We start from the raw sequence: 72089 nt of genomic DNA, 5'->3' as shown, positions 1-72089 counted from the left end.
TGCTTTATTAGCTTACAATATTGTTTTTCTTTTTCTGAGTAGAGTATTTGGTCAGATTTATAACATTTTGCAATATTCAAGTTTAATTATGAAACAAAATGGAATCAAACTTTTTAATGAAACTTGCTAAACAAAGACATAAATATCAACACCAAAAGCTCCACTCAATCAATTGAATGAAGTATATGGATTATGCAACCAAAAAAAATGGACTAAACTATGACGGAGGAACCAAAGTCTAAGCTTGAAGTTTGAAGGACAAGTCGTTGAAACTTTGAACTCATCATCATTGCTTCCAAATAAATGTGGACAAGGTAATACATGCTCAAAACAAGTGAAAAAAAAAGCGTATATACAAGTTAAAACCTAAATGAACATTTTTTTGTTCTAGTTTGGGTTTAGGTTTGTGAGTTCAATTTGAAGATTTGGCATTGGAAAATAAGTTAGAATTGAGTATGTTTGGATTGATCCATATGATTTTCAATATATTTCAAATTTTCTTCTAATTATATTTATTTTTTAAAATGTTGTTTAATAAAATTGTTTATATTTCAAAATATTTAAATGTTACTATTTTTTAACAAATTAAAATTATAAATGAATTAACTATTTTAAGTTTATGAAAATTAAAAAACATTCGACAATATTCTATTTTATAATTTAAAACTTAAAAATAATATATTTTATTTTGTAGAAATAAAATATATTTACAAAAATATTATTAAAAATAAATAATATAAAATTAACAATTAAAAAAATTATATTTGTCTATGCCTAAAATTGATCTCATTTGATCAATTTACCCCTATTTCGACCAATTTTTTTATCCTCTATATCAATTAAATAATATCTTATTATGTAATTAATATTCATTTATCTCAACCTCCATTCTAATCTATTTCTTCTATTATCCCTAAGTCCTAGTTCAAAGAAAAAATAATTACCTATAGTTGTTTACCCTTACTCTTATTCCCTTATTCCAAAAATTAAATATTCTATTTATTTAATTCTTCCTCAAATGTTCCATCTTACATCCTCTTTTATTTTTTCCTAACCTCCACCTAATCCCCCGCTAAGAAAGTGTACACACTTAATCCTTATTAAATGAGGTCAACCCCTCCCATCAAATCAAGAACATGGGCCCCTTTCATATGCACATGGGGCTTGTCCTTTCAAGTACTCCAAAGAAATTAAAAACTCTTTTATTTCTCTCACACTCCCATTGTAGTGTGAGGACAAACTTGCCTTCATGACAAGTCTCCCCATACCCCAAGATACCCTTAAGGGTACAATCTCCCTCTCAAGCCCTATTGTGGTGCCTCTTGGCATCATCTTATGACTTGAAAGACCAAATTTTCCTCCACCCTTGATCTCCATTAAACAATCTTGATCTTTCATCAATTTTATCCTCTACTTTATAACCCACACTTAGCCATTTTATCTCTATCTCACCCTTTTATCATTTGAGTGTCGTTATATTGCTGAATTTTTTGTGAGGACACATCTAAATCAATAATCTTGGGCAAACCATTGCAATGCGAGGTTCAACATACTTTGTGTTAGTGGTAAATTGCATTGTTTTTGCCTCTTTGTTTAATATTGATTGTTACTTAGACTTGTATTTTTGCTTGGTTTTATGGTTAAATCATGCACATAAAACACTTTTCCTTGCACACAATATTTATATGTTTATTAAAACAGAGCTGAAATTTATATATATAGAAAGATTTAGTATATTTATTTAATAGATTAATTATAAATTAACTAGATCAATTAATTGAGTTAATTGAATTAATATTATATATTAACTTAAAACTTTGAAAAATTATAATATTATAAAATTTAAAAGTATCTCCCTTGAACATAAGGGTGAGCATAAAGATGCACATAGGAATGCAAATAGGAAGTGCAAACGGGAAGTGCTCAACCTAAATGTTTTTAGGTCTGTGAGAATTTGCCAAGATCTAGAGGCAATGGAAAACATAAATAAGAGAGACAAAATATATGATAGGAATAAACTGTATTCTATCAAGATGCAAAATATGATCAACTGGATCATTACAAGATATTGTCGTTGTGTCCGTACAAACAATGTAGATGAGCCTGCTTATATAGGCAAGGCTACATGGATATGTGGGCACACAAACATGACATGTGGCTCAATAAGAAACAAGGGTAGGTAGGAAATAGGTGTGGGTAGGTAGGAGAAACAATAAAATATTCCACTAAGGTGGAATGTAACAACAAGATAAGATCAACACCATAAAAGGTGAAAATTCTCCTATACACACTATCCCAATGTGGCACAAACACCCAAGTGACTCATATCCAAATTATTATTAAATGCATGTACCTAAGTAAACTTAAGTAAAGTGTAATAATATCCATGATGAATATTTATTTACACCAACACCCCCCTTAAGTGCAACTTAGGGGAATGCACTTAAATCTACAATGTAACTAAGCAATGCAAGATGGGTCTCGGCTACAAAGCCATGTTAGGTACCCATGTACAAATGCAAATGCAATCTCCCATAAATGGAGAAAGAGAGAAAAACCCAATGGGAAAAAACCCTCCCCCAAAAGAGAGATGATGAAAGCACACAATGCTGTCAATGATGAAAATAAGAGACCATGAAGCCCCCCCTCAATGTCGAATCTCATGCAAGGATGGTCCAATGATGATGACCAAAAATACCTCCCCATAAGGAAGAAAGAGAGCCAATGTTGCACCAATAATGTCAAAGTGTGACAAAACCAGGTACCAAGTCGATGACGATGAATCACTCGTTGCAACAAAATGAAGATCAAGCATGGAGACAACCTGTTGTGAGCATAATCTGGATACTCAGAAATAGCAGAAATACTGGTATAATCCAAGTCTCACGGGAGCCATGCACAAATATGTACAATCAAAGTCTCAACTGGAGCCATGCACCAAGTCTCACAAGATATTCCTAATCTACATGTACAAGAGGATTACATCAAATATGTCAACAAAAATAAGATACAAAGAGGTGTGACACTTTATGATAGTGCGAGTACAACATTGCTCATGCAAGAGCATACAACATGATAGTGCAAATCTGGAAACATGAAGATGATGCCACCAAGAAGCCCTGTAGAATACTGTAGAAAAAGACGCCTCCAATTGGGATGTGACCAAGAGATATAAAGGAGCAAATCAACCTCCCCCCTTGACTATTGGTTGGAAGCACTGCAAGACAGGTGTGAAGTGACAAGAAAAAAAGTGTTCCCAATTGGCTTATTAAATGATGTTTTTGGTTTTAAAAGATTTTAAAAATCTAAATAAAAACAACTTATTATAATCCATGCAAAACAAACTTTATTAAAAACCAATAAAGAAAAAGAAAAAAACATAATTTTTTTTTATTAAAAAAGTGTTATTAAAATAAACATAAGAAAAAGTTGTTTTTTTAATTTAAAAAACTTTTAAATTTTTTTTTTAAAAATTAAAAAAGTTATTGAACCCCCCTTCACGGGAGGGGGCCCACGGTGGCTGCAGGTGTACCCTGCGGTACCCTCAGGGCCTACGGTCACCACAGGTGCACCTGCGGGCCGCAGGTGGCCTACGGGCTCGTATGCCTGTGGGCAGAGCCCCCCGTAATTTTTTTTTTTAAACAAACAAAAAAAACTTTATAAAAAACGTCCCCCCAATAAAATTTAATTTTTGTTTTAATTTTCCGAAAAATAATTAAACGGAAAAAAAATAAAATAATTTTTTTTTTTCTTTGACCTGTACCTGCAAGTCCGTACAACGGGCCGGGAGGGGAGATTTTTTCAACTCGAGGTAACAGAGGCCGATTTTGACGAATTAACAGTCAATCTTGGGGTTTTTGGGCCTTATGAGCGCAATGGCGATGACGGATTTGGCCAAAAATGCTCCAAAATTGCAGATTGGTGTCGGGACAAGTCACCACCCTCCACCTTCAAACGACTCTAGATTTGGCCTCAGATGTCGGATTTGGATGAAATAAAAGGTGATTCTTAATTGCTCGAACCTTCTCAATCCAATGGTAACCTCAAATCTGACCCAACAAGATCCAATAATAACCTACAATAGAAAGCTTCAGAATGCAAAACCCCAAATTTCTCTCAATTGGCAAACTAATGACACTCTAATGGCTCTGATACCATGTGAGAATTTGCCAAGATCTAGAGGCAATGGAAAACACAAATAAGAGAGACACAATATATGATAGGAATAAACTGTATTCTATCAAGATGCAAAATATGATCAACTGGATCATTACAAGATATTGTCGTTGTGTCCGTACAAAAAATGCAGATGAGCCTACTTATATAGGCAAGGCTATATGGATATGTGAGCACACAAACATGACATGTGGCTCAATAAGAAACAAGGGTAGGTAGGAAATAGGTATGGGTAGGTAGGAGAAACAATAAAATATTCCACATGAGGTGGACTATAACAACAAGATAAGATCAACACCATAAAAGGTGGAATTCTCCTATACACACTATCCCAATGTGGCACAAACACCCAAGTGTCTCATACCCAAACTACTATTAAATGCATGTACCTAAGTAAACTTAAGTAAAGTGTAATAATATCCATGATGAATATTTATTTACACCAATAAGGTCCATTACCATATATGGATTTTCCAATACTTTAAAAAAACCACAATAATCATATGATTTACCATTTTTGCTTCTATGGATTTGAACTTATTGAAAATTAAAAAATATTCAACTATATTGAATTCGTACCCAAACAAATTCAATAGATTAAGTGAAACCACACATACTACTTGCATGCATTTGTTTGGTTCTCCATGTTATGCGTATTAAGCATTACATAGCCTTGTTAAAAACCATTATAATTATTTTTAAACAACCATTAGTATGCAAAAATGACTACTAACTATTAATAATTTTGTTAATAAGTAAAATTTGATTTTGATGCATTATTATCAGTTCACACTAAACATTATATTTAAACAAATTCAATACATGGGTCAAATAAATAGTGCTTCTAAACACACTCACATGTAAAATTGTACTTGCATTTGTTTGTTTAGTGAAAGTCAGTTTGCCATTATACATTGTTGAACTTATACAAATACATTGCATTTGTTCGAGGTTTAATTTGTTTGTTAATTCTACACAAAGAAACATTTTATGGGCAGTTAGTGTTAGATCTAAATTGCATTTTGTGAACCAATTCTTTTATGAATTATATTGATTAACCAAAGGATTGTAGTACATTTGGTTGAGTACAATTATTGAAGGTGATGGTATGTTCCTTGATAATCCCATCCACTAAGATTCAAACCCCAGGAGGCATGATGTAAGGGATAAGACCATGATCATGTCCCTAATGAATTTGGCAAAATGAATATCCCTAATCTTTAGTTATTAGCCAGAGGGGTGTCAACATAGGCTTGTGCTCCCATATTGGGTAGCAAATGAACTTGTGGATGATATAAAATCCACCATATAAAAATATATTAATTTAGGGAATTGATGGCTTAGCAAATTGGTCTCTTTTGGCAGCGTTTGTTGGACTTGTTGATTATGTAGTTGAGGGTCCAAAATTTAGAGGTTACTCATGCACTTGGATTCCTTTAGCCTAAGAGGTAAAGTGGGATTAGTTCATTATGAAAATGATCTAGTTCGAGGGAGATTTGTTTATTTATGCAATCAATCTTCAAATAGGTAGGAGAAGATGACATACTAGGAAGATAATAATGAGTTATAATTAATTGGATAAATCTAATATGTAGATGTCATGAATGACCTCAAATGAAAGGTTGAAGACCTTTAGGTGCTTGACCCAAATAATGATGACAATCCATTATGATATGTCTTAGAAATTATAATAAATTATATTATAAGGTTTAATTACTTTAATTTTTAATTTCTATTCTATATAAAGACAACTAGGGTAGATTCCCAGTTGCTAGGTTGTTAACTTAAATTAGTTGTTTAGTTCTTTTTTAAAAAAAAAATTTTGTTCATGTTGTTTTTTGATCTAGCAATTTTGAGATATTGGATTTTTTTAAATCTCGTAATTTGACATAGCATGCTTATATATACTTGTAATTTGTCCATGAAAGTTAATCGCAATTCTTTTTGAAAATATTAATCTCTCCATTATTATGATTTTGATCTAATTGACGCGTTGCTCGATTTCATATTAGTTGGTATCATAGCATCTTCCAATCAATAGGTTTGGATCACCTTTTTAATCTAACAAAGTACAATTTTCACAACTTTTTGCATTAACTCTCTTATAAAAGCATCATAGACAAAATCTAGCACCATAATCATGTTTGGATCTATTCAAAAGGTTGAATTAGCTTTTCTTGGTTCAATTTGAATAGGTAGAGGCAAGTTATGATCATTTAAAGTTTAACTTTTTAAAATGATAAAGTTGGAAGTACATCACTATGTTTGCATGTCGATCAAGGAAGATTTTGATTTCTCATTGTATAAATCTTCCATTGCTACTACTCCTAACATGACACTCATTAATCCTTCCCATAGCCACTAATTGTATATGTTATCTATTTACCACTACCACAACTTTTTTGGGCATTAAATTCATTATTGCATGTGAATTTCATTGGCATTGATAACTCGGTGCTTACATTTATCCTATCATCTGTGATTTCCCTATACCATCCACTAGTTGTCAAAAAACCTAGGGGCCATTGGGAAATACAATTGTTGAGAAAGTGTGACCACCAAATATCAACACTCCACCTCAACAAACTAGTCATCATGTCACACCTACAAAATGTAAGCACATTTCAACATCAAACTTGCATCCACATAAGCATCGCACCTTCAAGACATGTCAACACTTTGGCATGCTCACACAACACATCAACACATAGCTACCACATTAACATCCTATACATCATGCCATCATAACCATTGTAGCCTACCACGTCAATTGATCAAGTTGTCATGCTAATGCCATCAAGTACATGGGGAAGCTTTATCTACAAAGTTTCACATTTTAGTTTTAGTTCTTAACTTTGATGAATCCATTCCCACTCACTTAGAGTTTATATTAGGTGAAATATTTTTATTCTATAGGTCTTGTTCTAACATTGACATAATAAAGTCTATATTGTAGTAAAATAAATATTGTAATACCTATATTCCAACATGAATAAAACACAAAAAAGGCAACCAACAAAAAAATTGAAACCCAAAAGCTTCACATAAACAAAAATGAAACACTTATGTACATGTGTCATCACCACTCGAGACCACTAACAAATGAAATAAGCACCTCAATGAATGTGTAAGGGAAGATGTTGATATAAATGACACGAGGAACAATCATGTGGCATGTGTCCCCATGGGCACACTCTAAATAGTGGAAGGAAACATTTATGAGATGATAAGCATGAGCAATGCCCAAAGGTGTGGGATCCTTGTGATGACCATTGCTCTGAGGTGCCAAATAAGAAGAGGAAGGACCACATCTTCTCATATATGAGCTAAAGGAGAATTAACAACACTACTTGCAAAATTAGGAAAGTAATTATATTTGTTGGTGTAAATAATTATTCATCTTGGATATTATTACACCTTACTTAAGTTTACTTAGGAAATGCATTTCATAGTAGTTTGGGTATGAGACACTTGGGTGTTTGTGCCACATTGGGATAGTGTGTGTAGGAGAATTTCCACCTTTTATGGTGTTGATCTTATTTTGTTACATCCCACCTCATGTGGAATATTATATTGTTTCTCCTACCTACCCACACCTATTTCCTACCTACCCTTGTTTCTTATTGAGCCACATGTCATGTTTGTATGCTCACATATCCATATAGCCTTGCCTATATAAGCAGGCTCATCTACATTGTTTGTATGGACAACTATTGAACATCTTGTAATGATCCAGTTGATCAGTATTTTCATCTTGATAGAATACAGTTTATTACTATCATCTATTTTGTCTCTCTTATTTGTGCTTTCCATTGCCTCTAGATCTTGGAAAAATCTCACATTGTATCTGAGCCATTAGAGTGTCATTGGTTTGCCAATTGAGAGAAATTTGGGGTTTGCATTTTGGAGCTTTCTATTGCAGGTTATTATTGGAGCTTGTTGGGTCAGATCTGAGCTCACCATTGGATTAAGGAGGTTCGAGCAGTTAAGAATCGCCTTTTATTTCGTCCAAATCCGACATCCGAGGCCAAATCTAGAGCCGTTTGAAGGTGGAGGGTGGTGACTTGTCCCGACACCTATCTGCAATTTTGGAGTATTTTTGGCCAAATCCATCATTGCCGTACGGACTTTGCCGTACAGACTTGTAGGTACAGATCTGAGATTTATTTATTTATTTATTTTTTCGGTTTTTTTAATAAAAAAATTAATTTCAGTAATAAGGGGGGCCTTTGATTTCATTTTTTGTTTTAAAATAATCCGAAAGTTTTCAGGGGGGGGGGGGGGAAAGGGGGGAAGGGTACCTTACGACACCCCTGCAGCGGTATCGCAGGGCACCATGTACACAATCTGTGCAGTGGCCCCTTCCCGCGAGGGGGGGGGGGTACCGTGGGCCCCTTCCCGTGAGGTGGGGTGGTTCCATAAATTTTTATTGTTTTTTGTTTTTTTTTAATAATTAAAAAAATTTAATTAATTTTTTCTTTTTTTTTTTTAAATAAGTTTTTTAATTAAAAAAAAAAACTTTTTTTCCTTTGATAAATTTTTATTAAAGTTTTTTTTTTCTTTTTCAAAAAAAAAATTTGCCTTTATTTTTTAATAAAGTTTCTTTTATGGGCACATGCATAATAAATTGTTTTTAATGGGTTTTTCAAATCTTTTAAAAACACAAATATCATGGAATAAGTCAAATTGGGAACACTTTTTTTCTTGTCACTTCATACCTGTCTTGCAGTGCTTCCAACCAATAGTCAAGGGGAGGGGGGGGGGGGGGGGGGAGTTGATTTGCTCCTTTATATCTCTTGGCCACATCCCAATCAGAGACATCTTTTTCTGCAGTATTCTACAGGGCTTCTTGGTGGCATCATTTTCATGTTTCCAAATTTGCACTATCATGTTGTATGCTCTTGCATGAGCAATGTTGTACTCGCACTATCATAAAGTTTCACACCTCTTTGTATCTTGTCATTGTTGACTATTTGATGTAATCCTCTTGTACACGTAGATTAGGAATATCTCATGAGACTTGGTGCATGGCTCCAATTGAGACTTAGATTGTACATATATGTGCATGGCTCCTGTGAGACTTAGATTGTACCAGTATTTATGCCATTTATGAGTATCCAGATGATGCTCAAAGCGGGTTGTCTCCATGCCTGATCTTCATTTTGTTGCAGCGAGTGATTCATTGTCATCAACTTGGTACCAAGTTTTGTCACACTTTGACACTATTGGTGCAGCATTGGCTCTCTTTCTTCCTTATGGGGAGGTATTTTTGGTCATCATCATTGGACCATCTTTGCAGGAGATTCGACATTGAGGGGGGGCTTTATGGTCTCTCTTCTCTCTTATGGGGGGGACATATTTTGTTCTTCTCATTCATCATTGAGAGCATTGTGTGCTTTCATCATCTCTTGTTTGGGGGAGGGTTTTTTACCATTGGGTTTTTCTCTCTTTCTCTGTTTATGGGAGATTGCATTTGCATTTGTACATGGGTACCTAACATGGCCTAGTAGCCGGGACCCATCTTGCATTGCTTATTTGCATTGTAGACTTATGTGCATTCCCCTAAGTTGCACTTAAGGGGGGGTGTTGGTGTAAATAATTATTCATCTTGGATATTATTACACCTTACTTAAGTTTACTTAGGAAATGCATTTCATAGTAGTTTGGGTATGAGACACTTGGGTGTTTGTGCCACATCGAGATAGTGTGTGTAGGAGAATTTCCACCTTTTATGATGTTGATCTTATCTTGTTGTTACATTCCACCTAATGTGGAATATTATATTGTTTCTCCTACCTACCCACACCTATTTCCTACCTACCCTTGTTTCTTATTGAGCCACATGTCATGTTTGTGTGCTCACATATCCATATAGCCTTGCCTATATAAGCAAGCTCATCTACATTGTTTGTACGGACAACTATTGAACATCTTGTAATGTCAGTATTTCCATCTTGATATAATACAGTTTATTACTATAATCTATTTTGTCTCTCTTATTTATGCTTTCCATTGCCTCTAGATCTTGGCAAAATGTCACAATATTCCTTAGGTATCAACTAATAACATAGCCATAATAAGTAAAACTACTCACCTACTTAATATTTTCAATGAAAGAATGGATTAAGGAACGAGATATTTTATTTACCTGCTCTAACTAAATAATAGTTCTCATAGAAGTAATTACTAATTCAACATTTTCTCCTTCATATATAGTTTAAATAACATAACAAGATCTACTGTACCTAACCTTTCTTTTAAGCATGAGATGTGAGATAGAAGAATAGAATCAAGGATGATTGTATTTCTAAGCATAAACATTTGTTTAACACTTAAATAGATTCATTAATAATGGATGTTCTTTCTTGATTTTATTTACCAATAAGACATTTTTAAACTTAGCCAACATTTGAGATTTTGTGATCTATAAATTGAAACTAGCAATTATTGAAACTGTGACGAATGATGTTATTGGTTCCTCAAAGAAAGAAAAAAGAATCTTCATGGGGCTTAGTGGTTCTCAAAATGTGGCCCCTTCTTAGGCTTTCCCTATCACAGGGTTCTATAAAATGATCCAAGTCATTTCATTCAATAATAAATGTTAAGTGGACGTCTCCTCCTAACCCATTCATAAAATTAAATTTTGATGGGGCCTCCAAAGATAAACTTGAGGTTTTTGGTGCTAGGTGTGCTCTTCCTAATTTAATTGGTAAAGTGATAATTATTGCTAACAAAAAATCCAAGAAGACACTAATAATCAAGTTGAATTCTAGGCTCTTATCTTAAGAATTAATCTTGCCTTGCAAATATATGCTGAAAAGATTATAATTGAGGGCAATTTTATGATAGTAATCTATGCTCTAAAAAAGAAAAAAATAGTTCATAGAGTTTGTCAAGAATTTGATAGAAAGAACTTGAAAATTGCTTGATAAATTTGACTACTTTGAGTGTCTTCATTGTTTTAGGGTAGTTAATGGTTTAGCAAAAAGACTTGCAAATTGGGCTATTGACAGTGATAATCTTATGTTAATGTGTGAAGTGGTAGTTGTGACTTGATTATTTGGCACCTCCTTGTTGATTCTAATTTTATGGTGGATGTGTATGGCTATGACTATCTCTTGCTCATGTAGAAATATCACGTTTGTGGCTAGTTGATGTTGTTCACACATGTTGGATGTGGCTTGCATCCTCCTTTTGCTAATCACTTATGTTATTGGTCTTTTATTATGTAATGATTATGAATCATGTTTATGATAGAGAGAAGTTTGGTCATATTTTTCTCCTTCCTTGCATTTTGGTGGAGGAGGCTATAGTCGAACTGTGATTGGATGATTTTGGTTGCTTTGTAACAACAGAGCTCTATCTTTATTCCTTTTCAATAGCATGGATATCTTGCTCAATTAAGATACGGTCAAGAAAACTTGTTATTACATCCAATCCTTCATCTTTTCCATATTTGTTGTTAATTTTTTTCTTTAGAATAGTAGAATTTGTATTTTGGGTCAGCTGTTGTAGGTGACATTTTCACTAAAGATTTCTTGGCTTCTTCTACTACTTGTGCCTGTGCCTCTGCCCTCTCTATTATGCAGTGAGGCATATCTGTGACACTTGATTGGATCTTCTCTAATTATGCTTTTATCATGTCCAATTCACTTCATGTTTTGCTCAAACATATTGAACAAGGATTTAATCTATTGATCTCTTGTCTGCCTACTTTGCATGATGGTGCTATTTCTAGTGGTAGTTCTAAGGGTTAAATATTGATAGTATTATATTTCTACAGTTCATAGATATTAGTCTAAATTGTTTTTAGAATTGAATCATCTAATGGACGTTTAGAATCTCACACAATGATTCATCATAAGAAAAAATGTAGAAAAGAATTGCAGGAGTCTTCCCAGAGAAAAGAATTGTCGAAGTCTTGTAAAAGATGAGAATGAAAGGTTAAACATATCTTAGTTTTTTATTTATATTCAACTTTGAGAGGATTTTACAATATGTAATTGCTCCTTTGATACTTTCATCTTATCTTTGGGTGCAGATGTAATCTCCTTTATTAATATATAAATCTTATATATGGCTCTGTTATTTTGATAAATATTAAAAATTAGTTGAGAGAGATTAACTTAGACTAATTAAATAGTTGAATTTATTTAATTAATAAAAAGAAGGAATTTGTTTAGATAATTTAATAAATAAAATATATCTAACTATTGATTGCAAGATAAATTTATTTGATTGATTAAATAAATAAGATTTATTTAGTTAACTAATAATAAAGATTAATTAGATGGATTTGATTAAAATTAATTTTTTAAATTAGTCTACAATAAAAGTTTAATTCAAATAATTAAATATATTTTTTAATTTAATTGTGATAACAAAAAGATTAGTAGAAAATGGCTCTCCCGCTTCTCCCCAATGGCTCTCCTACCTCTCTCCATTTGAACACTGTTGTCGGTGCCTCTGGTTCGACGGTGGTTCCTTCTTCTATGGTGTTATCTGTTGCAGATGTCTGTGGTGTTCCCTCGTCTTCTGTCTTGCCCCCCCTTCCTCCTCGCATGGGGGCTTCTGCTCCTATGATTTACGGTCTCTTCGATGCTAATGTTGTTGTTTGGTCTGATGCTTCTTAGGTGGTTGTTGTTGTGGCTCCCCATGTTCCCCATGGGCATTTTCCTGGTGCAACACCCATGCCCCCCGGTTCTTCGGTTGTGGGTCTTGCTGTTGTTAGCTCTCTGGCTTCTGGGGATGCGGCTTTGCCGACTGCTACTGATGTTGTTGGTTCTTTGCCCAAACCTGCTGGCAAGCATAGCTTTGCCTGTGTGGCCAGTTCTTTTGCCCAACCCTCAAAGGGGGTCCATCCTCTTCCCTGTGCTAAATCCTCCCTTGTGGTGGTTTGTGGACAGGATGTCGTGGACAACATTGGGTTCTACCAATGTTGTGCACTTGTGTGCAGATTCTCTAGGCTCTGGCCTTGTCTACCGTACCTTCATTGCTGGGTAAGTGACTCTTGGCAGCCTTTGGTTGCTCACAATATTGAGCTTTTCCCCCGTGCTAAAGGATTTTTTGTCGCTTCCTTCACATCTTTCGCTAATCGGGATTTTGTTTTGGGCATGTTGTGGACTTGGGGAGTGCACTCCCTCTCTGTTAAGCCTTGGACAACTTCTTTTAACCCTCTCACTGAACCACTTAATGTGCGTCCAGTTTGGGTCTAACTCATTAATCTCCCTCTTCATTTTTTGGAGCACTCTTGTTATGAGGCTATTGGTAACTCTATTGGTCGTTTCCAGAAGGTCGATGAAGCTACATCCTCAATGGACCACACTACCTTTGCCCACATTCTTGTGGACATTGACATCTCCTCTCCTCTCCTGGGAGTTGTGGACATATTTTTTCACAACAAGGTGCTAACATTGTCCTAGTCATTTGAAAGGGTAAAAGGTTAAAAAATGAGAGGATGATGCTCTCTCAAGAGATGAGAGGGATAATGGGGCTTTCAGTGATCTTTTGATTAAGGTTCATGAGGTAAAAAATGGGATTAGGGGTGAAAAGGGAGGGAAAATTTAGTGTGGGAGATAAAATCTATAAATTTGTAGGTGGATAAAATTTTAATATTACCCACTATCCTGAAATAAAAATAAGCTCAACCGTGAGAGAAAAATGTTGAAAATCAAGGAATCTCAACCTTGACAATTTTGAATTTTATTTGTTAATTATATAGCATTTTTTCATAAGCATCATTTATATTGTATTCATTATTTAATTGTGCACGAGATTTTAATTGGAAATCAATCTTTTTAAAAATTCCCATCTTTAGTATATTTGGGTTCCCTACTTTGGTGGGATCATATGACAACCTATGATGAAATCTAATTATGCATAAGAGCCAAGAATAGATCATTTTATGGGAATCTTGAACAATAATGATAATAAGTTATTTGTTTGTCTCAATTGTTTGTTTTGTGACTAAAATCTTGTCAAATTATGGTGATTGTGTTAGTGGATATTTTTGGTTAGTTATGATAGTTGTAAGGATATAATTATTAGCCTTCTCCCAAGGGGAATTAGAAATTGGGCCCAATTCAAGGGTTTCATACATCTTAGAAGTATTTTCTCATAGTTTGTAAAACCACTAATTGTTTCTAAGTTGCAAGAAGCCTATAAATTGATTCTTGAGGAGTCCATTGTATTATCAGAGTTTGTGGGTACACATATAATTTTAGAATGCTACCTAAAGTTCTTCACATTTGAAAGTTGGTGAAATAATCTTGTAAATACTTGCATCAAAAATGTGTAACATAATCTTTTTCTAATTTGATAATGCACTGTGTCTATTTTAGAGTGCGGGGTTTTCCTTTTGAAATATTTTTTTTCCATGTAAATTATTATGTTTTCGTATCATGATTTTTCTATTTATGAATATGTTTGTTTACTTTCTATTATGATTTTGGATCATTTTTTAACTTTGTATGCACTACTACCTTCAAGATTAGCTTAGGAAGGTGTTTCTTCGCACCTTTCTTCCTTACATGTGGTATCCAAGCCTAATCATCTTTTGTTGTAGTTTTTGGGTAGATATTTTTTGAGCTAATCATTGTTGCTTTGTCTACTCATTCATGTGAGAATGTATATTTGATTGACTTAGATGAATCTTTTCATATGACCTTGAATACACATTGGTTCTATAATAATAAAAATTATGATGGTGGTAAGGTGTACTTTGGAGACTACATATGTGTGCATGTGCATGTGCATGTGTGTGTGTGTGTGTGTGTGGTGTAACACTCATAATTATATTAATTATAACATTCGTATTATAAAAGCTGGCACAAATATAGAAATAGAAGTCAACAAAGAACCAACAATATAAAAAATAAACTAAGTGTACGATCATTAACTGAAGAGAGAAGACTTGAGTATACAAAATCACTAAGAGAATGCATATTTTTTTTCATAAAATAAGTAGGTCAAAGAGGAGAACTAGAGAGAAAGCTAAAATTGATCAACACAAGAAGAGCAGGAAACAAAAGCTAGTGGGAGATGGAGTTATTATGCGAAGCACTATAACCAGCCACATCTATTGTTTGAAAAGTATTAGCTAAAGGGGAGAAGAAGCATGACCACCAATTACCAAATAATTATGGAGTAGGAACCTAAGGGATTTAGATCACACACTTGCCTTTGCCACCAAATCAAGATCAAGTTGGAGATAGTGGGAGAGAATCGTTTTCTAGGACCATCTCATAGTCATTTTGCAAGCAATTAAAAATTATTAAAGCCATAGATGAAATCTAGGGCATAGGCAAGCTATTGCACAAAGATGAGGTCCTTAATATTTGCTAACCATATAATGACACATACTTTGATAAAGTAGATATCTAAGAATTTCACCTTCAATAAGATAACTTTGAACATACCTACAACCTAGATGAAGAATCAACTTCAAACACTGGAGAAGAATCATCATGTTGGAGAAGAAAATATTTCCACTTTTGTGAAGCTTAGGGAACTCATGACATCATCCAATAATTGCATCCCAAGAATCTCACAAATAACACATTTTGCCTTCTTTTAGTTAAAGAGAACACATAGTAATTTGGTCTTGTTGTAGCAACCTTGTATTATCAACTCCCATTTCTATTTGGGGATGTAGACTTATTTATTTTATTCCATACTTTCATGTAATTCAGTTGAAAAAAATAGTGAATACAATTAGGTGCAATGAACTATGCCAATTGAGGCATAAATACAGAGCTTGAGCATAGGAGAGGTGGTGGTGGAGTATTATACACCCAATAATTATTTCTTCGAAATTCCTTTTTTGGTGAGTGGATGAAACAAAAAAAATGTCCTACAACCTTGAGTTGCAAAGATCATCTCCTTTTATCCATACAAGTTGATATGGGATGAGGGGCTATAATAAATAGGAGTGAGATAAGTAGATACCAATTTGATGGGAGGTGGGAATCCCAAAAGATTTTCTTAGAAGGAGATTAACTAACAATTAATTGAGAATTATGGAGGAGAAATGTCATCCCCTAGAACCTTAACCCTTCACAATATTTTCATAAAAAAAAATCATCAAATTCTTAGCACTCATCTTGTCAATCAATTTCATGATTTGAAATAGAATATTGGGCACTTTCATAATATTATAGTTTTGATAAAAAGATATTTGACCTAGTCTATGGTGTAGTTTTCAAATTTTTTGTTTGGCATGTTTGAGAGAATTTATGATGACCATATAATCTCTCTCAATGATGATTGTACAAAAGTAATTTTTAATTACCGGTTCAAAGACCAATATTAGAGTTTTAATTTATTTTTTTCATTATTTGAACTCATTTTATTTTTTTAGAATTAGCAATTAAGATGGCCAAAAAAATTCTTAATACTGCGCCAACACTTGAAAGCCTTTTATTTATATGGGAGGAACCATCAAAATTTAGTTTGATCAAAGAGGAAGGAGAAGCCTTCCATTTGATTCATTTTCTATTGATTTTGATCAAGGAGTGTTTGAAGGAACCATAAGTTGGATGAGGCTCAAGGATCAACAAGTTTTTAAGGATACTTGGTTATCCTAATTGGAAAATTTATTTCCTAGAGAAGGGTGCTTGAGAATGCTGGCTATAAATATTTTTGAGATGGCTCTTTCTATTTTGAAAATTACATTTTTTTGTATAGAGGTGGAATTGATGAAGATTTATTGTTTTTGAATAAGGGAAAACAAGTTTTGAAGGGACCTAAAACCCTATACAAAACATGTTTTGGAAGGACCTGCAACCCGAACCGAAAGATAAGCCTGAAAGTCCACCCAAAGAAATAGAACACAAAAGAGACTCGGCACAACCATACAAAAGATGGGGAACAACACAAGAAGGACCCCCAACAAAAACCAATGGGCTGCAAAAACCAGCAACCCCAACCCAATTAGGATGGCTCAAGAATTTGACCTACCCTTGTGGGATCGAAGGGTCATATCAAAAGAGGACTGGGACGATTTAGATTTCTTACTTCTAACGGTAATCCATCCCTCCTCAACCCTACCAGAAATATTTTGCCAAGAAGACGGGTCTAGAATAGAGGACCTCCCATCACCAGGAGGAACAAAGGCAACATCTAGAGAGGCAGGGACAACAGAAATATGAGAATCAGACAAAGATCCAGCAACAATCTGGGAAGCGGGAAGGTCAACCAGTAAAGGAGAAGATCCAACATCCTTCAAACAATCAATCGGGATGCCACCACAAGCATCCACACACACCTAAGGCAGAGCAACACCTGAACCAGAGGCAGCAGCCAGAGGTGCAATACCATCGACCTGAGGAACCTGTGTAACCACCTGGGAGAAGCTTTTCTTTCGAACAAAATAGTGTTCAAAGGAGGCACCCTTCCACCAAGAAACAAATCTTTTTTTCTATTTCACACCGTGCAACTACATGCCTAGTTTGGAAGCACTTTCGACATCTGAATGGGATACCCTCAAAGTCGAGCAGTTGGACCCAAGATCCCAAGGAAGATTCAATCTCAATCTTAACTAGGAGCCCTTTAGAAACATCAGTGTTAACCAGAATCTGAGCATAAGTAGAATGATAAATATGGTAAGAATCCTTATCAATCATTAGGAATTCGCCTAAAGCCTCCCCCACTTCCTCTAGCAGAGAGTCCGTCCAAAGATGAAGGGGAAGGTTAGGGAGCCTAACCCAGATAGGAATCTCATTAAATGAATCAATAGATGGGTTAAAATCTGAGAACCAGGGTTTAACCATCAAAACAAATTTATCCTCCCAGCTGAAAGGATTGTTACATAAAATTTTCGATCTATCCTCTGCATGTTCAAATTTAGCAATGAACAAACCTTTGGCTAAAGGAAAGATTTTAACTAAACCCTTTAAGATCGGTTCCTAGCTTTGGGAAATCCAAGTGTGCAACTAAGGAAGGCTTGGCCAAAAACCTCAAAACCTGCAAATCAGTCCATGAGACTCAAACACAGAGGAATTGTGGATGATCTCCTTTTCAGTGTCAATAGACACCCTAAAAGCCAAGGGTTTGCACAGGGGAATAGCCACAGGCCCCAAGCCACGGGAAGCCCGATCCGCAACCGAGGGCACCGAAGGCAACGAATCACCGTCCGCCGTATTATCCACAGGTGCATGATCAATCTTGGACCTGCAAGGTTCAGCCACATGGGCAACCTTCATCTTTACCCCAACAAAGGTACCCCCAGGAGGCGGAGCAATCTCAACACCCACCCCCAAAGAGGGTAAGGCCCGCACAGAAGGCGGTAGTCGAGCATACGACACGAGAGGTGAAGAACCCCCCGCCATGGCATAGACCCCCGCAAATCCCCCAACACACCGAGGGGAAACACCATCGGCACTGGGAGCCACAGAGACAACATCCTCACCAGGGGATCGAGCAGGAGGCAGGATGACAACAACAGGCGACCGTAGGGCAACAACAGATGGTATCGTTACCCACGACAAATCAGGGCAGCGAAGTATCGTTTGATAAAAGAAGAAGAAGATTTTATTGTTATTCTCTAGCCAAATGTGCCAAATAATTATAGAATGAATTACTTCCCAAATACATGCATATGTAGAATATTTATATAAGGTTTGCCAATTCTAGAAATGGTGAAATAGAGAATTTTGTAGACTGCTTACCAAATTTAGTTTGTCATTAAACCATTTACAACATTCAAAGCTAAAGTTGCAAATCAAAAGAAGGTGATCAATATATTTCCTACTAGAACTATATAGAACACACTTGAAAGAAGGAGAAATTCCTATTTGATTTTGTAATAAGAGATAAGATAGTGGCATTCACTTCTTCAATATATTCTTATGCATTTAGGCCTCTATAATTGCTAGTAAAACATCCTTATCGATGAAGTCTCAACTTTTTGGGAAAAAGAGGGTAGTAAAACCATCAAGATCATGAGACTTCTATTTTGGCAAGGAGGAAATAACCCCTTTCAATTATTTCAAAGTGAATTCAGTTATATAATTATATTGTTCTTCTCTTCTAAAATAAGTTTTTGGATATTATTTAAAGCATGAAGGTAAAAAAGTTATGGACCTCTTTTATATTAGTAAGTAGGTTATAGAAGAATGAGATTGCTTCTTTTTTGATTTATTCTTTGTCTATTAAGGGTTGATCTTGAAAGGATGATATGTAAGAGATTCATTTAGCCTACCTTTTAATTTTAGTGGAAGACAGAAAGAACTTGGTACTTCTGTCACACTTTTTGAGCAAAATTTCTCGACTTTTGATCCCAATAAATTTTATTCTAAAGTAAGATTTATTGATAATCAACCTTTAGAATATTTTCTTCCTCATAAGTGTCCCTCTCTAGACCAAATTTTATGATGTAATTATTTTCTCTATAAAGATGTTTTCGAATTGTGTCTTATTTCATTTTTTTTATTTTTAGCTTAATGAGTTTTTTTTCTAGAAGCATTGATGTAGAAAGTTTTCAACAACTATGTTTATAGAAGGGGTATGAATGTAGGAGCTTTAACCATATCGGTTCGAACATGTAGTGAGATTTAGTAAGAGCTCTATCTATAAAATGACTAATAAAATTAGGAAGTGATTTGACCCTAATTTTGAAAAGGTGGAGGAACAAAAGATTTAAGGATTGATGGTAATGAATTTTGATAAGAGTAGGAATATGTCATATCTTTCAATAATTTGTTGGAAATCCTTCCATGTATTTTTTCAAGTGAACCTTCCATTATACGAACCACTAAAAACGGTCATCATTATTTACAAACTCCTTGAATTCTTCGGTTGAATTTTGAGGGGGCATTATTCCTTGTAATTTCTTTTCAAGGTTAGTAATTGCATTAAAGTCTCCACATAGAATGACAAACTCTTCTTTGAAGTATTTTAACAAGGACTCTATCTTATTCCAAATTTTATTATTTTCTACATTGCTCTTTGGACCACAACAAATAAAGATCTAGAAGTCTACACTAGAGGAGATGCTATGAATTGAAGTTAGCATCCAACATAAATCAACTCCAACCATTTCTAAAGTTGTGGTCTTAAGGTTCCACAATATTTTGAACCCCCTAAGGCTCCTCTAGGCTCAACTTTGAAAATTTTCACTTTCCCAAAGTCTTAAAATTTGACTTCCCTTGGACATCTAAAAATTTTAATTCTTGTAAAAGGAAAATATCATGGTTGTTTTTCTTTAGGTAACGCTTCCATAAACATCTTTTATTAGGAATTTTCAAGCCTCTAACATTCCATGAGATGATGTTCATTTCTCTCTAGGAGAATGCCATTCTCTCATCATTCTCAAAGACCTATCTAAGTTCGATTGAATTCCTATAGCCATTTCATCATAGATTTAGGAGATTTTTTAATTTTCTATGTTTTTGTTTTGACCAAAAGTCTTTAGATTTGTATTCTCTACCCACTCATTTTAGGAGGTGGATGATTTTTTTGGGAACTCTTCCTCTAAGATCTCTTTTAGGACCTCATCAACAATTTTCTTAATGGATGCCTCTCCCATTCTAGTTAAAATTTCATTCACTATGAAGTCCATCTTGTCTTTTAACACGCTTTTAATTTCCAAAAGATCCTTTCCTCCTCCATTAGGTTTAGGAAGAGGATGTGTTAGGGAATTTCTTAATATACAATTTGCTAAGTCTTCTAGTGATTCTAATACATAATGGGTTTTTGTATTTTCTTTACTTTTTTACTAGGAAAGGGGATTTGGTGATACTAGTCTATAATTGGATCATCTTCTTCAAGGAATAAGTATTTATCATTTCCTTGAGCCTCTCGAGTCAAGGCACTTTGATTCCTCATAATATTTTTCTCTCCCTAAGTCTACTATACTTTTGCAGTCTTGAGACGAATAGTAACCATAAATATGACATAAAGAGAACAAACGATGAGGACCCTTGTAGAAGAAGGTTTTTTTTTCATTTTTAAGAGTTTGAGTATAAGAAGTTATGTTCAAGCAACTCAATGAATAGGTCTATTAAGATGTAGAGTGCCACCATATCTTCAAGGTTTTTGAAAAATCATTAAGGTCAAATGATATGCATACTCCCAAATCTTTGCAAATTATTTCCAAGACTTTTTGGCCAGTGTATTCAATTGGGAGATTTTTAAGTGTTACCTAGACTAGTGCATATTTAATGACAATTAAGTAAGGGTTAAATTTTGTATACTAGGGTTGTAGGAAAATCTCATAACCGTTAAAGACCAAGATATAATTTTAAGGATAATATCTCTATCATATTTTCTTAAGAACTAAGAAATAAAATAGGTTTTAATTAAAACTAAAATTAATTTAACACTTGCTTAATTGCCCATTATCCTGTTTTGGAGATGCGATTTAGAAGGGGACGAATTCTTAAACTTAACTATTTTAGTAGTTTCAAAGACCTCTTTTCTTTTGAGGCTAATAATGGCTTTTGAGATTTTGGATTGTATTTAATTAGGATGCTCATGGATCACTTCTTTCCCCACTATTTGAAGGTTAGTTTTCTTTCTTGGCACACCCTTGAGCACTCCAAGTAAGTTCTTCTTTGGCCAATTCAAATGATTTGGTTCACTTTTTGAAGCTTTGAAAATGAGATGATTGCTAGGTATTGTGGGTGGGTGTCATTTCCTAGGACATCCATTGTGATTCATTTTTTCATGGGTCCTCCTAATTCTTTGCCTATGAATATTTTGATCCTTTTTTAGCCCTTTTAAAAAAATAAATAAATGGGGTTACAAAAAGGAGTTGTACCATTTATGGTTTGCAATGTCTATAGGCTTGATAGATTACAGTGAATAAAGGAATCCGTTTTCCATAATGTGTTATGCTCTTTAAATTAATTTTTGATGATTTTAGCCATGCTTATTGCCTTTTGCTATTCCCCACAACCATTTTAGTTAGTATAAGAATTACACTTGAAATATTTGCTAAAAGTTTGATTTAGATATATTGTCATGGTAGAATCTAGATAAAATTTCCTAATGATAGAATTAAGGTATTTGATTGTGTCTAGCATATCTCATGATTCACGTATAATTTATTATTTGCAGGAAGACCAATAGATACAACTACATAGGTGGTATTTTCTAAAGCAAGTGTTAAAATGGAGAGAGGTGGTATGGTGATTGCTAGAGGTAGCATATTGAGAACTTTATTTTAGTTTGATGCATGCATTGTTGAGTCCAATAATACTTTTATAAAACATAAAAGATAGAATTTTCTTCAATAGATGATTGTAGTTTCTAGGTACCTAAGGGTTCTCTTTCTAGTGAATCTAAGTTACCGGCAAAAATTATATGTCATGACATTAAAAATTCGATCACATTAGAGAGAAGGGTATATGTACCTTGAATAATTAAAAAAAATTTAAAGAGTTGATTAATTGTAAAATAAAATAAAAAGTATTGAACTACATTGTGAGTTGAATTAGTAAGTTGTTTTTGGATTTGATTGTGTGTGTCTTTTTTGCATCAACATTTTGGATCACACTCTATGATCCATCATCGAGATGAAAGAGAGTGTCAAGAGATGTAAAAATAATAAATTGCAGACAAAGGCTCACTTATGGGGTATTTGAACGGGGAGGTTTTGGGAAGATGCACAAGGAACGAGGAGGAAATGAGACAAAGAAACACAAGACTAAAGAAAAAGATGGAAAAAAAAAGTTATAAAACTAAGTTAAAAAAAATACAAAAACCAATAATACAAAAGAAAATTAAAAGAAACTAAAAACCAAGAAAGACGAAAAGACAAAAGAAAGCTAAATATAGAAACAAAAAGTAATAAAAATATATAGTTTGGATAAATATTCCTACTGTGAGTGTTGCTTTTGAATGTTGTTGTTGGTTATTAATTTTTTTGGAGAGGTGGCTTGATTGATGCAATTGGAAAGAAGAATAGAGTTTGAGCTTTTGCAATAGTGGAGGTTGAAAATTGTCATCTCTAGAGCTTATGGTTTTCAATACCCCATATAACATTCTCCAGTATTCATCAAAATGCCATGTTTTCAACAAATCATAGCTTCCATTATTGTATTTGTCAACAATTCAACTTCTATAAGAAAAACAACATTAAACTAAAATATGCATTTTATTCTTAATTCAAACAAATAATAATTCTCTAAACAATTAGTAATTCTTGCATGAAGGGGTTGAAATCATGGGGGAATGGTTATGTTTTATACGGCTTGCATGAGACAATAAACAACCTCATCAATGTGCGGGGCTTAACAAAACCATTTAATGAATTTAAAAGCTTCTAGATTTGATAGAAAAATGTTTACATAGTCAAATCCAGAAGCTTTCAAATTCAATAATGTTGATTATGAAAAATTTTAGTCTTTAACACCATTTAATCCCTATATTGACATTTGTCATTTTAGTATACCCTCACTTAGTTGACATATAATACATAAAAATTAATAGTCCAAATATATTAGTTTTTAATAAAGGGACTTTATAATGAATAGTTCATAAGGCACACCACTCACTAAAAGTTTTGCAAGAGGGAATAACAAGCTAAGCAGGTTCAAACTTAAGGGAAACTCCATAGTTAAGCACATTTGAGTCAAAGTCATATTAAGATGGGTGATATCTCAAAAAGACTTGATGAATCACACATGTGAGCATCACCTATAGAGAGTAAGCACACTTGAGTAAACACACTTGAGTCGAAGTAGTACTAGGATGGGTGACATCTCAAGAAGACTTGATGAATCACCCATGTGAGCATCACCTATAGAGAGTAAGCACACTTGAGTAAAACACACTTAGTCGAAGTAGTATTGGAATGGGCGATATCTCAAGAAGACTTGATGAATCACCCATGTGATCGTCACCTAGATGCAATAAGTGCTAAGTGAACTATCCATGCTCATGAGAGATGGATTCGTGTTAACCATTACTCATAAAATATGAATCAATGAAATTGATTCAAAAACTATACAAATGGATTCTAATAGGGGAGAGGACCCAGAAATTGAGCACCCTAACTTAGTGCTTCTTAAAATCCTACATGGAAATTCCAAATCACTCCCAAATTTTTACAGCAGCTTACTTGGCAAGTCCCTGCTTATAACTAAGGTTTCAAGGCCACATAATCAAATATGATGCCACATCAGCATGCTTTTTGCCAAGGTGTCCAAAATAGCCCCAAAAAAAGGTGAGACCAATACTCGTGCATAAGGATCTCCCATACTTGTATAGCTAATGTGGCATCACATGATTGGTTGCTTTTTACAACTAAGGGTATTAAAGTCACAACTATTGGTGCACTCCTGTCAAAAAAAAATTAGACATTAAGTCAACAAGTATGGGTATTAAATCAACAACTGCTATTGCGGCAATTAAAATGTACTCAACTATTGGATCTCTCCCCTAAAAGATCATAAAACAACTACCGATATTGACTTTTTTAATTCAAAAACAATAAAAACAATAAAAAGTAAATCACGAGGAATACAAGGAAGACAACTGTTTTGCTAAAATTCAAGCGTGTTTCCCATCCCAAAAAATCCCCAAAACCGGTATTGCAAATCCTTTAATTAAACCTGATTTGTTTTGGAAGGTAAGAAGACTAAACAGGAAGAAACAAAAAGAAATATTCTGGCCAGCAAAACCAGCTTTGATGGATGTTTAGACAGCACCGTTACACGTATAACGAAGTCAAAAGAAACCAACCAAAACTGAGATTTCAAAAGAAAAGAAACCGTCCAAACGAAAAGAGAACCGAGACCTACGTGAAACGTCCAGAAGAGTCTAGAGAATAAACCAGAAGACACGCATTAAAACTCTTACCATCCCTTCGATGTTTTGACGCATCACTGTATTTCCTCCTTCCAATATTTCTTCAGGCATTTGATTTGTCAATTGGTACATAAGATTTCTGCAAGCCTGTGAGATTCGAAACTGTGATCTCTGAATTACAATGTCGGTGGAGCAAAGAAGCGGCGGTGTGGTGGCTCTGCTCGACAATGGCGGAAGTGACTCCAAGAAATCGTCATCATATGCAATGAAAGTGGGAATGGCTCAAATGCTCCGCGGCGGCGTAATTGTGGAAGTCTCCAATGTCGAACAGGCCCGAATTGCAGAAGCAGCAGGAGCCATAGCGGTGGTCGCGGCCGACGAAACCCCCATGCGACCAAGGGCTGAGGCCGCCATTGGCGTTAACAGAATGACCGATCCAGATGTGGTCCGCGGGATCAAGCAATCTGTCAATATTCCTGTCATATCACGCGCTCGAATCGGGCATTTCGTTGAGGCGCAGATCCTTGAGGCCGTAGACGTGGATTTCATCGATGAGAGCGAGATTTTGAGCCCTGCAGATGACAAGAATTTTATCAACAAGCACAATTTCCGGTGCCCTTTTGTGTGCGGGTGTAAAGACCTGGGCGGAGCTTTAAGGAGAGTTGCAGAAGGCGCTGCTTTGGTGAGGACGGAGGGGAATCGAAACGGCGACATCGTGGAGGCCGTTCGCAGTGTTCGTGCCGTTCTGGGCGATGTGAGGCGCCTGCAGATTATTGATGAGGATGAGCTCTATACCTTTGCCAAGCATTTATCGGCGCCATTTGAACTGGTGAAGCTGACCAAGCAGCTGGGGCGTCTGCCGGTTTTGGTTTTCGGGGCCGGCGGGATCGCCACTCCGGCCGACGCCGCCATGATGATGCAGATCGGCTGCGATGGGATTTTCATCGATTCCTCTGTTTTTGTGGATTCCAATCCGGCGTCTAGGGTTCGAGCGTTCGTGCAGGCTGTTATGAACTACAACGATTCGCAGATTTTGGCCAAGGTGAATTCCAGCATGGCGGATCTTGATATCAGCGATACCGACCTGGTGCAGAGCAATTGACTTTGGGGATGGGGCTAAATGTTAGGGTTTGGAATTTTTCCGTCGATTCAATTTGCTGTTTCGAGGTTTTATTGCATCTAGGGTTTCAAATTCAGAGAAAAAAAAGAGGATACTGTTCGTAGTAAAGCGTCTATTAGGGTTTTAAAATTTCTACCAGTGCCGCGCATTCAAATTGGTTTTTTTTTTTTGTTTTTTTTGGTAAGCATTGTAAATGGATGACACAGAGGTCGGATTTGAGCTTAAAATACGAGAGAACTTGGTCGAAGGGACTGAGATTTTTTTGTTGATGGTTCTGGTTTTGCAGAAAAGAAGCAGAAGCAGAAGCAGAGCTGTCTGAGCAATTTGTTATTGACAGCGCAGGCACTTTGAGATTTTGTGAAACATCCACCTGTTTTCTGTTCTCTAAATAAATAGTTAATATTTTCATTCAGTGTTTGTATTACGTGAAAATAATTTATAAAAATCACTTTATTGTACATCTTTCGCATGAATAAATACTTGTCATGTTTTTTTATATTGATCAAAGCTCCTTCGATACATCTTGCGGTTAATGCTTCTCAGCGAGGGACAACGGAACCGTCTTTTAGTTCCAAAGGGATTTAAATATTTATTTATTTATATTCAGTTCTAGGGTAGAATGGAGTGACTCATTTTCTTGATTCAAAGAAGTGCAAAGATGTCTAAAATTTCTTAGATAACAATTTTTACTTGATTCTTTTAACCTCATTCTTCTAATGTGTTTTAGAGTTGAATCATCACAAATTTTATGCTACAGGATATATAAATCTATTAAGGTGATGTTTAGATTCATATGGTTAATGATAGATATTTAAATCTTTAAAAAATGTTTAGATTCAAATTCATATAATTAATGATACAAGATATTTAAACCTATTAAGGTGGTTTATATTAGATTAATAATTGTGATAAATATTATTAGCTATATTTATGATATGAAGATTATAGAGGATAAAGAACTTTTGCAACATATTAGAAATATAAAAAGATAATTAAAATTATAGAGGATGAAACATTTCACAATTGCATAAAAGATAATTATTATGGAGGATGTTTTGAAGGCATTTGTCCTAATCGTGTTTCAACAAATCAAGGAACATGTTCTCTAATATTACCTTGGTTGCAGGTCTATTTAATGTAAATTTATTCATTCTCTTTTCAACAACTTGTTGGTTGCCTCTTTATATGTAAATCTTTTTGCTTTGGTTTAATATTAAAAAAAAAAATTATGGAAGATGAAATGTATAAAAGATAATTAAGATTATAGAGGATGAAACATTTTGCAATTACATAAGGCAACTTTTAATTTGATGGAATAATAAATCCAAATGTATATGGAATCTCACTAAGTTACAACTTATTTCTCTATGTAGGAGTGGTATTATTAAGTATGGAAATATTTATTTGAGGGTCTATTTGTAAAGAAATTGGTTGGATATATTATTTGTGGGTTGCACATTGGAAAAATATTTAATAATGAGAAAATTTAACACCGAAAAGTTAATGAGAGGATTTTGAGAGGATTTTGAGCTTGTTTATTTTTTGACAATGTTAGTGACTAACTTGAAATAGTTGTTTGCAGATACAATTACTAATTCTATTTTGTTTAATTTTTTGTATATTGCTATGAAAATGGTGGTGAACTTTCAATACTACAAATGCACCAGTGGTACTTTCGAATCACTTTATATATTCGACAAAAGGCTATAACAACATAACAAATCATCTATCATAAAATCTTGTCTAGATGCAACTATGTAGAGAGTCTCTTCTTTTTATCTTTACAAATGCCTATACCAACTTTATCTATTCGACAAAAGGCTATAACAACCAAATATCTAATTCTAGCTCCTACCCAAATAAGAACGAATTATTTTTACACCAATAGCTTAAATTTCTTAAGCACTGTTAGCACCAATTTCTATATTTGACTAGGTGTGGTAGCGGACAAGAGAGCTTACACTTGCTTCATCCTAGAAGAACTTTTGTCTATTTGATTTCCTATTGACATTGGGTTCCTATAAAATCGGTTTCTATTAGCCTTGAAGCCAATAGTCTTTACACATATTCAACTTCAAAACTAACATGAGACCTCATCTCAAGTTGTTCTACAAATATTAGGAATATCAGCTAGATATAAATAAAAATCAAATCTCAATTGAAACTTACTTAAGTTAGATGACAATTTCTTAAAGGTAATGGTTATTTTTATTTTATTTTTGCAATAAACACAAAATGTAAATTTAATTGTTACCTTAGGCCTAGGCTAAGGCCTAGCCTCATAAATCTTTGATATACAAATATCCATTCTTGCTTATAGTTGTTGTTTTAATTTATTCACAATAAACCAAAAAGTGGCCCTAAAAATATCACAACCTCTTTGAACGAAATATTGGTTGGAGTTGGAATTTGATCTCTTTCAAAGGTCACACCAAGCTACTAAACTTTTGCTTCATTTTACTTCACATATAGTGACTATGTTTTTTTTTTCATTCATTTCTATTTATGCTTCAACAATCACCTCTTATATTGTTTGCATAAAACATTTTAAATTGCCCATAGATATTGTTGTGTTGATCATTTGCATATGCACATTTGTTGCACTGGGTAAAGTTGTTTATTTGTCTGCATTTCACTTTCGACTACCTCATAAGATCCCAGACCAATCTCCCTACAACTATTGCTTCAATCTATTCACAACCAAAAGAAACTAGATCGCAAGATTTCTACAACCTTTCAAAGAAAATACTGGATAGCAACAAGAACAAAGAAAACATGTCCAACATGCAATATATTGTTGAGCCAAATGTGGGAGACATGCAACTGCCACTTACCCGCTCCATGAGTCCTATTAACATGTTATTAATAATACACATGGAAGTGGGGTGATAAAAATGAAGAACGATTGAGAATTATATAAATAGGTGAAATTTGTTGGGATTAAGATGTCTCAATCTTAGAGTCCAAACATGCTTATTTAATTATTTATTTTATTTTCACCCACTCTATAAGTCCTAAAGTTTAGGGAACTAGTGTCATAGGTTGCTATGTTGAGACTATGACAATCTCTTTTAATTACTATGATGGTTACTAGTTTGGTGGAAGGTTCATGGAGAGTAATTATTTGACAATTGGTATTTAGGGCAAGGCATCCATTATGGATGAGTTATGCATTATTGCATTGGAAGTTGCTATGTGCAACGTGTCATGGGTTTAGCAAGTTGTTGTTTATGACACCACACATGGCTTTGGTGTTGCAGTTGGTTTTGGAGACCATGGGTGCTTTCCACTTATGTTGAGCCTTATAAATATGTGACTTCTTTGTGTATTTTGTATGATAGATTGGGTATCTTCTAAGAATCTTTTATGTGCCAAATATTCTCTAGAATTCTTTGTTGTTGTATATACTCTTGAAGAGAATTGGCTCTAGGAATTGTATTGTAATTGTTGGTGTTGTTTATAATACAATTAAGTCCGACTTTTGGAGTGTTGTTTTTTCCTGAAAGGGTTTTCCTACGTATATCTAGTGTTGAGGTTTTATTTTGTTTAAATCTAATTTTATATGTTTATCTAATCTACAATAGTTTAAGAGTTTGTAAAAAATATATGCATCACCTCTCATATTAGATTTAGCATTTGGAAGCATTATTCCACACTTTTGGCTTCCTTTCAAAATTAAGTAGTTAACCATTGGAAAAGTTGTGAAGGACAAATACAAATAGAAGGAATAGGATATGGATAGCTCAAACATCTACGAAGAGCAATTAATAGTGAGATGGACAACTAGAACAAGTGTAAAGGATTGATAAATCTAATTAAAAGCAGGTAGAGGGTTGGTTTTTCTTATATTCCAAATAGCAAGCAAATCCCAACAACATTTTTACAACAATTCTGTCAGAGCATAATGATTCCCATCTCTAAGGTGTTTTAGATGTTTTCAAATATGAGATTATTCATCTTGTGACATGCTCCTATGTATGTAGTACACCATCTAATGATGAGGTTTTGATTATGAGATAAAATTGTGAATATTTTAAAATCTTAGCTTACTTGATCTCAAATATATAAATATCTATATTTTTTTACTTTCATATGACTTTTGCTTGTAAAATAGTATTTTATGTCTAGGTATACAAGTTATGTAGTTCATGACATAGCTCATTAAGTTTTACAGATTAGATATGGTCGGAAGGCAAATAATTTATCTTGACAAACGAGTCTCAACTTGATAAATAAGGATATAATTCTTGAATATATTGATCGGGTCTTATGTCACTTTGTTGAACTGTTTGTGGTAAGAAACTTTCAAAAAAATATCATTTTAGAAATATAAAAAAATATAAATATATTTATACTAGAGTTCATGTTTTCAACAACAAATTTTCATTGAAGGTTCTTATTTTCAAAAATACAATTATTTTCAGTATCATCATCATTTCATGATAAATGTAAGAGATTATTAACAAAAAGTAGATTGTCTTATTCTTGATTGGGAGCGGATAAGTGACCAATGAGTCAAGTAGGCTTGTTGCAATGATTATGTCCAATTGTTGTTATTGTGAAGTGATGCATGAGCCTCATCGTCATTGCTAGCATTCACTTTGACTGCCATGTGCAATTCTTTTTAATTTATCAGTTCAAACATAGTTTAAATAACTTAATTAATTTAGGGAGTTGTCCATGCAATTGGACAAGTAAGTTTTACCAAGTTGTTGTTAACTGAAGAATAATGTATTATTCACCATAGTTTATGCATGAAAATGTTAAGTTGATGGATTTGTATGTATATATATTTGAGTATGAAAATTATATATTATAGTTGTTTGATGTTGTTGTAATTGAGCTAGAATAAAGGGAAAGACCTTGATTGAGGCACAATGTAATCCATTTGAGAAGTTGAATGAATAGATGAAAATATTTGTGTGTGTTAAGAGTTTCTTGTTTGCAATTACAATTTTTGGTTATCGCTTAAATTTTAAAATCTATAGTTGTACAATAAATGTTCTATTGGGCTTTGGTTGGATGAAAATTTTAATTTGGTAGACTTTGAGCTCAACTTTGTGCATGCCTTCCAAGTGTACAAATATCAATTTAAGATTTATAATTTTCCCCTATATCTTTTGGTCTAAGTAAGACCCATGACCTTCTAGTAGTAATAATATTCCTTTTATATCATGCTTACCTAAACTTGAAATTCCTTCTACCCATTTATGTCTAATTTGTTTTAAACCTACATATTATTGTCTTACATTTTTTAGTAAATTTGTGATAGAAATACAGGATATGCATTTCATCTTATTTAAATGTCCCAACCTTACAAGCAAATTTTATTGTGGTTATAAGAAGGTTAGATATTTAGTAAGTGCTTGTTCTTACGAAATGATAACATATGACTCTTGGTTTTAATCCACACTTCATAGCTTGAACTAATATATGTTTTTTTCTTAACTATTGTATAGACATACTTATGACCCATGCCTTAATAGATGCCCATAGGAATTCCAACTCCCAACTCTTAGCACATTCTTATCCTTTACATATTGATGGGTGTCCTTGGGCCATTATAAAGCCTCCATTTTGATTTCTTGTAGGGATTAATGTTGGTATCCTTTATACTTGTCAATTCAATTTGCTTGAATGAAACCTTTTTCTTATTTTTTGTTTTGTGTAGTTTCATCTATGACTAGTATGACAACTACGCTAGAAGAATTTTATTGTTATAATTACAATCAATTTTTCTTTCAATGCAAGTGCTAGTTTTATATTTTACATTTTGGATTAAAGTTATACTTCTCCTTCCCCCCTTATTATGTCTTGGTATTTTTGTCACTTCATTCCCATCTATTTAGTGAGTTTGGTATGCCATTTTCAATTTCTTCTCTTCTCTAGCTCACTTCATCTTGATAATGGATCATGAAGTAAGATATGGAATGTTAATGGGGAAAATGTTTACGTAGTGTTGGTAAACAGATTTGTCACTACGATTAATTCCTCTAATCTAACCCTGTTTGCCCAAAGAGTAGTGACATACGTTCCAACAGTTGGAGAGATTGCGGTAAACCACAATCTTCCTCTACGTTTGAGAGGGGTAGCTCCCTCGTATGATAGGGGTATTTAGGATTTTTGTGTACTTTTAACCTGGAAGTACATAAAGGGGAAAACATAAAACTAAAGAGAGATGACTAACAAATACCCCAACTATAGACATATGAATACAATTGAGATTCTTAATGAAAAAAGACTACGAAGAGGATTTTAAGCACAAAATAAGATTGGATATGCAATAATGAAAGAAAGATAACGAATCTCAGCATACGGGGAAACAAGTTATCTTATCATGTTCAAACCAAGGTATCAAGGTTCGATTGTGTTTCATCAATGTCATTTGAATTAGAGACCAATGGATTCCATGAGTACACTAAGAGATTACCAACTTAACATACAATAAATCGGTAATAACAACTCAGTAACACATTTAGACATACGAACCAAATGCATTCCTCATTATCCTTTTGAAGATATACAAGTTCAAAAAGCTTTGGGTACAAGATGTCACGCCAAAATTTCTTATACAATTTCTTTGAAAATTTTTGCAGAGTCTCACCTCTTTAAAAGTCTTCCCCCTTTATATTACCAATAGCCTTGTATTTATAGGCTTTCCCCTGATAACTAACTAGTAACCACCCGATAACTACCTAGAAATAACTACCTTTGCAAATTTGAGAAAATAAAAATAAGCTTCATTACTTTGACTTTTCTCAATTTTTACACACAAAAAACTTATTTTCCAATTTTATTACAAATATTTGACATAAATCACTTTTACCCCAAAGATACTTGAAAACCCCCAATTTCAATGAAATGTCAAATTTGGTTTGCTAAGCTACTCGTCCACTCCATCTGCTTCATCTATGACACCTTTTGAAAATATTTCTGAAGCATTGTTGTTCCTTGAGATGATATCACTATGAGTGATTTTGTGAAACATTTTGACTCTCCGAAATTTCACTAGCTTGGAAGTTTTTGGAACATTACATTAAATCCATTATGGTGCTCTCCGAAATTTCACTAGCTTGGAAGTTTATGGAACATTACATTAAATCCATTATGGTGCTCTGTAGTCATTGGGTTCCAAAGGATGATAGTTCCTTAACAATTTGCATACATGTTCACTATGACAATACTAATGTTGGAAATACTCAGCTTATATGATATATGATTCGCAAGGCGTCGAGAAAGTACTTCCATACAACTGCCATGATTTTGACTGATATTTTAATAGCAGTCCATTTAGTACGTGCTCCAGATAGTCACCATGACCATGAATAAATTGTAACAGGATTTAGGCATATTGTAATGAGAATTACCCATGCTCTTGAAGTATTTATAGCACTTATCCATTAAAACTGCATAACCACGTGTGTATGTACATTGTACATGCCTGACTCACAATGTTAGAATGTATTCTAGAACGCCTCACTAAATCAAAGATTTTGAGAGCGCTCTTACACAATCCATTTTCTACACATTCTTCAATCATTTCATTTGTTGAAATGATTTCTTTTCGAGGCATTCGATCATAGAGTTCATGTGCCTTGTCAGTGGTCACACATTTTGCATGTATTTATGATGAGGTGGCTGCAACTTCAACATGAAAAGATTTCCTTTTCGTTATGCTTTGGATGCAATAGAGAGATAGAACATACTTGAAGGTGCACAACAATTCTAATTACTGATGCATGGGCCGAAATTAACAAACAAAATGTAATTGTTGACTATCCACCAATTGTTCATACTCGCCATTATTCTTTGATAGCTACCCACACAGTCCAGTGTTCTCATCATTTGCAAGGTTTTAGAATTTAGCTAAATGACTGCCAACTGCATTTGCTCGATAGTTTCTAAAGCATTTTCAACAAATATATTTAGCGAACATCCTTGCAATTACTCCATTCGATGAGATGACCATCCATCGAGGCATTTTGTCAAACTGTTTATGTGCTTGGTCAGCCCCATTACACAGGCCACACGTGAGAAGAGTGGAGTTTCGGTTCTACACTAGCCGATTACATTTGTCTGAAGGTTTCTAACTCTTTTCAACAAATTCATTTCCACACTTTCACATACTCCTTTGAGATCACATTTATTTGAGGCATTAAATCAAACAGTTCTCGTGCATTTTCTCTGTATCTAAATTTTGAATGAATGCTAACCGCATTATTTGTAACTGCAATCAACGCTATCCCTGAGATGACTTCTCTTTGAGATATTCTGTCGAACCTTTCTCATGCTTTGTCTATGCTTTCACATGTTTGTATTTATATCAGCCGAAGTATTTCCAACTATAATACTCGACAAAAATCTCCCTATCCATTATGCTTTGATATGCGTCCATAAACTGTTCAAAGGCTCTAATTTTGCGTAGGCAAGAAGATTTGGGCATTTCCAAACACATTTTCTTGAGATTTTTCAACAATTCTATCTTTTTAAGATGGTGTAATCATTGCATTTTATGAAGGATGCAGGCGAACTTAGTGTAGTTAGGCTTTGCAATTGCCGATTTGGATTTGCTTGAGAGTCTCTGAATCCCTTTCAACTAATCGATTTTGTGTAGGTCTTGCAATCACGACATTCAATCAGATGACATCGCTTTCAGGAATTATGTCAAATGGTTCCATGCTTTGTCTGCGGTTCCACCTTTTGCATGCATATTCCCAAGCATTTCGAACTTCGATATCTGAGAGAAACGTTTTGTGCATATTCTGCAATTAATATTTGCCTGAATGTTTCTCAAGCCTTTAAAACAAATCCATTTGGTGGCGCTCCTGCAACCATTGCATGCGTGTCTAAAAGGGGTTGACAATCGCAAACAACACACTCAGTCAAAACACAATCTACACTTCGAAACTTGGTTTGTATTCTCTACTCAGCCTGCAGAGCATTATCAACCATCTAAAATATCAAAGAGGCCGCTTAGATTAATTGAATCAATTATGAAATACATCGGGTTCACTTTGATCTTCATTACACATTTCTGCAAAGCATGTCTACCATGACAAATCCTTTGGTTTCGGTGGGTGTCTATACCATGTTCCAAATGGTCCATTTCAGCGTTGGCTGTATATATCTCGCGATGATGGCATTTCACGAGATTATATTTCTTTGAGGCATTCATTAATCAAGCCGTGCTTATAAGCTTCCATGCTGGCCCAGCTGTGAGGATGTTGGCAAATGTTGTGGGATTTGGCTCTTTCATATTCGCCAAACTGCATTTGTTTTAGAGTTTATAAAGCCTTTCGGACAGATACAGTTTCTTCACTTTTTCAGTCATTGTTCTTTTGCATATTGCGCATTACAACTACAAGCTCATTTGAAGTCTTTACATGGAGTCTTGAAACAGTTACAGAAGTTTGCAGGTTAAGGTTCTTGAAAATCAAAACACTAAATTTAGAGTTTTTGGAGATTTCGCATAAAAAGTTAAGGTTTGGGGTTGGAAAAACACAAAATTTGGGGTTTGGAGTAAAAATATGTAGAAAGTTAAGGTTTGTTAAAATTTTGCGCGAAAGTTGGGGTTTTGAGTTTTAAAATTGCGAAATTTAAGGTTTGGAGTCTGAAAAGCATGAAAGTTATGGTTTGAGGTCACAAATACGCAAAATTTAAGGTTTTGGAAAAAATTTCGCATGCAACAAACGGTCAAGGGAAAATATTTTCCAATCTATACATTTAAATGCTTTAAATTTGAAAATGTATAAACATGGCAACACATAGTCAAATCTAGATTCAATAAATGAGGGGGTCAATAGTTTTGTGCTCTCATTGTTTTGTCAATATCACACTTATATTTGTGTTAGCTTGTGTTTAGTGGTTGAGGTTGGTTGTCATTTGTGTTGAACTCTCATGAAGATTGCATAGGTAAAGCATGGCATGGGATGTGTGGTTGCATGATACTCATTATGTTTGGGCACATAGAGGATGCATTGGAGGAGCTTGATGTTACAAAAGTATTCATGAAAACTCTAATAAACAATAAACTGTGTGTGTATGCTTTTCAAGGTTGGTTTTTTAAGGTATATTTTGTTATTTTGATGGTATAAATGTATTTTTTTCTATAGGAAATTATGAATTTTTCTTTACATATTGTCTCTCTTGTGGTTATATAGAAATTGCAATGGTGAAAATACTAGGGTTTTACCAATAAGGATAGCAAGACCACCATTTTTTCCTTGCGGACCATTACATTGAAAGGGGTGAATCCAATAGATCTATCCTCATTTCAAATAAGGAAAGGGTTGAGATTCTGATTAGATTCACTGGTTGTGTGTTTTCCCCCTCTCTCTAGCTGAATATTGGATGGTAATTGTGAAATTAGGGTAAAACAATGAATAGTTGAAGTAGATTGTCGAAAACAAATTGCTACAAATATCCCATGGAGCCACAAACTGATATCTAGACAAAAGAAGATGTTTAGAACCCATTCCCAGAAGTTCAACTTGATTTTTCAGGACCAGGTTGTACAAATTTGCCTTGGTTCTCCGAATTTTACTTTGTCGAAAGCTGAACCTGTTTGTCCTTGTCGACTTTGTCGGATTCCCGAAGTATAAATCCTAAGCCTAATCCCTGCTTACTGAAAGAAGGGAAATATGGTTGTGGATAGGGGCTTGCCTTCAATCAAACACTAGTTTAGGAATTAACCTTGAATTGAATAATGTAAAAACTGAAGTAAATGCTAAGGATATATTCCTCAGATCTGCAATTGGTGATGATGATGTAATGATCTTTGAATGTAATCACAAATGTTGAATGTAATGGCATGACAAACACATGAACATGAAAAACCCTAATCACACCCACATGCTTGCATGAAGATTGATGTAACTTTGCTCCATAATGCTTGAAGGATGAAATGCTCTTGAATATTTGAAAATGCTTGATGATGAATGCTTGACAGATGCACAAATATTATAGATAAATAGTGAATGTCATAATGAATTGATAGGATGTCTTTATATAGGGCTCCCTAGGTAAATTATTGATTAGGTCAACCCCCAATGGTCAAGTGTAGCCACAGGGACAAAAAATTATCGAGGAGGGGGAGTATCTATCCAATTTCAAATTGGGTCCACATTAAGGGGGACTAGGGCATTTTGGGGCACCCTAGTCTAGGACCAAAGTGCTCCACACCTTGGTTCTCCAAAATTAGAACCAACCAATCAAGAAATAGGAGAGGACAGACTCCGAGATAGGTCCCACCCAATGGTGTCAACAAGTGACATCAAGGTTGGAGTAAAATGGGGCCAAAATGGGCCTAGGAAGGATGAAAATGGGACACACTAAAGTAGGAGCACAAACATGAGGTGTAAATTGGACTGGTTACAATTTACAATGCTACATTTATCCCCCACTTTAACGAGAGTATGAGCCTATGCAAATACTCGTAGTAAAGTAGAAAGATGTGAGAGAGGAGCAATTAGGTTTGAGATCACAAGAAGATAAGACATCACTGATTTTGAGAAACCAAGCCCTCGATCTTAGGATCTTAACTCACACAATAATATGCTAGGATACACGAAACAAATAAAGACAAAAAACAAGTCAAATAAAGACAAAAGATGTGTGCCTGCAAGAAGTTGAGTCCACTTTTTGACCAAAAAGTGGAACTGTTTTCCCTGTTTTTCAAAATTCGTCATGTTTGACCTAAAAATTTGATGCACTTAAAGAATGAATATTGAAACAAGTCAGTAATATAAAATGTAGTGCTCAAAGTCTAGTTTTCAAATATGTAATTTATTTTAATACCCAGATAATAGAAATTAATTTTGAATTGGCATTTCTAAAACTTATGATTTAAAAGTCACTTTGTCATGACCATACCATGACCATGTACAACAAGCATAATTTGAACCAAATGAAAGTATTTTTTAAAATATTTTTAACTCACTCGCCTTTGATGAGGATTCTTTTTTGTAATTTTTTTCTGAATATATTTTTTTTGTTAATTGTTTATTGGGCATAATTATTGTTTTGAAAAACCCTTGTGTACGACAAACATAACTTGACCTAAACTTTAACATTTTTTTTTTTTTTGAAACTGTATAGAATTGTCTCAAGTTTGATGCCATATAATTTGTTTTTTAAAATACTTAAAAACAAAAAAGTTATTAAAAAAATAAGAAACCCAGTTATTTCAAGTTTATGGACCTCTTTCATTAGAAATTATTTTTAAAATAAAAAATATAATCTAATTTTTTCTTAAATTATATATTTAGAATATAGACAGTCTCTTTTGTAATGGGTTTTAATTTCTCCAAAAAATTATGCACAAAAGGTCTTCAGATATATGTCCAAAGTCAGTATTTTGTGTGGACATTGACGTGGCCTTCAAGTTGCAGGTCAAACTAGTCCAAGGCAAAGGGTTGGCTCCCCAAGCCTTTTTCTGAAGTGAAATCCAAAGCAAAAATCAATGTTGGAATTTAATATTTTTTGAAACGGGATCCCATTGCTTTTTATATTATTTATTTTTTTTATATTATTTTTTTTAAATTAAAAATTACTTATATATACATAAATATATTTAAGTATATTATTTATTTTTTTATATTATTTTTGTTATAATGCAAATTATAGATTTTAAAAGATCTTATAAATTTTCAGACGTAGTTAAATTTTAGTAATCAGCAGGCTCCTATCAGCATTTTCTCGCTCTCTCTAAACCACTCTCTTTATCTCCCTCAAGCTCTAGACCTATCTCTCTCCATGTTACTCTTCCTCTATCCTCATTCTACCTCTCTCTATCTCACTCTCTCCTCTCTCTCCAAAAATATAGATCTATCTCTCTACCTCACTCTCTACTCTTTGTCTCCTCTCTCTCTCTTTATACACCTGCCCTCACTCCCTCCCTATCTCTATTTCTCTACATATACCTCTCTCTATCTCTCTCTCTCTCTCCCTTCCTACCTATATTTATCTATATAAATCTCTCTTCCAACCTCTCTCTCTCTCTCTCACTCCCTCGATCTCTACATCTTGATCCCCCCCTCTTTCCCTCTCTCCCACTCTCTACCTATTCATCTCTCTCTACTTCTTTATATCTCTTCTCTCCCTCTCTCTATCCACCCAACTCCTCACCCACTCTGTCTTTATAAAATTAGAGAGGGGGGAGGGAGGAAGAGGTGGGTAGAGTGCATGAGAGGGGAGATAAAGATAGTTATTAGGGACATAGATGGATAGAAAGAGAGGGAGAGGGGATAGAGATGGATAGGTAGAGTGGGGGAGAGTGGGAGGGGTGAAGAGGTATAGATAGTGTGTGTGTGTGTGTGTGTGAGTGTGTGAGTGTGTGTGTGTGTGTGTGTGTGTGTGTGTGTGTGTGTGTGTGTGTGTGTGAGAGAGAGAGAGAGAGAGAGAGAGAGAGAGAGAGAGAGAGAGAGAGAGAGATGTATGTAGAGAAATAGAAGTTGGCAGGGAAGGAGAGAAAGGTAAGTAGAGAGAGATAGGTATATGTAGAGAAATAGATGTAGGTATGGAGTGAAGGGAGGTGTGTAGAGATAGAGAAGACAGAGTAGAGAGTTAGGGATGTTAGAGAGAGGTAGAGAGATAAGTCTAGATTTTGGGAGAGAGAGAGGAGAGGGTGAGATATAGAGGTAGCGAGGGGATAGAGGGGAGATAAAAGTAAAGAGGGAATGAGGGGTAGGTAGAGAGAGTGAGAGGGAGATAAAGAGAGAGTGATTGGGAAGATATATAGATAGAAAGAGAGGGAGAGGGGAGATAGAAAGTAGAGATATATGAATAGGTAGAGAGGGGGACAGGGAAGGAGGGAGGGGTGGAGAGGTAGAGATGGAGAGAGAGAGGGGGGGAGGGGAGGACAAAGAGTAGAGAGCTAAGGATGTGAGAGAGGTAGACAAATAGGTCTAGATTTTAGGAGAGAGAGGTAGAGAGGGGATAGAGGTGAGACACAAGTAGAGAAAGAGGTAGGCAAAGATAGGTAGAGAGAGTGAGATGGGAGATAAAGAATGGGTAGGAGATAGATGGATAGAAAGAGAGGGAGAGGGGAGATAGAAAGAAGTAGAGAGAGATAGGTAGAGAGCGGGAGAGGGAATGAGGGAGGGGTGGAGAGAGAGAGAGAGAGATTTATGTAGAGACAGATAAGTTCGTAGGGAGAGAAAGGTATGTAGACAAAGATAGAGATGTACATGTACATAAATAGAGGTAGGTAGGTATTGAGGGGAGGTGTGTAGAGAGAAAGAAGATATATAGTAGAGAGTTAAGGATGTGAGAGGGAGAGGTAGAAAGATAGGTCTAGATTTTGGGAGAGAGAGGAGAGAGTAAGATAGAGAGGTAGAGAGGGGATAGATGGGAGATAAAACTAGAGAGTGAAGGAAGGATGGGTGGTGTGTGTGAGAGAGACGAAGAGCGTGAAAGGGAGAAAGAAACAAACAATAGAAGAGAGATGTATGTAGAGAAAGATAAGTTAGTAGGGAGGGAGAGAAAGGTATGTAGAGAGAGATAGAGATGTATATATAAAGAAATAGAGGTAGTTAGGGAGTGATAGGAGGTGTGTAGAGAGAAAGGAGACAAAGAGTAGAGAGTTAAGAATGTGAGAGGGAGAGGTAGAGAGATAGGTCTATATTTTGGGAGAGAGGAGAGAATCAGATAGAGAGGTAGAGAGGGGATAGAGCGGAGATAAAATTAGAGAGGGAAGGAAGGAGAGGTGGTGTGTGTGTGAGAGAGAGAGAGAAAGAGAGGGTCCAGAAGAGAGATGTATGTAGAGAAAGATAAGCTGGTAGGGAGAGAGAGAAGGTACATGTAGAGAGAGATAGAGAGGTATATATAGAGAAATATAGGTAGGTAGGGAGTGAGGGGAGGTGTGTAGAGAGAGAGGACACAAAGAGTAGAGAGTTAAGGATGTGAGATAAAGGTAGAGACAATTTTATATTTTGGGAGAGAGGGGATTGAGTGAGATGGAGAACTACAGAGTTGATATAAGAGAGATAAAAGTAGAGAGAGAGAGAGAGGTATACGTAGAGAAATAGAGGTAGGTAGGGAGTGAGGGGATGTGTTTAGAGAGAGAGGTAGATATAGGTCTAGATTTTGGGAGAAAAAAGGAGAAAGTGATATAGAGAGGTAGAGAAGGGATATAGGGGAGATAAGAGTAGAGGGAGGGGTGGAGAGGTAGACATAGAGAGTAGAGATCTTGAGTGGAAGAGAGATGTATGTAGAGAAAGATAATTTGGTAGGGAGGGTGAGAAAGATACATAGAGAGAGAGAGAGTTATATGTAGAGAAATAGAGGTAGGTGGGGAGTGAGGGGAGGGGTGTAGTGAGATAGTGAGACAGAGAGTAGAGAGTTAAGGATGTAAGAGGGAGATAGAGAGACAGGTCTATATTTTGGGAGAGAGAGAAGAGAGTGAGATAGAGAGGTAGAGAGGGGATATGTAGTGTCCACCCTTGACTTGACTTGTTTTGACTAGAATTGACTTTTAATTCATGCATGATAGGAATTATTGGGCATAGACTATTTCAGATGATTTATATGATGTTGATACTATCATTATTGATCAAGTGGTTTATTAGACACAATATATACTTATTATGTGATTGATTATCGAAAGATTATATTGATCATGTGATTCGATGAGCATAAGTGTTGATGAATTTTACATGCCTTACTATAATCATGAGCTATACTAATCATGCACTTGATGATGTTTTTATGTACTGACCATATTTAATGATTATCTATGATGAGTTGATCGTATGCTATGTTTGATTGTTGTCTGACTGTCTTTGGGATAGAGACAATGCCACATCACTCATTGCGAGTGGGATGTGTCGTTGCGACTCTCTAACCCTTGTCTGTTATAATATATATATGCATATGTCGTATCGTTGCTTTGTGGATGCAGGATTTGCAGGTACCAGACATCGACTCCACCTAGCTCCACAAGTCTGAGCGTGTCTTTAAATCCCAATGGTATGTGGTTCTGAGTTGGTACAATTTCCCCTCACATACTCTAGGTCTAAGTTGTTCACTGTGAGTCGTTGATGTCTTGGCGCAAGTCGTCATGATAGTTAGTAAGCTGGGTTTCCTCTGTGTTGTGAGTATGTTAGTATTGGCTGACTATTCCTTTTATGTTGAGATTGACTATTTGATTATTGATGCGAGATTAAATAATTAATGATGTTTATTTTAATTATTTTGATTAATAGCGATTTGATTATTTGGTTATCTAATGTTTAATTTAATTTATTGGATTCTTGCTCTTTTGGTTATTTGATTATTTGATATTTAAATGTTTATTTATTTTAATGATGATTTAATATTTATTTAATTTTTATTGTTTAGCTTATGATGTGTTTTATATTTATTTGTAATTTGACCTTTATTGGTATTTATTTAATCGCCTATGGTTTAATATTTATTTGGCTTTTAATGTTTATCTGGTTCATTAATTTATTTATGAGCCTTTGGTTTATTTAATTTAATTTTCCCATTTAATTTATTTAATTGTGGCTCATGTTTTATTTATTAGTTTGACTTTTATATTAAGTGGGTTGTATAAATAATAAAATGATAAAACATTCCCACCAAACTGTAAAAAAAACATGATTTATATTTACCTTACCTACCCTCTTCTCTTATTGGTTGAATTTAAAAAGGGAGGTAAAATTATATTATATGGTGGGGTTGGTAAAATATATTATAGATTGAAATATTTTGATTGGATGAGATTGAGGCTAGGGTTTTTGGTTAATGTTTGTCTTTTTATTTTCTTTTCCGTGAATTTTTCGGGGGTTGATTCTTCTTGGAAAATTTTCCCCAGCAAGTTTTCTTCTCTCTTGGATTTTGGTTGGAGCTTGGATTTGATTTGGTTTGGCTTGTGGGATCTCTTCTTCAGCTTCTTCCATAACACGGGTTGTAGGTTGGAGATGTATTCTACTTTTTTATATTTTATTTTACAGTTTTCCTGTATGCTCCGTGTCTGTAGATTGAATGTGTGAGCTTGGGGTAATGAATCTAAAATTTGTATAGTGAGGAAGGAAATATATGAAGGCATAAATTTGTTGTAAGGTTTTATTCTATAGTTTGTGCGAAATATTTGTATTTTTGGGTTTGTCTTTCTGAGTCTGTGTCGTGCATGAAGTTTTGATTTAATATTGGCCTTCAAGTGTGTATTATTTATTTGATGTTGAAGTGAATTTTATTTATTGGGTAATATTATTTTACCCATTAAGTAATTTAAAAGGGGGTAATTTGTATTCTTTTATTTAAAAGTTATTTTCACCCCAGATCAATGGTTTAATTTATTTTATACCTACCCTTGGAATTGATTGGCTGGAAGTTTATGGTAGGTAGAAAATATATTTTATTTTCTTGAACTTTGGGAAGGTAGGTATGGAATATAATAATTTTGAAATATTTTGATTGGAGCATGGTTTTGCTTGGTTTTGTTTTTATTTATTTTTATTTTTGATAAATAGGCCTTCATTTGCTAGTTGCTTGTGTGGTAATTTCCAGATTAATTCTTGTACTAGAGGCATTGTTGAGGGTGTTGATTATTTCTAGTTTTATATCTGATTTTGTTTAATGTATTTTGTTGGTTCCAAGCATATTTACCTTCCTATGTTATTGGGAAAGAATTGTGCTTTCATCCACATTGATGTGCTATGGTTAGCGAGTTGGAAGTGTTATTGTTTTGGAGCAGCAAGTGAGTTGTCCTTGCTGTGGTTTTACTTTCATTAATGAGAGCAAATTTAATGGCTTGATATGTCTTTGTTGATTGCTATCCAAGAGGCTCATTTTGTTATATTGATGTTGTTGTAGCCTTGCTGATGTTGTGAGAGTATATGTGGAAGTTATTGGCTGCATTGAGTATTATTTTAATGTATTAATGTTGGTAGAGCCTCTTGTGATGTGTTGTTGGGCCATGTTAGGAGAAGTGGGCTTCCTTGTGATGACCGGGGTCATGAGAGATAGACTGGCATGAGGTTCCTTGTAAGGATGCATGAAGTCTAGACCACCAGGGCACATTGGAGTTTTCCATGATTTGTAAACAAGTGATAACAATGATAATGAATTAATTGGGATGGCAAAATTACAACTCACTTAAACAATATAATGAATAGTTTTGAGCCTCATGACTTATGTCCTAGGGAGGATGTTTTAGGATAAGCATGAGAAGGCCGTGAAGACGGTAAGCTAATCTCCCTTGGTCTCTCATAGGTTGAGATGGCTCCACATGTCCATTAGGCTAGTGCCTTGTGTTATTATGTTATGAAGATGGCATGTGATGACACTCCACTCCTACATGTGTTCCCCCTTTATGATTTATGATTATGCTTATTGGATGCATTTATGTCCTGATGAGTTTTACGCCTTTGAGAGTTTATTCTTGTGGCTTTGTGTGTGTTCTTGCTTGAGAGTCCTTATTGGTTAGTCTCTTTGGTTTTGAGTGTCAGCCTAGATGTAGAGTGTGTGTTGGGACCTTGTGTCATCTCCTAGCATGAGGGGTGGTTCCTTTGGTTCCACATGGTCAGGTGGTTGGTGCTTTTAAACCATTGGGATGTTCCTATCTTTGGATTCTTCTTGCGTGGATGAGGATGCTTCTTCAGATTGTTCATGGATAATAATTGTAGCAAGAATGTAAATGATGATGTGATTTATGTAATGAAATTCTTATGTAACTGTTGGAAAAGAAGCCATGCTTATGAGAAATGATTATGTTGTTCTAGTTATAGTAATAGCTTTTGGTTATGGTATGTGATTATAATGATGAACCTTAAGTTGTATTGTAACATATTTATATTAAATGAAATGGATGCATGAGATGTGGATAAGTATTGTTGTTTAAAACGAAATGATGTATTTTGTATTCTTGATGAGCCATGTTAAAATTAAATCGGGTAAATATTATGATAATGGTATTAGATTTGAAATGATGTCTTTAACTAATGATTTAAGTAGAAGAAATGTTATGTCTTGATAGGATGTGTGAGTTTGAGTAATGTTGGAAGATGTCTTAGGACATGTTTATGAGTTGTGATTAAATAATTTGAAATTATAGTATCATACTTCGTAGACAGTGATCTAATGATTGAATTGAAATCTTATAATGATTGGGGTGTGATTGAAGGTTCCTTATGAAATATTGTATGGATCTTCTTAGTGAATGAATTGCTAATATTATTAATGGAAATTACTAGTAAGTGTATGGGTAGATGGTAAAATGAATGCTTTTCTTTTAGAAAAGGATTATAATGTATCATGTGTTATGGTTTAAGGTTATATCTCCATTTGGTGGATGCTATTAGTGGTTATGGAATTAGGATATTGTATCATAGTTTGTGTTGAGATGAATTTGTGTAGTTACCTGATTTGTAATAAGATGATTGTTGGTTAATTGATATAGTGTAAGAGATTTTATGAGTATTAAACGAGCTATGGGTTAAATGTTTAAGGAGACTTTGTGAGTATTGCATTATGTGCTTTTAGAATCATGATGAAGTAATAAGTATGCTAGGAGCATAGAATTATAAATGACTATGTAGAAGTTAATTGTAAATGGAAATCATGTTAATGCAATGTAAGGGATTACTCTTGGTATGTGTATGGCAATGTTCATAGTAAAAGGTTGGTTAATGGTAATAGGAACATTTGGACTTGGTGTATAAAATGAATCTAAGTGAAAAAGGAAATAGTGGTGCATTGAAAGATAGAATCTCATATTAAATGAAAGATTAAGAAGGTTGCATATCATGAGTGTTAGGTATTTCTATGTTGCACCTAAGTGTGTATAATGATTAACATTATGAGGTATTGAACTGGAAGAAAGTAAATGCTTATTTCTTATGTAGGTAGATTAAGTAATATTGTTGAGATACCCTAGGGAGGCAGTAGTAATGATTTATTGTATTCCGCTTGCATAATTGTTTGAATAGCTTGAGTGAATTATTCTATGTTCATAATAGTTAAATGTTGTTGTGTGCTTGCTGCATTTCTTAAGCGATTTTATGTGTTGTATTGTTTTTAAAAAATAAATTAAATTAGTGTGTTTTTAGCTATATTTCTCTGGGGTATTTTGGCGGGCATTACAGGATAGAGGAAGAGTGATATGGAGAGAGATGATTCTAGAGCTCAAGGAAGATAAAGAGATTGAGATAAAGAGCTAGAAAATTTTAATAAAAGCCCGTTGATCACTGAAAGTTGACTAAGTCTGAAAATTGATATGATCTTCTAAAATCTAGAATTTGCATTATAACACCTAGAGATCTGAAACCACTCTCAAACATCCTGCCAATATATACATGAAATATAACTTGAAGTATATTGAAATGTGACTTATACTTAAATGTTATATTTCATGTATATATAAGTTGTTTTTAATATAAACAAATAAATAAACAATATAAAAAGAAACGAGATCTCATTTTATTTTTGAAACGGGATCTCATTTATGAAATGGGATCCCATTTTGCTTTTGAAACGGGAACCCGATTTGTTTTTGAAATGGGATCCCATTTCAAAGATTTAGGCTTGGGACCCTGCTGCAAAATGGGATCTCGTTTCAAATTTTGGCTCAGGACCCCAAAGCATAATGGGATCCTATTTCCTTCGACACTTTTTTCATTTTTTCGGCTATTTGAAACTTCCACACTAAGTGGAATCAACTTTGTGCATCTACCCAAACACACAATACAAGGGGTTAGTATTAAAAATAAAAAGGCTCCAACTTAGCTAGTTGAAGAGACCTCGATAATCAATGTCTTGGCCAGTAATATCCTTCTCAAAATGCTATCACAAGACAAGCGATCACATAAAAAGAGCAAGAGCATGCATCAAGTGATGAACCATGATTCACAAATAGCAAAGTTATAAGATCAAGGGGAGGAGAAAATAGAGAACATGGATGCCACAAGCTAGCAAGCTACGTTATGCTAGATGATCCATGAGAGGAAGAGCAAGAGAGGTTGTGGAATCCATGGGATAGCAAGTTGTGTTATGCTACGTAACCCATGCAAACATGAAAACTCATAGGACAACAAGCTATATTATGTTGTGTGATTCATGGAGAGAGGGAGAGTCAAAATAGTCTAGCAAGTTGTGTTATGATAGCTCCACTCTCTGAAAAAGGAAGATTTGAACGATCTAGCAAGTTGTGTTATGCTCGTCAACTCACCCTATTGCATATATTGCTATCTATTTTTAAGAGTTAAACATCTCATATAGAACTTGTTGGTCTGGTTTGGAGCATGCAAAAACCTGTATATGACATGAAATAAAAACAAAATATGTTTGGTTTCAAGCATGAAGCATCCAATATAAGACTTATTGGTTTGGTTTTGAGAATAACCACCTTGTATAAGACATATAAAAGGTTGTGTCTAGTTTTGGAAACGAAACATCTCGTATAATCTACTTGTTGCTTTGGTTTGAAGAATGAACACCACGTATAAGACATGTAAAAATATAGTACAAAGAGGGTGAAATGCAATGCACCCCCCCTCCTCCCCCCCACTTTAATATGTCAACATAGTCTTAGATTGATGTCTTAAGGAAGCTAAAAACAAGGATACACACTTTCAATGCCAAGGAGATATCCTTTTAGGCAACCGTGTTCATAAATCCAAGCTAAAGAGACATTACTGTTATAAGAAAGAAAAAGATGGTTGTAAAAGAGATATCTTGCAACAGGTGTAAAGGGAGTCCTTAGGAGGAGAAGGAGGAAGAGATCTTTGCTCAAAATACATCTACCTCTAAGAGGATATTTTTTAACAAAAATAACATCAATGACCAAAGGAAGGAGAACAAGAATTGATACTTTCCCCCTATTGCTAGGAAAAAGTGATTCTTGATGAAGGATAACACACTTTTGACCCAAAGTGAAGGGCTTGTTTATAATAGACATAAATTGCCAAGTGAAGAAGAGTTTGTACACAAGGATATACACCTCTTACATAAGAGAGAATCCTTGAGAAAACAAACAACTTCACACAAGGAGGAACATCGTATCATAAGCAAACACCACTCAACAAAGGAAAAGTGGATCCTTAGAAAGAAAGAATGATTGCAAGGTTATTCTTGCCCCCCAAGCATGGAGACAAGAATAAAAATGCTATTATGTTGCTACCTAAGTATGTTTGCACCTGAAACTATACCACCATGAATGACAATGAGCCCCCGATGGATAAGCTAGCAATGTCACATAGTGAGGAGCAACGTAATAGGAACATAAATGTTATTTTGAAGGAATAAGATGGGAATCCAACTCATTGTCATCTAGTATTTGAATGATACCGGTTACAATAAGTTGTTGAATTTTATCTGCTAAATCATGACACTCATTAGTGGAATGGCCATGGATTTGATTATACTCGCAAAAAGAAGGATTGTGTTGATTTTCCTTATGATTCTTTCTTTCATTTTTTAAAGGGAGAGTAATCAAGGTGGATTTAATAAGATCATATAATATACTTTCTCGTTGTGATGAGAAGTTGTAAAAAGACATAGATGTATTAGACAATGGGGGAGGGGATGATAACAAAGGAGGACTTTGAAAACCTAAACCTTCTTTGGAAAAGTGTGGTGTAGATTTCACCTTACCGTCAAAACTTTTGTGTACACATCCTATATCATATCCATTGTATCCATGTGTAGAATTAGATATATGTTGAAATATCTAGAGAAGAGGGTTCATTCTTAGTGTCAAATTCTAAAGAACCCCCGTCATCATCAAGACATGTTTTTGAAGGAGAGGTCAGAAATTATTTAAAAGAAGCTTAGATAAATGACACACAAGGCTCCTTCAAGGCTTCATTCTTAGATTGAGGGATCTTATACCCATTGAAGGTAGGTGTAAAGTCTAATGTACCCCAATTCCTTGGTAATAAAGTGTCATTGATAGGAGATTATGTTGTTGAAGGAATCATACTATTAAAGGGGGAAATGCATCCCACTTCATCATGAATGAAATTATAAGTATTAGGATCAGCCTTTATTGCGTGAAGTTCATTGTTATATATAAATTTGATTGTGTGATGAAAGGTAGAAGGAACTACTTCATAGCATGAATCCATGATCTACGTAGAAGGAGTTTATTATTAAGATGGTTGGACATGGCATGAATAGGAGTAGGTAAATTCACGGGTCCTACTTTGATAGGTAATGTGATTGTACCAAGTGACTCTCTAGGAACATTATCAAATCCATGAGCACAAAGATGATCATATTGGATAGAAGAATAATCCCAAATTATCTTACCTAATAAGTCAACACCACAAGTGTTAAGTGCTTGCCCATTATCAATTAAAGTACCTCTTATCTTTTGTTCATAAATGCAAGGAGTAATCATAAGGGCATCATCTCTATTTTTAACTTCTATAGAAGACAATTAATCTTGTGAGAATGTAATATCATTTGGTTTAGAAGAAGAATGATGAACCACCCTTTTTAAGACTTCTTGGATCAACCTATGGTATGAAGGTGAAGTTTGAATCAAATCCCAAAAGGAAATCTTTGCTAAGATATCATGGATTTTCTCAAGAAGATTAGATCCCTCATCAACAATTTTCTTAATTTGAGGGGGTGAAGGAAGGTAAGTGAGAAGATCATTGGAATCTTGTTGTTTCTAAAGTTAGGCACTTCAATGCCATATTTTTTGTGCTTGTTTCCTTTCCATAGCACCTCTTTCACATATGTATTTTGCAACTTTTAGGATATTGGGAGGTTTCTTGGACCTAGGCTTCTCATAACTAGAAACATGAATGGTATTAACTTTATTAGGTTCTTTGTTCTCCAAGGATACGTCTTTAGAAGGGGAGCATCAAGGAAATTGCTAATGATTTTATCCTTTTGCTCCAAGGTATATTTATGGGTAAGACAAGCTCTAGGAAAAGGAAAAACATAACTCATTAATGCTTCATCTCTAATGGGAAATTCATTAAAATGAAAAAAGGTATGGTATCACTAGGAAAGGTAGTGACAATATCATCCACTTGCACCAAATGATCCTCATGGGGAAGGTACATTTTATGAGAAAGATGAACATCATTATTCAAAGCTTCATCCTTAGAAGGGGGAGTTTTGAAAGAAGTGTTCATAACCTCTTCTTGCACCAATGTGCCCTCATTGGTAGGACCAAATTTGGGAGAGGATAAATCAATGTCAGTCAACACTTTTTCTCTAGGAGAGGTGCCATGTATGGAAGGTAAGGTAACATTAAGGAATGTGTTTATGATATCATCCACTTCCTTTAAAATAATCTCATGGGAGAGACACATTTTAGGAGAAAGATCGACATCATTCATCAAGACTTCATCTTTAGGAGGGAGAGTTTTGAAAGAAGTATTAATGGTCTCTTTTTGCATTAAAATTTCCTTATGGGTAGGAGGATCTTTAGGAAAGGGATAAAGTGAAACAAGGGAGGCTAATCCATTATCACATCTATGAAATAAATGCATCATGTAACTAACTAAATGAAAACAAAATGACAACAATTTCTATTTTAAATGATAATATATGCAAAATGCATGATAAAGAGAGATAACAATGTGTAATTTTTATGATTTTTCACTAATGCAAGTATATAAACAATAATTCAATGCATCTAAATCTAAACATAACATGTCATAAAAATCAGATCTAAAAATGTAATTGAAAAATTATGCAACCCACAAGTCAATTGTAAAGTAATAAATTAGGTTTTTTTATGAATTTAACCTCAAACTCTATGTGATTTAATCACAAATATGATCTATGAGTGTAAATATGAATGTTAAAGCACGTAGAAATCATATCTAATACAAGGAATAAAAAATAAGAATGAAAGATGGCGGGTTTACACTCAATGCATTGTTAGAAACATGATCAGTCTGAAAGAGATCTGGAGCCATGCAAAGGTGACGGAGTGGCTAGAGATGAGAAAAATAGAAAATCCATATTTTTGGTATTTTCTATGTTTCAATATTTTGCATTTTTGGAGGCCTTCAGAGCAAAATTTGCAGTCAAAACTATCATCGATTCCTTAACTTGATAGCCAAAGGCGTGGTGTTAAGGGATTGAAATTAGATCTTTTGGAGAACTTTTCGACAGTGTAAGCGGTTTTAGATTTTGAGTATCGGGCAGAAAGTTATGATCCCGCCAAGTTGAGACCAATTAGTTGCCTCTAGCGAAGAGGAGGTACGAGTGCACCACATGTTAGCACTACTCAATTTTTAGCAAATTTGTGACTTCTTACCCTCCCAAAGGTGCGTAGAAGCACCGCATGTCAGCACCATGGGATTTTCAAGGGCAAAAGGAAAGGAAGGCTCTTAAAGTTCCACCAACATGCCACGTGTTGACAAAGCACGGGCCCAGAGATATTTTGAGCCCAACAAGATTTCAAAAGCACACCATTATTTCTTTAAAGGGAGGAAGGTCACAGGAGGAACCACATGGCAAAACCAGGGAGCATGAATTCAAATAAAGAAGCCCACATGATCAAGCAGTTGCAACAGAAAAAGGGAATTTCTAGGTGGCATCCATGCCGCATGCATGAAAGGGAAATAATGATGCAAAGATCATTACAATATGGACAACTTCGACAACCTCCATGATTATGGTGGACACATAGTGAGCATGCATAAATTTGTCTGGCTATAGTCACCATTTTAGATCAGAGAGGTTTTCTCTATATAAGCCTGAGGGCGCATTGTAAAGCGGGGTTCACATTTTCATCAATTTTTCAGTATACATAGTGGTGGAATCATTTTTAATAATGTCAAACCTTAGCAGATGCTCCTCATGGGTAGGATCAAAATATTTTAGACTATGCCAGAATGGCCTTTGTAACTTGTTCTCCCCATCAATGAAGAGGATGTGATGCTCTATGTTTAATATTTTGAATTTGTTTGTTTCTCGCTATTTCTAGTCTTGTTCTGTAATCTCTAACTCTATGGTTATATCTCATAATTTCAAATCATGCATGTTCTCTTTTGAGGTTTATGTAAATGTTTCATGGTTATGGATTACATTATGCATAAATGAAGGCGAACCTGGTTAAATTTCTGGTGTATTGCTTTAGGATAGGTTACAACTTGTTTTATTTCTATGTTTTTATATCCCTTTTCATCCCCTCTGAAATCTGAAGAGTCAGCTTCTAAAATCCCAGAGGTTTTTTCATAGGTCGCACTAGGTCACACCATTGTGAAACTTCCTGACTGCCCTGCTTCAAGTCTCTAGACCCAATAGGTGATCAATAGTGGAAACACTAGGGTTTTGCAAATAAGGATAGCAAGACCATTAATTTTTCTTTGGGGACCACTACATTGAAAGAGGGGTGAATCCAATATATCTAGCGACAATCTAAATAAGGAAAGGGATGGAATTTTGATTAGATTTAGCAGTTACATGTGTTTGCCCCCTCTTTCTAGTTGAAGATAGAATGACAATTGTGAAATTAGGGTAAAACAATGAATAGTTGAAGTAGATTGTTGAAAACAAAGTGCTACAGATATCCCACAAAGCCACAAAATGGGATCTGGGCAAAAGAAGATGTTTAGAACCTATTCCCAAAAGTTTGACCTAATTTTTCAGGACCAGGTAGTATAGATTCACCATGGTCCTCTGAATTTTACTCTATCAAAAGTTGAACCTGTTCGTCACTATCTACTATGTTGGAATCTTGAAGTGCAACTCTTGAGCTTGTTCCCTACATATAGAAAGAAATGAAATAGGGTTATGGATAGGGATTTGTCTTAAGTCAAACTTGTTACTACTTATCAAGTTGCCATTAGTTTTATAGTCAAAGTTATACTATATACTCTTGTCGGTTAACACTACCGAATCATGCAGTCGGTATACACAGAGAAGTCGGTATGCACAGTCTAGTCAGTTACAGAAGAAAGTAGTCATAGAACGTAATATACACCGAGTTGTCTACCAAGTATCTTTTTATGTCTACCGAGCAGCAAAGATGACACACCGAGTTGATATACACCGAGTGAAACGAGTTACCAAATTCATTGAACCTGGACATGCATATGAAAACGTGTTACAAGATCGAGGCACATCTAACCATTATCACATTGGAAATTGCACTAGAAGATTGTGTATGATTTTGAGATCAATCTAACCAATGAAATATTTTGTATAGTTATTCATTCAAGGAATCATGTTTGTAAGATCGAAGCAATGAATTGGATCACCATCTTAAGAGATCTATTTATACAACATGAGTTAAGAGTTAAAGGTGTGTGCATGAGTGTAAAAAGACTATTACAGAGACAAAGAGGTCACCGAGAAGGTTTTCAGAGAACAGTCGAAGAACAGAGTAAACAAAAGGGTTTACCGAGTTACTATATGGGTTACTGAGGTATGCTATGAGCAAGGTAATCTATTCTGAGCACATAGAATCTGCTCTAACATTTCAGATGTAAAGTTGCAGATATTTGTAATGATTTTATTGTAATATTGTGAAGTTGTAAGAGAAACCTTTAACAAGGTAAAAGACTCTAATCAAGTTTATAAATTGTAAGCCTCTAACTAGGTGCAACATTTAGATTAAATGTTGTAAAATCCTTTAGCAAGGTAGATCTAACAGATCTTGTTACTCCTAACAGGGTAAGCTATTAGAAATAGCTAATATGTAGCTCTAACTGAGCACTCTTTATTATTGTAGTAGTCAAGTTGTGGATGTCATCCCCACCTCAATTTTTCTCTCTAACCAAGAGTTTCTGCGTAACCAAAATATATGTGTTATGGAGTGAATCATGTATGATTGTTATCTATTTGTTTTAACTTTATTTTATGTTACTGCACTATTCTGTTTATGCATAACAGTAAAGTTATTGTTCAAGAAAATTTTTGGAGTACTAATTCACCCCTCCCCTCTGAGTACATTAGCTTTCCATATTGGGCCTAACAATTGGTATCAGAGCTTGAATCTTGGAAAAGAGTTTAACTTCCTAAAGAAAAATATCTTATCAATGGAAGGCTACAAACAATCTCAGAGGATTGTGTATTTGCAAGAAGAGCTAGATCATGCTAATCAAGTGATTGCAGACATGCAAAGGCAAATGCTAAAATCTCTGAAAGTAAGAAGAAGATTATCTGATGATTTGTAGGACTCTCAAGAGTTAGTGGAACAAATTGAGACATCATCTGAGAACAGTATATCTGAAGAGACTGAAGAAATAATTGGAGTATTGAAAGAAAAGAACAAAGCACTAGCTGATCAACTAAAAGCAATGAAAAGAGAACATGAACATTTTAGCACACAAATGACTGAAAATCTAGATGCATTAAGGATAGCTAAGGACAAAGTTGTTAGGGTTCCCACAAATACTAAGAGGGGGGGGGTGAATCAGTATCTGACCGGTGAGTAGTATTTCTTAAATTAAAACATGCAGAACATAAAATAGCAGTATACCGGTATGCAAGAATTAATGTAATAAACAGAATCAGAAACATCCACATGAAAAGAACACCATAACATAGGATGTTTAACGAGGAAACCCGGTGTGGGAAAAACCTTGGTGGGATTTGTGACCCACAATATTCACTTACTGGCCAATAAGAGAATATTACTTACAATAGGGGCCTGCACATGCAGGAAGGCCAACTGCCTAGAGCTCACTGCTCAATGAGGAGTCACACTGACTTACAATGAGGATTATACTAATCCAAAGACTTGCATTGCTTTACAATAGCATCTCCAATGCCAGATTCAATACCGGTTCTAACTATGTTCTTTACATATACCCTTGACCTATAATTCGCACATTAGGTCTGCCTAATAATTTTCTTTATGCTTGCTTCCTTACATTTTCAAATGTCTACAATGATCTCTTTTATATACAAGAGTCATTTTACAATTTGCCAAGTTGGCTTACAATAATAATCAAAATATTACATATCAAAAATCCTGTCGACCTCTGTGCCGGTATATATCTTTTCTTCTGTGCTGATGCCGGTGTCGAGTGAACTTGTTGATGTCGATGCACAGTCTTGCTTGTGTAATGTTTTTCCGGTATGATGTCTTGCCAGTGTCATAGGATTGCAAGGTTGCCATCAATGAAAAAACCTTCAATCACACACAATGTCTCATTGGAGTGTCCATATGCCAATAATCTCCCCCTTTGGCATTGATGGCAACACCCATGAGAAATTTCAAAAAGTGTCCAAAATGTGTAGACCAAATTTTTTTTACCAAAAATATGAAGGGCTCCCCCTGAGCATATGATTCCTGTCTTTGAACTTTCTCATCCTACTACTCCCCCTTTGGCATCAATGACAAAGGTTGTCAAAATGTTAGTAACGTTTGTAGTTATACTGGTCCATATCCTCAACCTTTTAGTTGGGTAGTTATTATCTGAAAAAGATCGCCCAAAATTAAGTTTATACTGTCCATAAACTTTTTGCTATCTTTTATTGTTGTTTCAGTCTTCTTCGTAGTACCGATGAGATGTTGCAATTGTTCTGCTGGTGTTTTACTTCCCTGTGCTAATGCCTCTGAGATTTCCTTCCGCAGAGATGCTAGATAGTCCAATCTTGGACTCAATTTAGATCTCAAGTGTTTTGCCTTGTTTATTATTGTCTCTTTTTCTCTTTCTTGTTCAAGCAATTCTTTCTCAAAATTTGTTAACTTATCTTCAAAAATAGATAGTGAGTCCGGTGAGTTGACAAAATTGTCTGCAAGCTTGTTTATCTCTTCCTATGTCTTGCTTATTTTCTTGTCAATATCTACAATCAGGAAGTTTGTTTTGCATGTGTCTTTATATAGGTTTTTATACTCTTTTAACAAACTACACAGTTCTGGTAGAAGTGTGTCAAAGTCTCTATTACACTTCTTTATTTCTTCTTCAAAGAATTTCTATTTCTCCTTTTCTACCATGTCCTTTACAGATTCAGATTCTTCCTTTATTTTCTCAATATTTCCAGAAATGTATTTACATAATGTTTCCAACTATCCTAAAGAATCTTTATTATCTATATTACAATCAGGAGCAATTATCTTCAGAACTGGTATTGAATCATCTATTGCTTTGTAAGCTTGTGAACTATAGTCAGTTATTTTATTGATGGATTTAAGTAATACCTCAATTACATTTGTTGACTTTGATGACGACCCAACAAACTGAGTACCGGTGGAAGTGACCATGCTTGTATTGACCTCTGGTAGGTCAGTTTGTGTCTGCATTTCCTTTAGCACTGGTTTTCTTGCTTCATTGCTTACCAGTGGCATTTGTTCTGAGGCCTTTAGCTCTATTGGTTTCTTTGTTTGTGCCTCATATTCCATCTTTTTCCCTATATCCTCTATCGGTTGCTCTGTATCTCCTGTTACCGGAAGCTCTTTAGCCATATCTGATTTTTCACTTGTATCTTTATCAACTGTTATGTTGATCTTTTGGGTATCAACATTTATAGTGTATAGGACTTCAAGATTTGGATTGCTATCCTCTACATCCATGCTTTCAGCTACCAATTGGTTTTCAGGGGTTGTAATTTTTACAGGTGGAGGTAGGTTATCGTTAACCTTTATGCTTGGAGGTCCACCAATTTTGCCTTTCCCTTTGTCCTTATCTTTCTGATATACCTTAATAGGCTTGGGATTCCTGTATTCTTCTTGTTTTTCCTTTTCAGCCAAAAATATGTCCCATCCATCTTCTGTTTCCTCTGAAACTTCTATAACTCTACCTACCATTAGTGAAATATGCCGGTGTGCAGTGGAAAAAACTATCCGGTTAGCCTGAGCTATCAGAGCATCAATTTCTTTTGGGGAGTTTACCAAATATACAGCAAGTAGTTTTTCTATTTTTATTTTCTTGTCTAATTCAATTACTCCTTGCCTTCTGGCCTCAAGTCTTTTGTATAAATCATTAGGAATTTCATTTATGACTTCCATCAAAAACTTTTTGAACATGTCCATATGTAATATTACACTCTCCTCAACTTGCCCTTTCTCATCATCCGATAGGGTGTCATAAATTTTCCCTATGTTTTTCAGTTTTCCTTCCTCTATGATCTCATTTAACAAAATGTCTAGAGGTGCCAAGTCAGTTTTTGTCTTTTTCTTTTTCTTAGGAGTCAGCTTCTTTTTAGGTGTGACCTTTCTGACCGGAGATCTCACAGCTTGTTTCTTCTGCCTTGTCCTTCTAGGTGAAGGAGTGGTTGCCGGTGAGGAATCTCTTTTCCTAACAACTCTTTTAAAGGTTGCTAGCATGTCTCCTTCTGAAGAAGTACCTACCGGTGATAGATGAGCTTCAGGTTGTGGGGCTGCCAACTCATCTTCAGTTATGCCAGTTTTCTTTAATACATCTTCCTCAATGACTTTTGCTTGTCTGGATCCTTTTCTCACAAATGCCTCTACCTTCTTCACTCTTTTCTTGGACTGTATTTGGCTTTCTATGGTTTCAACACTACCAAATACTTCTTCCTTAGGTTCATTGGGGGCTTCCAGAAGTGCTTTGGCATAAGTTTCAACTATGTGGTCATCTGTCTCATAGCCCATTTCAGTTACCCAGATTGTCCTTGGGATGACTGCTTCCATCCATATTTCATCCTTTTTAATAACAAAGCATATATCATCTTTGTATTTATCTACAATTTTCTGAGATAACCTTGTCCTTTTCTTCATTTTTGTCTTTAGTGCTTGGAAAAAGTCATGAATGTTGTTTTCTTTGTTCTCACCCATGGTATTGAACAGTTTTGTCAGTTGCTTTCCTATCTGTATGTCATATCCTAGTTCTTTATATCCTATACCAAGAACTTGTTTTGTTATATGAAGCATTAGACATACTAACAGATTTCCAAATCTAAAAGTTCCTTTCTTATCCTTCTTTATCTTTCCAAGGTTGTCTATAAGTTCATCCTTTAACCATTCACAGATGTCAATTTTTCCATTGTCTGTTATCATATCATAAGCACTCTTAATGCATAAACTTGAAATTGAGTTAAGTCTATTGGCATGAGTGGCTTTGTAACCTAATATCATACTTAAGAATCTCACATTTGTATCCTTTACATCGTTAACCCTTAGAGATCTTTTATCAAATGTTGCACCTGTTAGGTCTATGACTAAATAATTTGAAACTTTCTTGTTCTTGTCTGGTCTTTTACCGGTGGCCGGTAACCCTGTGATAGCCTTTACTGCTTGCTTGGTGATCTTATGAATTGCATCTAACCAGAAAAATTCTCCATGAACTCTTCTTAACACTATCCTAATCACATCCTTAGGAAATTCAGGAATGCTAAGGATTTCTATGAATCCTAGGGTTTCAATGATTTTGTGTTCAGCTTTAACATTGCTGGTATCATCACATATCTCGGTTTTATACATGGTTTTGATTTCCTCATCTCCTAACTCTTCAATATTGTAGTGAATATACATTCTAGGGTCTTCAACATATACAACACCTTTAGGGATTTGAGAAAATGCACCTAAGGTATCATCCTTCTTTGCTATTTCGGGGACCAACTAAAATACGGGCCTAGGTCTTTTAATTACTTCCACAACAATAGGATTCGCTATGTATTCAATTGTAGAGGTGGATGCCATGATAAAATACCTTTTTCTATCTTGGATGGATGATTGCTTGGAGTGTGCTTGCTTCTTGCTCAAAATGCCTTAGCTCAGAAATCTTCGCGCTCTCTGAAAGTTTGAAATCACGGTGAAATGAAATGGAGCCAAAACCTTATTTTATAAAGTCTTTTTCGCTATCTACCACATTAATTGCATGACGGTTAAGTATTCACTTAGCTTTGTTTTGCCAGTAATAAGTGATTTTTAACTTCTATTCTCTAACTGAGGGAATAATAGCACATGTGTCATTAGATTGCCAAACCCTCAAGAAAATTTTCTTCAATTAGATGAAGAGCTTCCTACTGGTGGAGCACTGCTCTGTGCTGCCAGTGAAGCATCACACTGTCCTGTCGATGAAGCATTTGTTGGTTCTACCGGTGGAGGAGTATTCCCAATATTTAGATCAGCTTTTCTAATCCATTGCTTTGAGAATTCTTGCTTAACCTCTTCAACTTTTTCTTTACCTTTCAAGCTAGCACTTTTTTTGTCTACTGGTGTACCTTTACTTCTACAAAATTTAGCAATATGCCCAATCTTGTTACATGCATAACAAGTTACATTATTTTTCTGAATAGCTTTCCCATAACCTATGCTGGTTTGTGTTCTACATTGATTAGATAGATGTCCAAATCTTCCACAAACATAACATCTCACATTCATTCTGCAATTTTCAGAGTTATGACCAACTTTGTTGCATTTGGAACATTGACCGGTGGGTGGATTGATATTCTGATAATTCCTAGATCTACATTCATTTGCCCTATGACCATATTTATTACAGTTAAAGCATTTTCCATTGAATTTATAAGTATTAGGTGGTCTTACCGGTTTGCTGTGATCTTGAGTATTTGCAGTACCAGAGCTTTCTCCAACTTCAAAGCCAATTCCAGAAGTGTCACCTGTGGGTTTTTGATTCTTCAATAAGGTACCAAGTTCTTCTGAGCTTTTCTTGAATTTTTCTTTATGTTGATTTGCAGTTTCCAATTCCCTTTCCAAGATTTCTTTTTTTCTCATTAGTTCATTTGAGTCATTCTGAGTATGCATCAGATCTGTCTTCAACATGTCATTTTCATAGCTAAGTCTTGTGTTCTCATTTACTACATCACTTAGTCTTCTAGTCAATTCTTCTTCATTCTTCTTTCTGTCCTCAATTTCTTTGCAAAATCTCATAGTCATATCCTGCATTTCATTTTTTGTTGTCATGATCTCTTGTTTCAGCTTGCTTATCATATCATTAAGAGATTCCTTTTCATCATTCTCATTTTGCAATTTTTCACAAAGTTCTCTTCTCTTATTTCTTGCAAGAGTAAGATTTTCTTGAAGTGCTTGAATGATATCTTGAGCTGCTCTTAAATCATATTCTAATTTGATATTTTTCAACTTCTTTGCATCATAGTTAGTAAGAGCTCCTTCAAGTTGCTTCATCAACTTTTCCATCTTTACCGGTGTTAAGATCTTCCTCAAGCTATTAGGCTTCTGAAAATAGAGGACCAGACTCTAATACCAATTGTTAGGGTTCCCACAGATACTGAGAGGTGGGGGGGGTGAATCAGTATCTGACCGGTGAGTAGTATTTCTTAAATTAAAACATGCAAAACATAAAATAGTAGTATACCCATATGCAAGAACTAATGTAATAAATAGAATCAGAAACATTCACATGAAAAGAACACCATAACACAGGATGTTTAACGAGGAAACCCAATGTGGGAAAAACCTCGGTGGGATTTGTGACCCACAATATTCACTTACTGGCCAATAAGAGAATATTACTTACAATAGGGGCCTGCACATGCAAGAAGGCCAACTGCCTAGAGCTCACTGCTCAATGAGGAGTCACACTGACTTACAATGAGGATTATACTAATCCAAAGACTCGTACTGCTTTATAATAGCATCTCCAATGCCAGATTCAGTACCGGTTCTAACTCTATTCTTTACATATACCCTTGACCTATAATTTGCACATTAGGTCTGCCTAATAATTTTCTTTATGCTCACTTCCTTACATTTTCAAATGTCTACAATGATCTCTTTTATATACAAGAGTCATTTTACAATTTGCCAAGTCAGCTTACAATAATAATCAAAATATTACATATCAAAAATCTTGTCAGCCTCTATGCTGGTGTCGGTGCCGAGTGAACTTGTTGATGCCGGTGCACTGTCTTGCTTGTGTAATGTTTTGCCGGTATGATGTCTTGCCGGTGCCATAGGATTGCAAGGTTGCCATCAATGACAAAACCTTCAATCACACACAATGTCTCATTGGAGTGTCCATATGCCAACAAAAGCAAGAGATCTAGAAAGAGAGAAACAACAACTTGAAGTCTTAGTATCTGATAAAAATGATGAAATCATAAGGTTGACTAGGATTCAACAAAATATGACAGATCAACTAGGTTATGCACATCATGAAGCAATTCTGAAGAATGATGAAAATCAAGCATTGAAATTTGAAGTATCAAGGTTGACCGATGAACTTGAAACAGAGAAGAAATCCAAAGAAACACTAAAGAAGAGTTATGAAGCATCAAAGATGTTTGATGAGCAACTAAATACAAGAAGACCCAACAAAGATGCGAGACTTGGTTACAAAGGAAAAGACTCTACCGAGAAAGGAATTCATACTACCGAGAGAGGAGAATCATCAAAGCAAGCTGGAAATAGGAATAACATCAAAAGAAAGAAGCCTATTTGCAACTACTGTGGAAATCAAGGTCACACTGCCAACATATGCCAAATCAAAAAAGGTAAGCAACCAAATATCACTAAGTCCAATGGTTATTGTTATAATTGCAATAAATATGGTCACACATCTAATCAATGTAGGACAAAGTCTGTTAACAATTATCAGAAGGCAAAATACAAAGGGTTTTGTAGAAACTGCAATAGATATGGAAATCGTACCAAGAAGTGTTGGTTTAAACAAAAGAACTACATGTGGTCTGCACACCAAGCAAACACTAGATGTTACCGAACTCACACAAATCCTTGCGGACAATATGCAGCAATACCATGGGATTACAATACAAGGATATGGTGTGAATATTATGGAAGATATGGACATATTAGTGCTAACCGTTTTATAAGGTTTGGAATGAACAACCGAAGATCATGGAGAAATCCTGGTATGGCATGTTTTCATTGTCACAAAGTTGGACACTTGGCTAGAGATTGCAGAGATCAACCTAGAAAAGACACTGAAGAAATAAAAGAAAAATTAAGGATGATTTGGAAAAAGAAGGAAATTGTGTCAAATGAAGAATGCACCTTACCTACCGAGTTAGGTGCACCTATTCCAAATTAATCAGTAAAGGTATTAAGAGACTGCATTCTTTGAAGGTTAAAATCATAACAGTTCCTATTCTATTATGTACTAAATTCAAAATCTGCATAGTTAAGATGCATTAGTAAGTTTGAAATTCTATCAAATTCTTTGAAGTACTTTATAGGAAACATGCCAAGTCGGTGAATACAGGAAGCCTATCAAGTCGGTAAATGAAGGAAATTTGGTTACTTGGTTAAAACAAAAAGGAGAGTAAATCGGTTAAAGAGGAACCGAGTGCATTTAATGTTTTTGACCTAACCTGCATGGAACCCGATAAGGTATTTTGTGTACTTAAAAGCATTTTTGCGGTCATTTTAATTCACCAAGCTTTCGAAAGAGTAAAGTAGAGCAATTCCAAGGTGATCAAACCTCATTCAAAATGAATTCAAGGTATTTACATCAAATCTCATCGCACTGTTAAGCTAGCTTACCGATCTTATCAAATTGTTATTATCTGCTGAGTGTGAAGCATCTGTCGTTTGAAATTCTGAAACCCTAAGGACTCTTTACTAGTTTTTTACCTGAAATCCTAAATGGTGGCCAAGATCCAAGATCCAAGATCCAAGTTACTATATGGGTTACTGAGGTATGCTATAAGAAAGGTAATCTATTCTGACCACATAGAATCTGCTATAACATTTCAGATGTAAAGTTGTAGATATTTGTAATGATTTTATTGCAATATTGTGAAGTTGTAAGAGAAACCTTTAATAGGGTAAAAGACTCTAATCAAGTCTATAAATTGTAAAGCCTCTAACTAGGTGCAACATTTAGATTAAATGTTGTAAAATCCTTTAGCAAGGTAGATCTAACAGATCTTGTTACTCCTAACAGGGTAAGCTATCAGAAATAGCTAATATGTAGCTCTAATCGAGCACTCTTTATTATTGTAGTAGTGAAGTTGTGGGTGTCATCCCCACCACAATTTTTCTCTCTAACCAAGAGTTTCTGCGTAACCAAAATATATGTGTTCTGGAGTGAATCATGTATGATTTTTATCTATTTGTTTTAACTTTATTTTATGTTATTGCACTATTCTGTTTATGCATAACAGTAAAGTTATTGTTCAAGAAAAGTTTTGGAGTACTGATTCACCCCTCCCCTCTTAGTACATTAGCTTTCCATATTGGGCCTAACAAAACCTCGGTCTAAGAATTAACCTTCAACTGAATAATGTAAATATTGAAGTAAATGCTAAGGAGATATACCTCAAATCTATAATTGTTGATGACAATGTAATGCTCTTTGAATTTAATCACAAATTTTGAATGTAATGGCATGAAAAAACATGAACATGAAAAAACCTAATCACACACATATTCTTGCATGAAGATTGATGTAACTTTGCTCCATAATGCTTGAAGGATGAAATGCTTCCTTGAATCTCTGGAAATGCTTGATGAATGCACAAATATTATGGATAGATATTTCAAAATGAATTCATAGAATGTCTTTATATAGGGTTCCCTAGGTAGATTACCAATTAGTTTGACCTCCAATGATCAAGTTTAGCCACAGGGACCAAAATCTATCGGGGTGGGGGAATATTTGCCCTATTTCAAATTGGTTCCACATTAAGGGAGACCAAGGCATTTTGGAGCACCCTGGTCTAGGACCAAGGTGCTCCATGCCCTAGTCCTCCAAAATCAGGACCAACCAATCAGTAAATAGGGGAGGATAGCCTCCAAGATAGTGCCCACCCAATGGCATCAATAGGTGACATTAGGTTTGGAGTAAAATGGGGCCAAAACAAGCCTAGGAGGGATGAAAATGGGACACACTAAAGTAGGAGCACAAACATGAGGTGTAAATTGGACTAGTTACAATTCACGATGCTATAGAAATATTTTATATTGTTATAATTTTTTTCAGGTGGAATTAGATCCTACTTGCTAGATTATGGGAGAACATCTCTCCATTATTTGTAACCCTTGGTATAATTTTAATCTTGTATATAGTTGAATCCATAGTCTTATAAGAAAATAATAAAAATATTTTCAAGGTCACAGGTGTGTTTGCGGCCTTAGGTTTTTGCTACTCTAGGATTTGATACAGATTTTGTTAGGGTTTCAAGCAAATCTGAAGTAAATGTGAACTAACAATTATATGCAGATTTAAATACAAAAGATAAAGAAATAAAACAAGACATAGATAACACAGAGATTTAACGTGGTTCACCCAGAATGGGTTACGTCCACCATACATAGCCGTCCAATCTTTCTTATTATCTAGCAAAAAATAGTACATCAACCTTGCAATGCCTTAAGCATCCCAGCTGCTTATAACATGCATTTTTATTGCAACAAACAAAGTCGGCCTTTTTAGGGTTTTATTACAATATCAATTTTCATCAACAAAAATAACAAAAATACGTGTTGAGTGTACAGTACTTTGCTGATCATTCGCCACATATCAACAGATTTGGCAAGTGATTTTTTTATAGTTCTTTTTTGTGAGAATTTTGAGGGTGAGATTTTGTTGGAGATCTCCTAAACAAAAAAGGCCTCACTATTGCATTCAAAAGGTTCAAAGTCTTATGGATCTAGATATAAAACATGATGTATTTTGGAGCCAAAAAAATGTTGCATTTTTAAGGGCCTTGAAAGTATCTTGAATTTTTTTTTATGAATGACTATATGGAGTTCATACGGTCATATAAATGTGATAGTATAGAATTTAATATACCAATTTTTTGTGCAAATAATACTCACTGTATGTTCTTAGGGTATGGTAGAAGAACATTAAAACTGGGCAATAATATGAATAGTGTTAATTAATAAAGATTAAAGAAAATGAAGTGATAATTTGTGTAGGGGACAACCCTTAGGTCTTGTGGGAAACTAGCACCTAGGGTTGAAGTCCCTAGTCATTTAGGATCCCAATGGATAGTCATGCCTAACCCATTAGGGCTAAACCCCCTCCTCATTGCCACTACCACCCTTTCCCCACAAGGTTGTAGTAGGGTAACACTATCAAAGCATATCCTAGCTACCACCCTAGTGGTACCACCAAATCTCATCTCTTGAAGAAGCACTACCACCACCACTCAAACCACAAACCATCCAAATGCTTTATGATTTACTTAAAAGGTCATTTTCTTTAGATGACATAATTTTGATCCATAATGCCAAATTATTAATTTCTTATAGACATCAACGAGCTCTCATTAAGCCATACTATTGTAAAAATGGTTCTTTTCAAAGAAATTGTTATCTTTAGAAAGTTATTTTCTTATATATACTATTGTTGAAGGGTGAAAAGGGAGGATTGGTCCCCCTTTCACTTTGATGCATGAGTGAGTATCGATCAATTTTCTTTTGATATATTCTCAGGTTAATTTTAGAATTCGACAACATGTTTTTCTTTTTGGAAACATAATTTATATGCAGATGTAGACTCTATGCTTTTGAATCTAAGGATGGAAATTTTTTTGAAGCTTTGTATTCATGCATGTTCTCTTGGTTGACATTTACTTTGAGATTTGCAATTAGTTCTTTGAATTCATCTATGTAATAAGTTATAGATGTATATGTTTACAAAACTTTGAGTTGTAATGCATTTACATTATCTGAGAAAAATATCTATCAACTTCTCTTCATAGTTAATCACATATTTTGAATGATTGGATTTTGTGCCATTTATTTATGTTCTTTTCAAGTCCCACCCTTTGCTTTGTTTTGATTTTATGTTTACCTTTCCTGCTTTCTGGTCAAAAGCATACCCATAAAAACCCCAATTATATCATAAGAGGGAGTTGTACCTCTAAAATTCAGAGGAAAGTTGTTAATCCAATAAACAACTTCTCCAACTGTTTGTCACATGTTTGTCCCTGTATTAGGGCATAGAGGATTTTGTTTTATATTTCAAATGGGAGAAATATGTAAGCAAACATAGAGAATCTATAGTGTCATTAAAAAATTATGTTTGTTGAAACACTAAAGATTCAAGGTAAGTTGTGACATTCCTGATTTTCCTTTTCGTACTCCTTGTCCACATTTGTTTCCAATTCATACAACTTATTCAAAGCTTTATTTTCCTTCTATAACATGACCATAATAATCTTTAGTCTACATGTCATCATTAAAGACTATAAGTTGCTTGAAAATCCCAGATACCTATTTAAACAACAAGAACAACAAATGCAAGTAGCACACACAACTTCTCCAATGACTTGAACCCCAAAGTTTGGTTTACACTTACCTTCTACACAATATGAAACACCTGAAAACATTGTTAGATTCTATGAGAAGTGAAAATGAAGCCATGATTTAAGTTGGTCATAGATCACATGCAACTCCAAGCAACAAATGATCGGAGATCAAAATAATTGAATGAAGATAAATTTGAAATGAGAGAAAAATAGAGACAAAGAAAGAGAATTTTGAGAAGACAAGCTCAATACTCTCACCGATCTATCACTAAACTAGTGAAGCTGAGAGTAGAGTGCTAACTATATAGAAAAATAATAGCATATACATCCAAGAGATGCATTAACTCCTACTCCCCATAAAAGTGGGAGGTTTTTCCTACTTGGTAAAATGCAAAAACACGTGACACAACTTCCTTACATGAAGATAGGAAATGAGTTATTAAAGGCATCACATAAGGCCAAAAGAGGGTGAGAAACCCAAATACCCTATAACCCACTTAGGAAATAACAAAATAGTGGTTATGTGAGGTGGCACAACAAGCCAAAAGAGGGTGTGTAACTCAACTACTCATATGAGGGAGAGAGTTTCATATGGAGCTGAATTATTTTGTCACATGTCATAATATTAACCACTCCTAATAACATAAGAAAGCTTAAATAAAATGTGTAGAAAAATAAATACCCCCTAACAGAAGGAATAATAAAAAAACATACAATAACATCCCCCTTGAGCATAGCTTAGGTGGGTGAAAATATGGGTTCTGACAAATGAGGCCACGTTAGGTACCGATATGCATAGAGATCCCCCCAAAAGAAGAAAACCCCCATAAGGAAATAGCCCCCCTAATGTCCCCCCCAAGAGTAGAGAGGGGATGAAATACTAAGAAGTCCCTCCTAAAGTAGACACCTATCACATCCCAAAAAATATTGCAAATAAAGGAACTTTCTTTTGGTGAAGGGTTCAATGAAGATGTTTTTAGTATGCTTTTATGTAGAACAATAGTTAAGATCAATGATACCAAAGGAACACACCTTGCAAAATCACCCCCCCCCCCCCCCCCCCCCCCAACACAAGTAAGGATTTTGAACCCGTGACCTAGGCTCTGATACTACTTGTTAGAAACACAATTGTCGTTGCACCAAAAGATCAACCTATTAATGCTTGATAGAACCATGGGAATTTTCTCTTGAATGTAGTGCATATGTATATCAATTTGTTTCATCCTTTGCTGATGAATTGGATTTCTTGAGATATGTATAGCACTTTGATTATCACAAAAGATGACTATAGGTTTCCTTACTAGAATACCAAACTCAATGAGAATATTTTGAAGCCAAATAGCCTTAGTGGTGGCATTAACTACCCCTAAATTTATTTCTCGACTAGTAAACTAGACCAGAACCAAGTGAATAGCAATCTTCAGAATCACCTACCCAATCTAAGTCTATATATCCCACCAAGTCAATATCCAAACCTACTGCGTACTGAATTCCATAACTGTGAATACCCTAAATGTATTGGAGGATCCTCTTCGTTGCTTTCCAATGTAACTCATGTGGCTCTTGCATGAATCAAGAGACCATGCCCAAAACATATGAAATTTAGGGTCTCATATGAGTCAAGTAGATGAGACTCCCATCAAGCCATCGATATAAAGTTCCATTCACCAAGGGTGAAGAGCACTTAGCCTCAAATTTGACGCCTTACAAAAATGGGGTCTGTGCAAGCTTACAATATGCCATGCAAAATCTAGAGAGCATATCAAGTGCATACTTGGGTTGTCCAAGGAAGATACCTAAATATGATTGAGTAATCTCAATCCCAATAAGTAATGTAAATGACCCAAGTCTAACATCATAAATCTATTATGTAGAGAAGTTTTCATTGTCTTGATGGTGGATGAGTGACTCCATGTGATCAACAAGTCATCAACATAGAGAACCAAAATTATTAGAGTGTCATATTGCTACAAAATGTATATGTTAAAATCATAATGGCATCAAGTGAAACCAAATGTTAGAAGGAATGAGTCTATCTTGGCATACCAAGCTCGAGGAGACTATTTGAGGCCATAGAGAGACTTTCGAAGTTGACACACAAGTGAGATATCCTAAATACACCCCTGTGGTTGCTCCATGTAGATTTCCTCCTAAAGGTCACCATGAAGAAAGGCACTCTTCCCATCCATATGATGAACATCTAAATGATGGGCTACAATTATAGAAAGGACAATTCAAATGGAATTCATCTTAGAAAATGGTGAAAAAATCTTAGAGTACTCATTTCCTATAACTTGGGAGAATCTTTTGCTACCAAGAAAGCCTTATACTTATCAATTGACCCATCCACTATAAATTTTGTTTGATAGGTCCACTTGCATCAAATGAGTTCCCTTCCCTTAGGAAGAAGGACTAAATCCCATGTGTTATTCCTTTCCAAGGAATTGAACTCTTCCTGCATCACAACATCCCACTCAAGAATACTTGAACCTTCTTGAAAATATCATGGATCTAAAGTTAAAGCAATGAAGAGATGTGGAGCTTGCTAAAAGTGCTACCTTGTTATTTTAGTATCTAATGAATCACCAAGCTAATCACCTATCGACTCAGATGTCTGAAGATCCGAAAGAGGCATTGGGGCTAGAGAGTCTAAGCAAGAATCATCAAACTTTGAATGATGACTAGGTGAGGAATCTAAATCCTCATTATCATTATCGACATTTAAAGTGGAGGAAGAAGACTCCTCATAAAGATCAAGAGGATTAAGATCCTCTAAAGAAATATCATGATGATGCAATGTCTCCAATGTGATGGTGGACGGAGCAGAACTAGAAGAAGTCTCCTCAAAATGAACACTCCTTTCAATGAACAACTCATGAGTAGTGGGATAGAGAAGTCTATACCTTTTGGCATTATCTGGATACCCAAAAAATATGTAAGGCTTTCTTTGCAAATCCATAGCCTTGCATTTATTAGTTGGAATATGGGCCCATGCAAGAAAACCAAACACTCTAAAGTGCTTAACTATGGATTTTCGACTAATCCAAGCTTGAAAAGGAGTTACCCCTTCATAAATTTTTGAGGAACTTGATTATTAATAAAAAGGGGCTACCTCCAATTGGTAGCACTTACCAATATATATATATATATATATATATATATATATATATATATATATATATATATATATATATATTGATGCATGCTAAAAATGAGGCACAAGACAAGTTCTAATCGTTAGTGTGTTAGTGACAATAAAAACGAAACACAAATGAACTTATGAACCTAAACATGCATATCAAGAGAGATAAAAAGCATATAGGAAGAAGCATACACAAATGAAAGAGGGAAAGAAAAACCCCTAAGATGCTCCCCACAATGCTCATAGTTTCTCCTCCCTTATTCCTCTCCTCCCCAAGTCCAACATGAGTGTAGATCTCATCTTTTTGCACTATCTATGGATGTCTTATGAAGATTCAAGATGTTTATGAAAATGAGAACAAATGCCTATGCAAGTGTAAATAAGTTACTATGAGAAAGCACCTAATTAGTCTATGTAAATTTTATTAAAAATAACAATGCTAATGCTTTTAAAATGCTCTCTTAAAAATGACTATAAGTTTGATGCATAAAGACTTCTCCCTTTTGAAAATGAAGAATAAGAGCTCTATTTATAGGGGAAATAGGGCAATGGATGGTCAAGATTGAGTAATCTTAACAAGGGCTAGGATTGATGGGTTTATGATCCATGTGATGGCTTTCAACCCAATCCCATGATGACAAATGTCAACATGAGATGGCTTGAGAGGAGAGGGAAGAAGCATTAAATGCTTCAGTTGACATGAAGGTTACCCTAGGAGGGTTTGGTTAGGCTTGAGTTAGTGAATAAAGCTTTTATCCAATGAATAATGCCTTTATCTAATGGACAAACTCTTGTGCAAGAGTTAATGGAGATAACCATGGTCAAAGCAATGAATGTTTGAAGAGACCCATGAGTTAAATGAGGGTTGAGTTAGAGGGAAAGCCTCTAACCATGTGGGTGAGTTGAGTGTAACCATTGATGGTTATGTAAGAGCCATACATGGTTTAGAAGACTTTTGGGGGTTAACTTGTTGGAGAATAAAAGCCTTTAATGTTTTTCAAAGACTTTGGAGGCTTTGAGAAGTGACTTCTCTTTGCTTAGGAATGTGACAATAATTAGGGGATAGGATTAGGCTAATTTTGAATGGATTAGAAGAATCTAGAAGGGGTTTAGGATGCAAGTGGGTTAGGTGGGTGAGAGAAAATAGGATTTTAATAAAAATAAATTTCATTTATTTCAACTAAAATTGTGCAACTTGCATTTGTAGGAGAATGCAAGTGGGGAGGGGGAGTTTTAGAGATTTTAAATAAATATTTATTTATTTATTTAAATGAGGAAAGGGGTTAAATTAAACAAATATGCTTTATTCATTTAATTAATTGTTAGAGTATGGTTTAATGAATTAATTTAAATAAATTGAGTAATTTATTTAGTTAATAGAAGAAGAGGTTGAAGTTGAATTAATTAAATAATATTAATTTAATTAATTGTTGACTGATGGTTAAATAATCAAATAAATACTAAATATTCATTTAATTAAGTGGACAGATTTATGTGTCTACACACACACACACATGTGTGTGTGTATGTGTATATATATGTATGTATATGTGTACATATATATATATATATATATATATATATATATATATATATATATATATATATATATACATATGTATATATATGCATACATATACACACACATATATATACACATATCTATATATGTATGTATATATACATACATATATACATATATGTATATATACATACATACATATGTATGTATGTACACATACATACATATGTATGTATTATACATACATACATATGTATTACATATACATATGTATGTATTATACATACATACATATGTATATGTATACATATGTATGTATTACATATACATACATACATATGTATACATACATACATATGTATAATGTATATACATATATGTATATGTAATACATATGTATCTATAATGTATATGTAATACATACATATGTATTATACATACATACATATGTATAATGTATATACATATATGTATATGTAATACATATGTATGTATGTATGTATATATACATATATGTATATACATATACATATATGTATGTACATATACATATGTATATATATGTATATATACATACATATATAGATATGTGTATATATATGTGTGTATATGTATGTATATATATACATACATATGTGTATATATATATACATGTATGTATGTATGTATATATATGTGTATATATATGTATGTGTATATATACATACATATATGTATGTATACATATATATATGAATATATGTATATGTGTATAGATATACGTATATATGTATTCATATGTATACATACATACATTCATACACACATACATACATACATACATACATATATGTATGTATGTATGTATACCCCAATTAGTAGCACTTACCAACACACACAGTATGTATGTATGTATGTATGTATATGCATATATATACATATACATATATATGTATGTTTATATAGACACATGTATAGGTGTGTGTGTCTGTGTGTGCATATACATATATATACATGTGTACATGTATATATACACACAAATATATGTGTGTATATATATACATGCATACTTACATATGTATATATGTGTACATATGTACATATGTATATGTATATGCATATATGTATATATACATGTATACATATGTACAAATGTGTATATATACATATACATACACACACATACATGTATATATATAGACACACATATATATGTGAGACAACTCAAATAACCAGAGGGCAACTAAGAGGGGTGGCGGGGTGAATCAGTTGTCACTGTATTATAAAACTTTAAGCATTTAAATCCTTATTGTCAGAACACATAAGATTAATACTGGAATGTATAAACCAAATATCGGAATGACTGATAA

The 72089-nt window shown here is 34.6% G+C and overlaps 1 protein-coding gene across 1 annotated transcript; it reads left to right on the top strand.

Annotated features, from left to right (window-relative positions):
• The first annotated feature begins 24784 nt into the window (after positions 1-24784).
• Positions 24785-26505, top strand: LOC131061346 (probable pyridoxal 5'-phosphate synthase subunit PDX1). The gene is made up of 2 exons (XM_057994991.2): positions 24785-26049; positions 26334-26505. Exon 1 carries the CDS (start codon positions 25109-25111, stop codon positions 26027-26029), a length of 921 nt encoding a protein of 306 aa, XP_057850974.1. The 5' UTR covers positions 24785-25108; the 3' UTR covers positions 26030-26049; positions 26334-26505.
• The last annotated feature ends 45584 nt before the right edge of the window (positions 26506-72089 follow it).

Source organism: Cryptomeria japonica, chromosome 11 (genome assembly GCF_030272615.1).
Source record: "Cryptomeria japonica chromosome 11, Sugi_1.0, whole genome shotgun sequence".
NCBI lineage: Eukaryota > Viridiplantae > Streptophyta > Pinopsida > Cupressales > Cupressaceae > Cryptomeria > Cryptomeria japonica.
Note: the sequence above shows the minus strand (reverse complement) of the source record. Positions and strands in the feature narration are given on the sequence as shown.

Bases quoted from the DNA above. Each gene is read 5' to 3' on its own strand.
- LOC131061346 (XM_057994991.2), top strand. From the start codon at position 25,109: ATGTCGGTGGAGCAAAGAAGCGGCGGTGTGGTGGCTCTGCTCGACAAT.